This window comes from Triplophysa rosa, linkage group LG16 (assembly GCF_024868665.1).
Source record: "Triplophysa rosa linkage group LG16, Trosa_1v2, whole genome shotgun sequence".
Lineage (NCBI taxonomy): Eukaryota > Metazoa > Chordata > Actinopteri > Cypriniformes > Nemacheilidae > Triplophysa > Triplophysa rosa.
Window position 1 is genome coordinate 3,505,155 of NC_079905.1, and position 71,082 is coordinate 3,576,236.

The window sequence follows — 71,082 nt, forward strand, 5'->3', positions numbered from 1 at the left end:
GTAATATACAAATATACAGAAGACTTGAGTGTTTGTTGTGAATGTATAGGCAAAGTTACATTGAAATATTAACCATATTTAGCCCATAAGACATTAAGTGCAATCATATGAAACATCAATTAAATATCTGCCCTGCATTTAGAACAGTGTCCTGCATACTATTTCATGAAGAAAAACATAATTCACCGCTTTAAGAAATTTCTAAGGTATTTTATCTTCTAAGAAAAAAGTGACAAGTTTCTTGTGAACAACATTATTTATTAAGACCATTATCAAAAACAGGATTGATGATCATTATAGGATGGCTCTCGATAATGACTCCTACGGGTTGCCACTCTTCTTCAAAATGTTCTTAATCCTCCTGTCAAACTGCTCCCGCTCACTGATAAAAGAAAGTTTAAAGTTGTAGACAAAATTGTTATTGGAAATAATGGCAGGATGTCATGCTTGACCATTTCTCCTTTATAGCATCCTCACATACCTTTCGTCAATGACAGGCCCTTGTAGAAATTCCTCCTCAGCCTCCAGCATGGTGAGATTTTCCAAACCAGCAAGGGAACAGATGATGGACTATCAAAGAAAGAGTTAAGTCAAGATGGGTCACACCCCAAACAAGTAGTATCATTTCAGTATCAAAATTATATTTTAATTTTTTTGTACAACAAAACTGAGTGTCCTTTCTACATTAACCAAAACATTTGTTTTAAAGCAATTACAAAATAAATCTGAGGAGCACAGCTAACACAGGACCCACCTCTGGAAAAAGGACATCCATAATAAACTTGATTGTGTCACTGTGAGTTTGTGTGGTTGTTCTGTCCAGAAATGAAGTGATGTGAAAGTAGGTCATCATTTTGGTCCTTATTGTCAACGTATATATGCACAAGCATGGTCTTGGCAGAAGGATTGCAAAATATGTCAAGCCACTTTGATTTCTTTTGGCCACTGATGATGGACTGTGCAAAGAAAATTGATGATGTCATTAAAACATTGCCACATATGTCTCTGTAAGTCATTTATGTATTTATTAGACAAGCTATTGGTTAAAAGTGCAGTAAATATGTAAAATGCATTCTTGAACACATTTTTATTATTTCCAAGTATTATTACAGATGAGATCAATAACGTACATTACATAATATGATCATTTCTTTTATTCCATATGGGAATAAAGTTTTCAATTTGAGTTTGAACATGTTTGTGGTTGTTGGTGCTCGATTATTGATCTTTTGTTTTCTTAATACACATTAAGTACACAGAAAATTGTTTGCTGGCTAATTATTATGTTGACTGTGACGTTCTCACCTGAGATTAACTGTTAGTTCTGAATATGGGGCTCTCCATTGCTGTGTGTAGAAGTAACATTAGCTGCAGCTAACGTCACGTCAGTTCAGAGCAGGCTACACACACAACAGCCGCATGCTCTCTTCGCGGCGTTCTTGTGAAATACTACTACAATACACTAAGAAGTAAACAAGCACACCGCTCCCCTGAAAACACCACTTACCCGGCAGCCGCGAACAGTATGTAGATCCTGGAAATGCGCTAATCTATTGAAGGCGTCTGAACGTGAGGAGTCCTCCCAGATGAGGTCATCAGGTGAAAGGTCATCACGTGAGTCATTTATTTAGGGTTAAATTATTTTTCATTCATTTAACTAATAGTTAGATTGAGCTGGGCTTCACAAAATGGCCTTTTATTACAAAAAATATTTTTTTTTTGCCTTGACAAAAGGGCACTTTCGGCATTACGGGCCAAAGAGGCAGGTCCGCCCCCCCCCCTCTGCACGTGCCTGTGCTGAACGATGAGAAAGTGATTTGTTGAGATACAAATGGCTTTAGAAACACTTCTAACTCGAGAACCGCTTTGCACTGCCTTATGGGTAATTTTCGTCATTTCCATGGTGTTGATGGCGAATTAAAACCCAGAAAATGTGATGTAGTTATTTGTTCTGTAATATAGTGGCTAAATTTAGCCATTTAGTGAATAATTGTTGTAAATAAATGCACTGTGCAAGTTCAAGTTCAGTAAGTGAAATTAAAACAAATATGTGTTTATCAGCCATCTGCGTCCGGGGGTGATAACATACATCCAAACTGTGTTTACAGACATTTTCAATGTGTTATATTCGGTTTTATTTTTATGCACGTTTACCAGTGTGAATTGTTGCAAAGCAGATTTACAGGAAACGTATTTGAGAGAACAGTATGCACAAAATAAAGAATACTGAAATAAAACTAAATATGTTTATATAGTAATATTTTGCACATAAAACAATGTTTTGCTCTAGGGATTTTGCAGAAACTAGTAGTATAATATTATTAGCTCAATGCGCAGCAACGTTACCAGGGTTACCAACTGTCACGACAAGCCTTCATGCGGGTAAAGTAATTCCACATCAAATAGCAAACGTGAACCAAAAACATCGTAACTTGAAAACCATAAACATAAATACTTAGTTGTACAGTGTCTATGAAGAAAACGGCTTTAAGCACACGTTCGAAGCGCTGATAACATCTCGTTATGACGTCATCGCAGAGGCTATATAAAGACGAGCCGCGCTTCGGATCTTCAGTTGTTCTCTGAGCATCGCAGCGTTCTTGACGAGATCGGTTGAGCGCTGACTGAAGTCGACAATATTACTTTGTTCACGTCGATCATCACAGCAAATCTCGACGCTGAGGACACGATGAATCGCAGTCTGTCAGGTTCGTTACTAATTATTAACTTTCATAAAGCTTTGATAACATTTAAGACCGTTTGGGTCGTGTGAGTTCGGAAAATGTTTGGCTTTTTAAAAAACATTAAGTGTAAACGCATTTCACATTAGCGCAATATGCTAACTTCATACCGGTTACATTGAAAGTAAAATGGACATTTTAACACGTGTAAGTCCATTTAATTTTAAAACATCGATGGCCAAACTGCTTCTATGTGTCGTGTTTTGCTATTTTGTTAAGAAATGCACAATATTATCCCAAATAATCCCAGGTGCGCGTGGCCTTTTTGTTACAGCTCTTATTACGTGTCCATTTTTATCTAGTTATTGTTTGTAAAGCAAAAATACAAACACGCAGAGGATTTATTTGCTTTTAATCCCTTCATGTGTGAATTATGCCAGCCTCTGTCAGTTTTTCCACGTGTTGTTTATGCCCTTAAAACAAGTGCCCGGTTTCACAGACCAAGTTTAAGACGAGTCCCAGACTAAAGTTCATGTTTGACCTGTCTTACCTGAAAATAACTTGCCATGACATATCTTAAAACATGTCCGTGCCATTGTTCTGTCTCAAGATGCACACCAGTCATGTTTTTTATAAAAGTGCCTAAAATATCCCAATTCAACTAGGTGTAGCTTTAGTCCCGGTTTAAGTTGAGCCTTGTCTGTGAAACCGGGCCAAGATGTTTTTCCAAATATATATTTTCATTTGAGTCGAGCTTATTTTAACGGTTTCAACCACCTGTAAATAAATAATGACCCAATGCATTATAATCAACTGTCAACATTTAGCTTGTTTGTCAATTTGTTGAATTCAACTTTGTAAACTAACTATGGCTGTAAATGATCGTCTTGCCTTTATTTGGTTGTTTAGTGATATTGTTTTTTTCTCTCTGTTTAGAAGAGCAACCGACGCGGAGAGGCATATGTGCCTTCTTCAGAAGGAAACTGCAGGCTTTTAAAGGCCTTGCGAGCAACGGAGTGCAGCATCGTCTGGATGACCCGCTGCCCGGTGAGCCAGTCGTGGCCGAACCTCAGCCCGAGGTCGATTTAACCGGCCCGACTAAAGGTGAGTCCACTTTTAATGATACGTTGTCATTGTATTTATGGGATTCATTTTGGACAATTAGCATTGTGTATATTTCTATTTTTCTGTTGTGTGTTTTTCAGTGCCACTTGAGTCCATGTATGACTTACATGGGAAGAAGCTGCGGGAGGGCTTTCTTGTGGCTACTCGGAGATCCGACGGCCAAGAAGTAAGTTTAATTTTCCTAGCAGTGCACACACTGAATAAAGCATGTTGAAAAAACATTGATTAATATTGAAATGTGACTTGATCAAAATGCTATGAATATGAAAATATTCTTTAAGGATTTCTTGCGTTTGTTGAGGTGCTGATTCGGAGCGCTGCTATGAATGTTTATATACGTCATGTGTGCGGTGTGAGCTGGTGATGTACTTGAAGAGATTTGATAAATGTGCGCAAGTTTAAGTTTCATCAATTTACAAATGCTTGATGCTTTTTCTCTTCGCAGGTCTTGCTCAATGTTTTTCCCAGGAAGCCGAAACACAAAGTTTTTTTTGTAAGTTGAAAAGACTGCACAAGATTCAAAGAAATGTGATTTACGGGGGTCCAAAAGGAAAACCTGGACATGAAAATGAAGCTTTTCGTTTGTGAAAATTCATAGTAATGCAATGCTTGTCATAATTATGAAGGACGAGTGTTTATTAGTAACACATTCAAATACAAAATCTTTTCAATTCGAAGCACGTGTAAAGTATATTTTTATTAGTTAGACTTTTGCACCCCGCTGTATCTTAATACAAATACTTCATAGAAATGAAAGATTGTCAGCTAACCATTTTTGTTCATCATTTCTCTAGCCTGGGTACCGGAGCACCATTGACAAGAGAGTGGCCTGGAATGTGCTGCTCTCACGACGAGAGAGAAGCCAGCATGTGCAACAGCTGCATCGCTGGTTCGAGGGACCAAAAAAAATGGTCCTTGTGTATGAAAATCTCTCCACGAGCTTGGAGAAATACGTCATGAAGAGCGGTGGTAAACTGTGTGAAGCCGAGGCTCGGGGCCTAGTCAAACAGGCGGCTGAGGGAGTTAAACACTCCCTGGACCACGGCATATTTCACGAGACTGTCTTCGACACAAACTTCTTCATAGAAGAGAAGACCAAAATTCTGAAATTAAGCCTCTCTGGCGATGTGAAGCGCATCCCCAGCGTCCATGAAATCAGACAATTCAAGGGTAAGCGTGCGCACTTGTGCTGTGATGACATGTGATCCGTTCAGAAAGTTTTGAACATGATGTTCGGCGCATCCAAGCTTATTGTTGCAACAATAACACGCTGCTGGAATTTACTGTGGGTTGGGTGCCATGACACGTCCAATAGATATTCCCCAATCCAACAAGACACCGATATCTCGCTGTTGGACTAAACCGTGAAAATCTCTTAACTATGTTAACAGGACGAGCCACGGTCCTTCAAAAGCTGGCGACAGACAGATGCTACGCAGAATTTACAGCTGTTTGGCATCTCGGCGAACTGGCATATGAGATGATTTATGGTCACGAGAAAAAAAAGGGCAAAGAACCCAAGCTGGACTCCAGTTTATCCAGAGGTGAGAAACACACACAACAACATTAGTGTGCCACACGAAGAGAACATGAGATGCATAACTGATGCACTTTCTGTAAATTCTCTCTCAGAATGTCGTGACTTCATCAGCAAGTGCTTGAAGAGAAATCCACTGCACAGAATTAGTCTGTAGGAATTGATGGCACATGAGTGGATAAATGGAGTCGAGGAAGGTAAAGAAATATTGGCAGTGTAATATACAGTTGAACATTGAACATCTGAAACCATGAACGTGAAACGCCAAGAAGTCTTGTCATTCGTGACCCTGTCTGTGTAATCCAGCCTAAAGTCTTAATAACGTAATGATGAGATCGAGAGCATCGAAGTTTGATTTCAAGCATTCATTTCCATGTGATTTCAATCTGTGACATGGTTTGCAGGCCCATCAGACCCAGATGTGTCTGAGCCTGTCCCAGGTCCATTTCATGTGGGACACACGGCTGAGGTCGAGTTACCTGGGCCAACTACAGGTGAGGCCACTTTCAGTGATACATCGTCATTGTATTTTTATTTCTTTGATTATAAATAAACTGTTAGACAAACGTGACCCTGCCTGTCGAACCCCAGCTAATGTCACTGTTATTGGAATTCATTTAGTATATGAACATTTTCCTTTTGTGTGTTTTTTAGCGCCACTTGATTCCATGAATCAAGGAAATGAAAAGCAGCTGTTCGAAGGAGCGTTCATGATGACTCGAAAATCTGCTGGCAGAAAAGTGAGTGTAATTTTCACATGCTTTATAACGTATAGATCGACGTAGACTGGATAAAACAAAAAAAAGATTCATATTGAAACGTGACTTAAATGCTATGAAAGATGACAATATTTGTTTGTTTCTTGCTATATTTAGTATTTCTTGCATTTGTTGAGGTGCTGATTCTGAGCACTGCTATGAATGTTTATACATTGAGTTGATGTACTAGAAGAGGTCCTGTTGTCATTCAGCACAAATGTATACGATATACACAAGTGTAAGTTTAAGGTTCATCCATTTACAAATGCTTACGGACCTTCTCTTTGCAGGTCATCATGAAAGTTCTGACCCAGGATGCCGAAGGAGCGACGCATTCTTTGTGTAAGTCTAAAAGATTTGACAAGATTTAAATAAATGTCATCTACAGTGGGGTCCAAATAGCACCAAACCTGGACATGAAAATTAAGCTTTTAGTTTGTAAAAATACATCGTTTTGAAAATTTATCTAATGTCATAATTATAAAGGACAAGTGGTTATTAGTAACATAAATATTTCTGGAATAACACATTATATTTTGCACACACATTTTAAACAAGAAACATTTTGTAATTAATGCATTTTTAGCTCAAATTGATATATTGATACAACTGATAATTCTCTATTAAATTAGAAGGATTAGAAATAGTCTTTTTATTGGTTGTTTCAGACTTTTGGACCCCACCGTATCGTAATACAAATGCTTCATAGATCGGCTTTTGTAGTCCGCTAACCATTTGTTGAACATTTCTCTAGCCTGGGTTCAGGAGGACTGTTGATGTTCGACAGATAAATCTGTTGAGACAGAAAGAGGCATCCTGAGGTAGAGGTAACGTAAGTTAAGTAAGAAAAGGCAAGTCTTTGGTAATTCTCTGTTAAGATAAGAAACATTAGAAATAGTATTTTACAGTATTTTTATTAATCTGCATTTAAAAAAAGCATGTAGTATGTACAGAAGTAAATGTAAATTCTCTATTAAGATAAGAAACATTAGAAATAGTATTTTATAGTATTTTTATTAGCCTGCATTTAAAAAAGCATGTAGTAGTATCTACAGAAGTAAATGTAAATGTAAATTCTCTATTAAGATAAGAAACATTAGAAATAGTATTTTATAGTATTTTTATTAGCCTGCATTTAAAAAAGCATGTAGTAGTATCTACAGAAGTAAATGTAAATGTAAATTCTCTATTAAGATAAGAAACATTAGAAATAGTATTTTATAGTATTTTTATTAGCCTGCATTTAAAAAAGCATGTAGTAGTATCTACAGAAGTAAATGTAAATGTAAATTCTCTATTAAGATAAGAAACATTAGAAATAGTATTTTATAGTATTTTTATTAGCCTGCATTTAAAAAAGCATGTAGTAGTATCTACAGAAGTAAATGTAAATGTAAATTCTCTATTAAGATAAGAAACATTAGAAATGGTATTTTATTAGTCTGCATTTAAAAAAAGCATGTAGTATGTAGTAGTATGTACAGAAACAAGTGTAAATGTAAATTCTCTATTAAGATAAGAAACATAAAAATACTATAAAATACTATTTCTAATTAGTTTTCTCAGAATTTCTGTGACTGCGGTTTTCACTGCCTGCATTTAAAAATGTAGTAAGTACAAAAGCGAACCGAATTTTGTAGTAGTAGGATGTAGTATGTACAGAAGCAAACTGAATAAAGTCTCAAGATGCTGTAGTTATGCTGTGTTCACACCAAACGTGAAGCATTGTGTTCCTCGCTTTGTTACTCGCGGGATTAGTTCATTTTATTTGCGTGACTGACGAGAAAAACTGCAACGTTGAGTGTCTTAACGCGAGTTCGCGTCTATGCGCATCTTTTTATTGACTTTGTATGTAATTTACTCTCGCCAAACGCTTGATTCGTGTTTGGTGTGAACACAGCATTAACGCTCTACATCCGGACGTGCCAAAACAGTAGTTGTAAATGCACAGTCTTGTGCAAAAACTGCTCGGCACAGGTAGTTTTTTGCCCATTATCCCGATTTCGCATTGCATGTAAACGCCTTTACTGGTTTTCTCTCAGTTTTGTTCATGTCTGACAGCGTAATAGTAAAAGTACTTCCAAACGGAAGTAACAGTAAAATAACGCACAAGTCCGCTGTCAAATCATGCAGTTAATGTAGAAATGAAAAAAACTATTGTTGTATTTGCAGGTACTGCGGACATAAGTACATAAGAGATATAAAAATACAGCTTCTGAACGATTTCCCACAACAATTTTAATTACTAGACAGACTATCGATGGTGACGTCAATGCACATGAGAAACCTGACAAGGTTTTCTGCATGGCTGGTTTATTTATATGCATGTAAATGCGTGAAAACACAACGCGGGCTGCACGTACATGCATCCTCTTTACTATGGCAAGCCGATGGTGTCACAATTACGCCATAGATTGAGTGCGTTTATATCCGAATGCCTTTTTGACGGCGTTTTAAACAGTATTTGCGCCGCAAAATACGGCGTCGCGATTCCAAACGCTGTAAAAATCGCGTGAAAAGTCATCCATAACGCCGTATTTAACGGCATTCTAAGGCGCTTGAAAAGCGCCGCCTTTTGCGACGCTGTCTTGCCATATGATGGTGTAAAAAAACGCCTTTTGGTTGCACAGAGTGCGCGTTATTTACGGTGTGTTGTCTGTTGTATAATGAGCCCCTCCCGCTGATTTCCGCAGCCAGAACTGAGCCAGACCAGAACAATTTACCACTGATCATTTTACAGGATTTTATTATGTGCGCAGTGTTACCTTTGCTAACATTAAACAAATCATTGCTTGCTTTCCGAAGAAGCAACTTCTCTTTGGAAATGTTAAGTTACACAACGTGGTCAGCAATTGTTTAAAGGCCAACCAATCCCATTGTAATGTATCCTGCTTATTACATAAAGCGCGTATTGTATTAGCTAATTTCCAACACCAGAAATCACTCCTGGTATAAGCGAGGTCAGCCAGAGTAAAAAGTAAACTGCATTCCCTTTAAGCAGAGTTTGAGGACTGAGAGTGGTAGTCTGCTGGTTAGCGTGATTGACTCGCAATTGCTAACGGCATGAAACGTATGTTCGAACAGTAATAGATTTTACATTTACGCATTTAGCAGACACTTTTATCCAAAGCGACTTACAGGGGCCTTTTAGTCTTGCATGTCTTTTATCGGTAGCCCATGCGATTGTAGTTTCCAGATTACAAAAATTGACTGCATTTCCAAAGAGATGTCGCTTCTTCGGAATCCTGTAAAATGATCAGTGGTAAATTGTTCTGGTCTGGCTCAGTTCATCAGTGATTGGGTGAGAACAGTTCAAATTTACTGGCTGCGGAAATCAGCGGGAGGGGCTCATTATACAACAGACAAAACGCCTTAAATAACGCACGTTCTGTGCAACCGAAAAGGTGTTTTTTACGCCATCATATGGCAAGACAGCGGTGCAAAAGACGGCACTTTTCAAGCACCTTGGAACGCCGTTAAATACGGCGTTATGGATGACTTCGCATGTTTTTTTACGGCATTTGGAATCGCGATGCCGTATTTTGCGGCGCAAATGCTGTTTAAAACTGGATATAAACGTGCTCAATCTATGGCGTAATTGTGACACCATCGGCTTGCCATAGCGTTGTATGAAGCGGACGCGTGTCCGCGCAGCGGACTCTTTGCGGATTTATTTAATTATACAGCTTTATTTATTTTTTCAAAAGGGAGACTGAGTGACCGTAAGAATGGTGTTAAGTTTGCTGTAAAAATGCATTTGTTTTAACTCTTACTTTAAATTAAGGGTCATCGTAACTAACACCACAAACAAACCGTGATATTCCCAGAGACTGTTATCATACGTGAAAATCTCCTACTGTTTTGACACATCTAGAGTTGTAACAGTATGTGTCAATAAGCTCTTTGTGCAAATTTCGCTGCCCAATTTGCATCATTGCTGTCGTCCGGCTCAAGTTCACCTCTATTTGCGCCTTTGCATTGATATTTTGTATGTAATTTTCTCGCTCATAAAGTGCCGTTTGCTCTTGGTTATTAAATACGTTTAAATGCAGTTTTCATTGACAGGAACATTCTTATTGCTTTACTCTTTAAAAATAAAAATAACTTAACCCTTCTGTCTCTCAACTCATTTTGTCCTTTTTGACTTTGTAGCATCAGTTTGTTTTTTGTCCATTTTTATCTGTAGTAAAAATCTGCATAATAATAATGCACAACTAAGGTTTTTGCTCTAGATGGCGCAACTCTAGATGGCGCAGTCCTAAAGTCTAAACCAATCTGACATAATAACTTTACTCCACGGCGCAGCTGATTGGTTCCTTCCGTATCAGCAGCCAATGAGCTTGCTGCTCTGTTTAAATCTTGGTTGGTGATTGTTGGATCTGCTACAAGGTGATCACGTAAGCTATGCAGGTTTTTTCATGTTATATGTGCAGCAACAGCATTGCTTATATGCACACGGCAGTATGTTGTGGCTGTATTGGCAGTAGCAAGTCTCCGTACTTGCTCCCAGTTCTGTAGTACTTGAGTCCGGACTCTAGGGCTGCAACTAGGGCTGCACGATTATGACAAAAATCATTATTGTCGATTATTCCCCTTGTAATTGTAATTGCGATTATTTATTTAGATTATTAGCCCTTAACATTTTAATTGTATTTTTTGTTTTATTATTGCTTTTTATTTAACAACCGCATGCCATACTCTTTAAATAAACATCCAAAAACAAAGCTGTGTTCCTGAAATACTTTATTTCTGATACAGTATAAGCTCAAATATGGTTCCACTCGACCATAAATCAGTAGTTGTCGAGTAATTCGCCACTTTTTTCAAATCTATTTCAACGTCTTCCCGGCTTTTTGAATAAAGTGCAGGTAATGCAACTTGAGAGAAGTGGTTGCGGGAGGGAAAGACATATCTCTTATCCAATGTGTTTATTCGCTTTTTAAACCCTGCACTGCAAACAGTGTTAATTGGGGTGATGTTTTTCGCTATGAAATAACCAATCGCGTCTGTTATCTCAGTTTGCTGTCGAGAGCCGGCTGGAAACGGAGAAACGCTAAGCAATGATTCGGTAATTGATATCGGTGTCGACGGTCGCGATCGATTCAAACTTGCTTTCTCTTTCGCTTTAATGCACTCTTCATATTGCACTCTGTGATTGAACTTCATGTGATTGTACAGGTTTGTTGTGTTAGACAGTGGTGCAGCAACAGTTTTTCGACATAACATTTGCTTGCACAATATTACTTTCTGTTCGACGTCGTTGCTAGTAAATCCAAAATAATTCCATACCACAGATGATGCTTTTCGTTTTGGTACTAATTCTTGCATCTGCCCAGTACTTGACAAGTCATGCGATGTTCTTTTATCAGCACACGTTTAGTGTGAACTAACATCCTTCAACATGCATTTAGAGAATCCGCTCACAACCGCATAGAAAATAAACTGTCTGGTTGTTGTTAAGGCCACGCCTACATATTCATGATGGGCTGCTGATTTGCTACTGCTTCTAACGTGCAACAAACCTGCTGACATGCACAGAAAATAAGCATGAATGGACAGTTGTAATCGCTGCTTTTAACGATTACATAATCGTTGGACCTGTAATCGTAATCTCGATTAGTTTTTCGATTAATTGTGCAGCCCTAGCTGCAACAAACTATTATTTTGATAATCGATTAATCTAACGATTATTTGACTAATCATCAATCGTTGTCCAGATTAATCAGTAGGTTTTGATTGATTATTCAGTTTTTGCAATTCATTAAAATATTGATTTTGACCTATTTTAACTAATAAATAAAGCAAGGACATTATTTCAGCTTTTGAAAATAGCTGAGTGAACTTCGAGACAGCTGAATGGAGAAATGTGCTTCAGGTTTCTGTCTTCCATCAATAGTCAAACTGCTGCTACTGTGCCTTGCCTTATTTAAAACATTGACACATTTCACAGTTTGATTTCTAAGCTTGCAATTTTTCCCCAAATTCAGTTTGATTCAATATCAGTTTATTTGGATATATAAAGTAGGTTGTTAGACTACATACAGTGCATTCAAGCTATACATTTTTAAACAGTAAGTCTCTTTTTTTATGGAAGTGTCTGCTAAAAGCATGAATGTAAATGTTAAAAGTTTTTTTTCTTAAGTAAAAACACAACTAATGTAAAAACTATACAGGGAACCAAGTCAGTACAACACCATACCATTAAACGTTAAAATTATACAACTTATTTGTATACAACTCCATATACTGTATTTTAAAATAACTAATGATTCTAAAGACTGATCAATTACACAACTTTAGATAAATATAGGCTACTCCAGCTGGAAAGAAACAATAGAAACCCAATAGAACCCATCAAAGAAATTTGAATGGTTTCTATTGAAAAACCATTATAAACAAACTTTTTTCATTAAAACTGTTACAAAACTCATTTTTGTAGTGCGTCTTGGTCATTATTCCCACCAATAGAATTCATCACGTACCAATAAACATTAGACCATTATAGTTTCCATTAAAACCAATTCAATTACCATAATCCATGACATGTTCTATGGTATTTTGGGCAGGATTCTATTGTTTATTCAGCCGGGATGTTTAGTCATTTTGACGATTCGTCGACATTATCCATAACGATTGTCGACAAATAATTTTGTTGTAGAGTAGTCGTTAGATTTCACATGTTTTTAAGGGCCCGCAATAACGTGGTTTGACTTGTGGGGCGCTGTAGCGCGACTACCCTTCATGAAACAACGCAATAGAAGAACATGCCACTTGCCACCTCAACAATGGTGTTGATCATCAAACTATTTCAGATAAACGGATGAACTGCAATGCATGCTGGGAGTCATGAATGAGTTTGTACTGTGATGTTACCCAGTATGCCTTGCAGCATGAAGCTTTCTTTTGTTGATTGTCACTATTGATGAGTTTCATACACTGATTCTTGATGTCTGATTCATTCACCGATTTCAAAGTTTGTGTGTATTTTCTGTCAATTGCAAATCGTTTGCATGTGCTTTTATGCGAACGTACAATGTCTGCCAAATTTCAAAAGGGAAAGCAAAGTCTATTTGCAAATGGACTTTGTTTTTCCTTTTGAAATTTAGCAGACATTGTTTCCAGCATTCAGAAACAATGGGGAGAGAGACAGGAGTGAAGCGCGATCAACTACAAGTGATTGAGCAGTGAGCATAGAAACACACCTTTTCGCATGAGTAATTAAAATCAGAAAAAATAATGACTTTGATTCCTTTCAGTTCTTTTAAAGATAACTGTCAAGAGGTTGTCTGTGATCTTAATCCCATGCGAATCGTAATTTGTAAAGTAAAAATTCTCCCACAAATTACCTAACGTTACCATGTTTTGACGAACACCGAGGTCCTGTGATAACATTAGTCCCGTGCGAATCGGCATCTCTGTGATTTGGCGGGCTCATATATCCTTTTTCAAGGTTTCATCCACCGTTTGCGACTCATGGAGGCTGTTTTGAAGTGTTTTGATATTATTTCGGGTGCTGGGTCATACCATACCTGCCAACACTGTCGTTTTGGCCGTGAGTCTCCCGTTTTGTTATTTCTCATGGAAACTCCCGTAACATTTGAAACCCATTGAGTGATGTTCTGTCCGGCTCACGATTGCGGGTCTCAAATGCTGACAGGTACGGTCATATATCATTATACGCCATACAACTATATACAAATTATACGCAAAGCCTTGCCATCATATCCGGGAAATAAGTCTAAGTTTGAGTAAAATCACAGGTATCACTTATCCCGTGCGAATTTGCCACATGAAATCCAGATGTGGGGAGGTCATTTCTAAATCACACGAGATCCCCAGATAAAAATCCTGTGCGGAAGGGCTCTATAGTCATGTTATCTGTGAGTTTTGAGATATTCATTAAGTTATCTTTTGTACAGAAACCTGTCAATCAATGGCAGGGGTGGGCTTATTCAACGGGGCATGTTTGTATCAGGAAGTGACATCATTCACCGTCGCAGTGGTGGCAGTCAGTCAGTCTAACACCAAGGTGACACCGTCAGGGCGACACCGGTTGTGGCTAAAGGGATTCAGCTACAGCTAAAAGACAAAATAACTATAATGGAACACACGAGGACCAGATGCAAGTTTCATATAGAGAAAATCTTGACAATGAATCACAATTTTGGCACTTAACAAGTATAATTTAAAGAAGTTCAACAGGCTCAATAAACAGATGAACACAAACTCACTAAAACACTGGAGCACAAGTTTGTCTTTGTCTCACAATGTTATGATACATAAATAAAGAGTTTTGTCATTTATTATTAACTTGTTATATGCATACTGAACAACAATGATAATGCAGGGTGCTGTTTATTTATGCAAAGTGAACATGTTTTGTTATGGTTTACAACATGTATTAATCATGATGCAAAATACGGTCACAGTGTTGTCAATAAATGTCATGTCCTCGCTTTGACTTCGGAGTACTGCAAAAACGAATAGCATAAACAAACAAACAAACATGTGTGGAGGAATGTTGCAGAAGGTGATGATTATCCATCCTGCACTGAAGTTTCACATGCTAAGTGATGCCGCTCTGAGCCCAGAGTTCCAGCGCGAGTTATTTCCAAACAAACAAAAAAACTGCACTGTTTTCAACGCCGATTGTGAGTGCAGTTGTAATAGTTTACAAAACAGCAAGCGTTTACTTCACTCCTCATGTGTTCAGCTGTATCACTTTCCTACTGTATCTAAGTTCCGGTCTGTATCTAACTTCCCGATACCAACACGCCCCGTTGAATAAGCCCACCCCCGCCATTGATTGACAGGTTTCTGTACAAGTCAGAGGAAACTCAAATGCAAGGCTTAATACGCGACGCCAGAGGAAGTGAAATAGCATATGGGGAATTGCTGTTGTGATTTAATTATGGCAGTGTCGTAACTCGTAAGAGAGGTAAATCATTTGCAAATAGACTTTGCTTTTCCTTTTGAAATTTGGCAGACATTGTACGTTCGCGCAAATGCAAACGATTAGCATTTGTGTTTGAATTATGTCACAATTTTAACACAAACAAATAGAAAACGCTTTTGCAAATGCAGTTTGAAATTCCTTTTGAAATCAGTCCGCGAAATCATTCCATAGATTTCTTTGTTGTATGAGTGTCCAATTATTAGTGTAATGCTTCATTTAAAGAATAAAAACTGTCTGGGAATTTAGTAAGTTGTTCATAAAATCTTATAGAGGTTAAAGTTGATGTATACATTATATCAACCCGGGATCACGCCAAAGCGTGTAACACTCCGTCGTCAAAGAAGCGCAAACGTGATGCTGCCAGACGAATTAGAGACAAACGGCGGCAGAAATCCAGGATAAACATCGGTGTATCTATTACCAGATGGAAGGCACTGTTGAAAGACAAATGTTTTCAAGGCGACGCCGAAGTTGCCTGTTTTCTGCTAGACTGGTAAGATAATTCAACATTTTCAATGTTTCCACTTTTTCAATGTTTACCAAACAACTGTTTTGTTGAAACGGTGACGTTAGCATTTTATACAAATGGCCATATAACCTCCGAATAATAATGTTTTTACGTCCCTGCGGTACGTACTCCGGTTGTTCCTGACTTTACAAAGGGGGAGACAAACGTCTACTAACTTACACTTAACTGCCTATGTCGCTGTCAGATCAAACGCTTTGAACAGCGTTGCTATTTACGATTAGCTAACTTTAGTTACTTCACTACTCTCAGCGTGTACTAGATAACATGCAAGAAATATATCTAATTATAGAATTGTAACAGTAACTTTCGCAATAGAATACATGTTAAATGATTAATTACGTTAATATATTGCCTTACCTTTGTAAAGAAACATCGTTGCTTGTATCACTGCTATCCGCTGTCTCAGTAGACGACATCTTTTTTTACTGTTGCGGCCACCGTCATACTTCGAAAGGGAGGGGTGAGCAAATGACTCAGAGATTTGTTGCAAAACTATAATACAACGCTAGTGGCCGCTGATTTTCAAGAACTGCGCCTTTAATTGTACTTTTATATCAAATAAAATATATTTTATTAAAACACGCACCAAAAACAGTATAAAAACATTACGAACAGGTCGAGTTGCATTCCGAGTCTTCTATAGCTGTACGAAATCGAGGGAGCACAGCAGGTTTTAATCATAGACGACCGCGCTCCAGCAAGGGCTCTCACTAAATCCTTGGTGTTTCGAATCTGACGTCATCACGCAGCCGTGTTTTTTGGGAAGTTTAACAATAGGCTTGTTCGAGATGGCTAAATTCTGCGCAGAATCGATCACCGGTGATCAGGGCAAGATGCATGTCGGTTAGAAATGTGTCTGAGTTACGTCCGCCTTGGTCTGATGTCATGCTGACGTGTGCCAAAATACGTCTCGGTTACGACTAACCTCTGTTCCCTGATGGAGGGAACGAGACGTTGTGTTGAGAGACAGACTGGGGTTTGATCTTGAGAACCTATCATCTCCGAGAGGAATTTTAAAACGCCCATTTAAAATTTTTTTTTAAATGGGCAACACACACGCCAGTCCCCGCCCCGTGCATACGGGTATAAAAGGAAGATGGAGGAGGTCATTCATTCACCCTTTGGGCTGAGGAACTTGAGAGACATCTCCCGGTCGCTGCATGGGGTCGGCGAAGCGTTGTGGCATGAAGACAGACTGGGGACCTATCTTTACACGACACGGCGCTGAGCCGTATCACGACCTCAAGCGAAGCGACACTGACTGGACTTAGCGAGTCACAAGTGAGCACTACTGCGAGACGTAACGAGGGGCAACAATCCTAGTATAGGGGTCCACCTGAGCAGTGGCGACTCTACCAGTACTGGACTTGGTTCCAACAGACCACTCCGTCCGGTCTGTTAACCATAATGCAAAAAATGCTTAGTGATGGATGGAATGCCTGTACTCACCCTAAGGGGGGAAGTAGGGAGGCAAGACGTTGGAGGTTGGGTCTTTCTCCCCAGAGGGGAGCGCCTGCAGGTTCACCATTTGGTCCCGGAAAGAAGTGGTGGGAACTTTGGGCATGTAACCAGGCCGGGGTCTCAGGATATCGTGAGAACTACTGGGCCCGAATTCTAGGCACCCGTGCTTTTCTGCTCAGAGTTGATTTCTTGTCAACTTCAGGCACTCAGAGTGCTCCGCCAAAAACGTGAGGCGCAGCAGGCGGCAAAACGCGATGCGCCCGGCCCGCATAAGCAGCGCGCAAAACGCTCCCTGCCAACTGAAAACGATTCAAAAAAGGTGCGTCTAACAGCAAAAGGTGCGTTCTGTCTGATCAGGCCCTTACTCCATAGGATTATAATGTAAAACAGATGCTAGCAGCTTCAAAAAAAGACGTCAAGTGTGTTCATGGCCAATATGTAGTTGCTGTAAAAATAGTTTTTGTGTTTGTTTGTTAGACATGGATCCTAAATGCTTTGCTTTTTCCTAAAACACATTAAGTCGCATGTTAAAATGAAATGTGTTATGCATTTGTGTGGAGAATTAGGTTTGTTCAGGACTGAAAGGAGTCGGTTGTGAAATCCTTTCAGTGCATAGTCTTGTAATATTGTCAAGTGCTATGAGTTACATGAATTTTCTGTGTGAGTTTTTGGAGACCCCATTACTCAAATCAACGGAGTACTGTCAGGTTATTCTTATTTCAGTCAGGGTTTCTTATTTTAACAAACACATAATCTTTTACACTTCACATAGACTATAATTTCTATATACTCTGTAATTCATATGCTTAGTTTGATTTACACAACAACATGTTTTTGCAACAACGACATGTACGCCGAGTAAATTATCATTCATGTGTTCCAAACTTTACTGAAACAATATGCAACAATATGACTTAACTTAGTCTAGCTTTGTCAACAAATAGTTTTTACAGCGTATTAAATAATCAGAATATTCAGGCCCAGGGGCTTATGGGTATTCCTCATTACATTTTCAACTGATCAGTTTAAAGGGACAGTTCATCATTTACTCACCCTCAGATTGTTCCAAACCTGTATACATTTTTTTGTTCTGCTGAACACAAAGGAAGATATTTGTAAGAATTTCAGCAACCAAACAGATCTCATAAATACGATGGAAGTTAATGGGGTATGAGATCTGTTTGGTTACTGACATTCTTACAAATATCTTCCTGAGGGTGCAAATGATGACAGATTTTTCATTTTTGGGTGAGTTATCTCTTTAAGTTTAATGCACTTAAATGTATGTATGTGCATGGGTTACAATCGCTGACAGTAAACCCCTGATGACAGCCTATGGTTATATGACTATAATTATTTAATGTGAAACTGAGATTTTCTCAAAGGCTTTTCTCAAGTTGTTACAGCAAATGTACTATACCAGTGGTAATTAAACATGAATGATCAAAGTCACATGCCTTGGCCAATCACATGCCTGATAGCTGTGACCAGTTTTCACCCATTGTACATCCAAAAACAATAGACCAGCTAGTCTCTTTGTCAAGTAGAAAAGGGCTTGAAATGTTCTGAGTAAACACTTCAAATTTTTTGATCTGGCAAATGATGGCATATAATATGTGTAAATCTTAAAGGGATTAAACGCAGGAAAGCCTTACTTTAAACTAAATTCTACTCCACCTGTCTGTCCAGGAACACACTCTCTGTTGTACTTCTGCACGTGTATAGAAACATGAATATGGAAAAGTTCACAGTTGTTGGGATGGTTGATGATCAGCAGTTCATGTACTTTGACAGCAACACAATGAAAGCTGAACCAAAGACAGAGTAGATGAGAATGAAGGAGCAGAATACTGGAACAGAAGGACTGGGCATGTCCTTGATCACTATCAGAAATACAAACAATGTATGCATATTAGTTCCAAACAACCAGTCCATGTCAGGTATATTGTCACAAACCAACCACCATACATACAACCACATCTTTTCAATGAAAACAACATCAAGTCGAACACAGGTATGTGTACGATAAAATAAAGCTTTTATAATATGGCAGTTTGTTGTGAGCAGGTTTTTTACGTGGGACGATTCAGCGTAACTTAAGCACTGCATGCAATTGTGACTATATTGCTAAATAAGAATGTACATAAAACAACAGTAATATGGCATTACATGACTAATCTACTGATTTTGTGCTTTTGCACAACTATAAAATCTTGTTAAAATTTTTTCTTGTATGTTTTTAGAAAGCTTTTTCAAAAGCTATAAATATAAAGGCGTTGAGAAAGTTTATTATTGTGTGTTTATATTGTGCTGGTTTATTGCAGCTTCTGACAACTTTATTGTGAAATGTTTGGTGTCTGCACTGTTGCAGTCATTGTTGGATGTGTGTTGGCTCTTATTGCCTTTGCTGTTAAAAAGAACATTTCTGTGTTTAATTCATTATTAACCCACATTTTATTTCTTCATTGTTACAGTCTATGAGAAGGGCAGCGTATTCTTTTCTTTACGTAGAAATGAGTTTGATCTCATATGTGACTTTGTTTGCTTTTAAAATGTTACAGTGTCTCTCAGTAACACCTTTTATTTTATTTCACAGCCACAGATGATTCATTACAAATGACAGCAAAATGGAAAATGGTTTTGTTCTGTTTATTTTCAATGTAACCACATGTGTTGACCGTATTTTGTGAGCGGAGTATTTTTTATCCATACATGTATTTGCTCATTCATTATATTCATATACTTATTATCTGCCATTTTACACCGTTATTTTTCTGTTTTCTATACTGTTGTTTCATTTTATACTGGGTCTATTTTGTCTAGTAACTTACATTTGAGTGAATGTTTCTAGTCAGATGAGGTCAGACTGCAGTCTAAAAACTTTTTTGTGTGTTCAGTTAAGGACATCACATAAACTAACACATCCTTTTTAAGAGTGCACTGAAAAGCATCTAAGACAATAAACAATAATTCAATAAACTCTGCTCATTTATTCCATCACTTATGATCTTCAGCTGTTTTTCCCCTTTGTCTGCATAAATGATGCCTGAGGATAAATGTTAACGCACAACAGAGTAACAGACAAAATTACTTTCCTGAAGGTGAGAGATCAAAGTATATGAGATTTAATGAAGAGGATCTAAGCCATTTATTTGTAGGATATAACATTTTTGGTGCAGTCATAACGCATTATTATGCGTGTTGTTTTATTTTGGCCTATCTTTTCATTTTTTGTGTCACTCATTGTGAATCAGATGTGAATTGTACAATTTGTAAGTATTTTTAATCAATAATGATGGTCTTGGGTTGGTCTCCTACTAAAATGCCGATGCTGTGGTGCATTTAAAAACTGAAGTCAATGCTAATGCATAAAAAATCTATTTTTATGTTCCAAAGAATTAAGAAAGAAATAGAATGGTCTTGGAGTAAATTACCACAGAACTGTTTTTGGGTGAACCTTAGAAATACTATATATGTTTAACAATGTGGGAGAAAAACTAAAATGTGTATTTCAGATCAGATTAGGCACTACCATTGTTCTTAGGATATTGTGGGGGGAGTTGTATTCATTTATTTAACGATGTAATAATTATCACAGACTTTTATTTGCACGTGCAAACATTCACATTAACAAGGCAAGGTAAATTACATATTCCTCATGTTAATACTTCTTTATGTGGTTACAGTTTAGACTGAACTTTGTGATTGCCAGTGAAATAACCCAGGAAACAATAACCCAAAACATCAGATAAAACCGGCAGTATCACCCTAAGAGAAGCATTCTCAATCTCATCATTGTTATACGTTATACAATTGTTTTTCTCATAAATTCTGTTCACTTTCATGTAACTAATGCTGTACTGTACATAAAGCACAAAGTTTGTTTAAAAACCAATGAGGAAAAGTGATGAAAAACAAATAAAGAACATATCTACATTCAAGAGCAGTTTTTGGCATTTCATGTAGTTACTGGTGACGTTGCGCTTGTGTCTGATCATCTATTGGCTGGAATTTGTGGGGCTAACGGGGCGTTTACGGACGCTGCATTTCAGCCTACGATTGCGGGACAAGACTAAACTTTTAAGCGAGCAGACAGTTATATTTTAGATAACGACTCTTCTCAAACATACAAACAGAAATAGAACAAAATGCGATCTTTAGCACTTCTGCTGTTTGGGATTCATCTCGCCTTTGCTGGTAGGTAGTCTACAGAAGCTGTTTAGGTTGATAATGAAACTTTAAACGTTTAAAAGTTGCTACAGAATCACTTTGTTGCGTTGGTTTTAATAACAGGCACGTTTTTTGTTTAAAATATAATGTGTTATATGTTGTGCTGCACCAGGCCTATATATAAAAAAGAAAAACACGCACTCACGTGTTAAAAATAGCAGTCATAAAAGCTGCTTATTTAACAACGCTAGGCATCTAGTATACAGGCATACCATATCCAAAATAGACCAAATCAATTATACATCCCAAATGTCGAAAAACTGCAATTTGTTGAAAAGTATTGCTTTGGGGCATTCACACATCTATGTGATTATAAAGATCATAAAGTCCAAGACGCCCACCACCATACAAAGCAATGCATGTTTTTGTTTAAAACGCTACAAAACAGTACAGCTCATGAATATTATAATTCTGGTCCAAGAAATGCGCTGTGTAGGAAAACAAATGTAATGTAAACTTCTTATTTAAAATGTTATCAAGTGGTTGAGTGTAACTTAAAATTGCCGATTTTGATGAGTTGAGATAAATACATTGACAAAATAAAAAACATTCAATTGAAATGACGCAAAGTTGATTTGATTGTACCTAAAAACTTAAGGCAGCAAAAAATGTTAGTCTACCATCTGTCAATCACTCGATAACAGTAATGTAAGTATTATGTAAAGCTAATGTGCTACTAAATTCTACCTGTTTTTATTGCGTCTGTCCACAGGAACACACTCTCTGCAATACTTCTGCACTACTGTATTTAGAGACATGAATATTGAAAAATACATAGTGGTTGGAATAATCGATGATCTGCAGTTTATGCACTTTGACAGCGACACAATGAAAGCTGAGCCAAAGACAGACTGGATGAGAAAGAATGAAGGAGCAGATTATTGGAACGTTAGGACTCAGACAGTCATTGGTCACTATCAGGAATACAGAAACTTCATGCAAATCGTAATGCATCTATACAACCAGTCTATGTCAGGTATATTGACACAAATCAACCAACATACACTTACTGCAAGTAGTCTACCCTTATAACTTCATCAGTACTACATAAGCGTGTTGCATCTTAGTGCATGCATAGATGTATTACATAGCAGTTTTTTTGGTTGTAGTGTTCTGCTATATATTAGCATCATTTATGATAGCAAGTAACCACGGTCTTATTGTAACGTGGCATTTTAGCAGAATTTCTGGCTTTAATTGTAAATATTTGTACGTTTTTAAAATTTCAACATTCCTGCTCATACTGATGACATTTAAACCAAATTAGATCACAATGATCAGTGTGATTATTACATTTCATGTTGTTTCCTTTTCTCAGGTGTTAACGCCTTCCAGATGATGTATGGCTGTGAGCTTGATGATGATGGGACCACTCGAGGATACTTGCAGTATGGTTATAATAGAGAAGACTTCATCAGCTTTGATAAGAACACACTCACCTGGACCGCTGCGAATCCTCAAGCCGATATCCTCAAGAACCAATGGGATACTGATGGAGCTAAAACAAAATACTGGAAAGCATATTTGGAAAGCACATGCTTTGAGCGGATGAAGAAGATTGTTAACTATGGCAAGGACACTCTGGAGAGAAATGGTACAAATATCAGATGCTTTGATGATTATTTGATTAAATCACTTCACCTTATAGACGGTATCAAAGCGACAACAAACAAACGTTATTGCGCATGTGTGTGTTCGTGGACTTCCCTTCCGGAACACATTCACAAACAATAGAGATTGTTTTGAATTTAGACTGCGACACCAAGCTCAACCGCTAGATGTCCCATACGATATCTTTAAATGTGACCAAACTACAGGACCCATTCAACAAATTGTTTATTTAATAAAATGAACATATACAATAAAATAATAATATACATTTATATTAACATAAATTAAATAAAATAGAAATAGTTATATCATTCGAGCCTAGCCAAACACAGACCGGAAGTGAAGTGCAGTCCCGGCGCACGTCAGATGAAACTCTATAGCAAACAATGGAAAAATATACAGCCAGAAGTTTAATTTTTTGATGTAGGTCTTTTTTTTTGTTGCCGTTTTTGCCTTTATTTGTACAAATTAGTGAGAGAGAGGACAGGAAGCAAGTGGGAGGGAGAGAAGGGGTAGGGGTTCGGGAAAGGACCACACAACGGGAATCGAAGGATGCGCAACCGCTCCACGTGTCAGAGCACTGCCCACGAGGCTGTCGGCTCCGACCCTTTTCATGTAGTTCTGTTAGATTGCTTAAAAATGTTCTGTTGAGTATTATGAAACAATAAAATGGACATGTGAGAAAATAAGCAGATAATACATCTTACCATATCAAATACTGACACTGACATAAAAAATGTCACTGAGTGTGCTTTTAGTAGATTAGATGATTTTCTTTCCTCCCTTTATAGTTCCACCTGTGATGTCTCTACTGCAGAAGAACTCCTCGTCTCCAGTAATCTGTCATGCTACTGGTTTCTACCCCAAAAACATCACAATGACCTGGAAGAAAAACCATGAGGATCTTAATGAAGATGTGGAGGTCAGTGAAACTTTGCCAAATGCAGACGGAACGTTCCAGAAGAGCATCAGTCTCTCAGTGAAGTCTGAGGAGTGGAAGAAGAATCCAGATGTCTACAGATGTGTCATTCAACATGTGGGAGCAGAGAAAGACATTGTTGTCCTTCTCAATGAAAACAACATCAAGTCTAACTCAGGTATGTGTATGATAAACTAAAGGTTTTGAAATGACAGATATTTTACGTGATATAATTCATTGTTGCTTGAACACTGCTTGAAATTTGACTGTCTGAAAAACTGCTTAAAAGTTTCAAGGAGGTTTGGAGAAGGTCAGTTATTATTGGTCATTTATGTTTTTTTTCTGTGTTTGTATCTGGTATATTGTGCTGGTTTATTGCAGCTTCTGACAACACCATTGTGAAATGTTTGGTGATCACTACTGTTGTTATCGCTGTGTTGGCCGCTACTGTCTTTGCTGTTAAAAAGAAGCTCATTGTGTGCAGAAAGTGCAGAGAAGTAAATAGCTCAAATTTAACAGGTGAATTTAGTTTTAAAAACATGACTAATGTATTGTTCTGAATTACTGTTTAATTCTAATCATTATTAAAATACATTTTATTTCTTTATTGTTGCAGGCAATGTGAAGGACAGTAAGTATTGTTTGTGTTTATAAATGAGTTTCATCTTGTGTAGTTTTGTTTGCTTTTAAGTACAGTATCTCACACTTGTTTTTGTATTTCACAGGCACTGCATCAGAAATATCAGATGAACCACAGCAGAATGCAAAATGAAAATTTTGACAGTGATTTTAGGGTATGAATTTCCAATACCAATACATTTTCTGTTATTTGAACAGATATGTTTTAGTTGCACATGATAGAACACAATGTTAGCATCTGCTCATTTAAATGTTTAAATTATAGCCAATTAAGACTTTTAAAATCTACCTTTATTGTTAATACGCACATTTGCTATCTACTGGTGTTTATAACTAGAGATATCGATCAATTTTAAAATAATATCATATGTGAACCTGCCAGGCTAAAGTCACAGAATCTCATTCTGAGATAACAAGCATCAAAGTTTGATTTTAACCATTAATTTCACTATGTTTTCAGCCTTTGAAATCTTATTAAAGATATCTTACAGAATGCTCTTTACACAAATCACCATCACTGTTATGTGATTAACCTATTACTGACAGCTTGTATGGCAAGCCGAATTAGCTTTTAATCATTCTCAGGATATGAATTTTTGATATCAACAATTCAATTTTTACTAGTAACAATCGCTGTTTTTGATATCAGTAATTACATTTTCACTAGTAAAAATGTGAATTCTTGATATCAACAATGACGTCATCACTCGCAGAAATGTACATTCTTGATATCAAAAATTGAATTTCAACTAGTAAAAAACGTCATTCTTGATATCTGTAATTGCATTTTTACTAGTTAAATCACAATAGGCTGCCATTCAAATTCAATATCAGATATCAGTAATTCGTTTCTTACGTGTTAAAAATCTTATTTCAGATATCAGAAATGCAATTCTTACTAGTAAAAAACATCATTTTTGATATCAACAATTGTGTGGTTACTAGTGGCAATGTCTATTCTTGATATCAACAATTGAATTACTACATGTAAAAATGCTAATTTCTGATATCAGTAATTACATTTTCACTAGTGACAATGTTAATTCTTGATATCAACAATGCGATTGTTACTAGTAAGAAAGCCATTTTAGATATCTACAATTACTCTCAGATTTATTGATATCTGAAATATATTTCCTGATATCAGAAATACCAAATGCAACATGTTAAAATTCATTTACAGATATCAAGAATGAGCATTTCAACTAGTAAAAGTTGAATTCTTGATATCAAAATTGGCATTTTTACTAGCAACAAGTTACATTTTGATATCAAAAATTATGTTTTTTACTAGTAAGAATTGCATTTCTGATATCTGAAATGAGGTTTTTAATGTGTAAGAAATGAATTATTGATATCTGTAATTGAATTTGAATGGCAGCCTATTGTGATATTTAACTAGTAAAAATGCAATTACAGATATCAAGAATTGCGTTTGTTACTAGTTGAAATAAAATTTTTGATATCAAGAATGCACATTTCTGCCAGTGATGATGTCATTGTAATTCACATTTTTACTAATGAAAATGTAATTACTGATATCAAAAACAGCAATTGTTACTAGTAGAAATTCTATTCTTGATATCAAGAATTATAATTTTTACTAGTAAAAATTGAATTGTTGATATCAAAAATTCATATCCTGAGAATGATTAAAAGCTAATTCGGCTTGCCATAAGCTTGTGGGGTAGCAGTTTATATACAGTTAAAGTGTAAAAGTTTTGCATTATATTAGAAATATAAAGACTTACAATGACAGAAATGTATTTAAATAATTATAGTGTTGTTTAAAAAATGTCTCTACATGATTTGTTTAGCATATTTATACTGTTTTGTATTTCATCTTGGTGTAATTCATACGTATATGAAAATATTTGTTCTTTTCCATTGAGCTTATTTTGTTTTATTATTTACTATATTTTATTATATATCTATTGTTTAATCTTGAGAGCCAGTGAACTGATCTTAACCCAGTGCTGCTGAGGCCTGGTTTCACCTGAGATGGATTGCTGTGGAATTCTTTATTAAAGCGGCCCTAACACACGCGGTTTCTGCCAATCTCATATTAATCTTAAGTACCTATAGAGTAGTATTGCATACTTCGTACCTTCGAAGAGTATTTAGTTTGATCACATTTATAAAAGATAGATACAGCTGAACGATTATTTCCGAAATCATACGGCGCGTGCAGGGGGGGAGGGGTAGGCTGAACTAAAGCACATTGCCAACAAAACACAGACATCAGTTTCACTCAACGCATGCGGTTCATGTCCGGCATCGTTTAGCGCTTGGACGGCTCCATATATCAGTTTCAAACGATCTTCAAATCCAGCGTTATATCCACCGTTTATATAACATTCATCACCCAAATGCAGTGAACAAACAAACACCTGAATTTAACGAACGTATGCTCTCTCTCTCTCCTGCACACAAGTGAAAGTGACGTATGCGCATGCTCCTTCTCCTGCTCTCCTTGCTGCCGCGTGGGTGTGCCGCGTGCTTTTCAGGAAGAATTGTCCAATAAGGGACTAAGAAAAGTTGTTACGAACAGTTTTATATGTTCGAAAAAAAAACTTTCCGAAACCTGTACGATCGCTGGGGGAGTGTATCGAGCACAGAAATACTACGTAATACACCCAACTCGGTTTTTGACAAGTTGACCATGTTAAGCATAAGAAAGCACTGTAAAGAAGTCTGAATGCATGACACATCGTTGCAGCACCCCTTTTATTAAATACTTGGTTTGCAAGTTATAAAGGTTATGAAGGCTTTCCTTTTTCAAACTTACCAACATTTTGTTTTCACCCATATAGGCCTATTGAATCGGTGAAGCTAACTTCTTACTTTGTTTCTTTACATTAAAGTTCCATGATGCTGATGTGGTTGAACAAATAAAAAAGTAGGCTAATCTGGGTTTAGATTGTAAAATAAAGTAAACTACTTCTTTGAAATACTGAGGTAGGCTACTGCTGAGAAATACCGTAGATATAAAAAAGTCTTTGCACAGGTGTATTTCATAACAAACAGAAGAAATATACGAGTATTATAATGTCAATAATAAATGTATGCTGCCATTTCCCTTATGAAAATTAACCATGTTTTTTTTGTGGTACAAGTGTAGTAACCATGGTTTTTTGGTGCATTGATTACTTAGGGCAAAACCATGGTTTTACTACAGTAACCATCGTTTACTGTGGTTTTTACAAAAAACATGGTTTTCAAAACCATGGTTATTTTGTGATAACCATTGTTTTAATAACGTAACCATGTTTTTTTGTTTTGTTTTAACTGTAGTGAAACCATGGTCAATTTTCGTAAGGGTTGTTTTTGCTTTTGAAAGACCCAGGAAACAATAGGATAAATAACAAAACATCAGACATAATGTTAAAAGGGCGTATCAGTTGTAGTACTTTTCAACAAAAGATGAAAGAAAATATTCAGCTATTCATTCAACTCTCTAAATTAATCTATTGCATTTTGTTCAAGTATCTGTTGTGTTGTCATAAATACAAAATAAAGGTGACCAATAAGGAAAAGCAATTTTTGGGTCCAATTTCAGATTTACCTGTAGTTAGATGTTGCGTTTGAGTTTGGGTGCTGGAATTTGTAGGGTTAACTGGGCGTGTACACAGGTGTGCTTCTACACATTAGACAGTCGGGCCAACAAAACAACCGAAAGTCTTTTAACCGAGCAGAATGTATTGTTTACCGATAGAACTGTTGTCCAATATGCAACAGACATGCGATGTGTAGCGCTTCTGCTTATCGGGATTCATCTAGCCACAGCTGGTAAGTAATATATATTTTTTATAATGGCGGTGTTTCCGGTAGCGCCACTTTTACTTGTTTACTATTTATGATCAGCCAGTTTAAGGTCATCAGCAAAATACCATCACTGTGTTATCGAAAATTATAAATGGGAGAAAACGCATCATTGCAATTGCGTCGTTTAAGTGCGTTTTGTGTGGCGCATATAGCTACATGTGTTGGGTAACAGCCTACCATCAAAACTACACATGCTACTATTAGGGGCTGATATTGTTTGTGTGGTTGAAAGATGCACAGTGTAAAAAAACATAGCAACCAGCAAACATAGTATTAGACCTACAATTTTGGGGTTTATTGTGTCTAGTCTAGTCACTTAATTCCAACGGTTATTTGTTTATTTATTCACTTCATACCAACAAGTATAACAATTAGTGTAACTCAGTAGCCTATTCCGTTAAATGTCCTCTTTATTTCCAAATAATTCTGTATAGCTAGTGTTGCATACAGCATACAGTATGCCTAGTTTGACCCATTGATACATACATCTAAAAACCTTGTGTACAGGAGTGGATGATAATAGACTTGGTTCTATGTGTTTTGGACACTTTAAGGTATACTCAGTTTCTTAATCCTTAACATTTGTAACTACAAGCTTTTGCTTTTACATGATGCTGTCAGTGGACTGCAATATGACTGCCAGCAAAATGTAAAACAAGACTATTGAGGTTATGTTTAAACATTGTTAAATCAGTTAGTATTTTGGTGTTTGTCAGACTGAAGAGTTTACATTACCATCTGTCCATATTTTTTATCATTTTAAACTTTATTCTACTTGTTTTCACTATGTCTGTCCACAGGAACGCACTCTCTGTTGTACTTCTGCACTGCTGTGTATAGAAATATGAGAATTGAAAAGTACACAGTGGTTGGAACGGTGGATAATCATCAACAGTTCATGTACTTTGACAGCAACACAATGAAAGCTGTGCCAAAGACGGAGTGGATGAGACACTTTGACGGAGCAGATTACTGGGAGAGGCAAACTGAGATTGTCATTGCTAGAAGGTATTGACATAAAACAACCCACAAACCTGTATACAGCACACTTAATGCCATTAAATCTATTAAAGATTCAGTTTCAGTTTGTTTTTACTCAATGTTGTAATGTAAGGAGGTATCTTTCAATGTGTAAGAAACCCTTGTAATCTTTATAATACAATTTTTATAATGATATTTAACACCAAGTGAATGCGGTTTCATTATATTATAAAACAAGTAACACTTTGACATTTGGCAGTATCTGTGGCTTTCATGGTAAATGAGGTTTAGGCTTTGTAAGGCTCAACATTCCTGCTCATACTGATGTCATTTAACCCATTTCATTTACTATAACATAACTTCACATCAAGAAATAAGACTTGTATTTTTATGTCATCATGTTCAACTGGCGGTTTTGTATTTGTACAACAGATTTAAAAAAAATCAACTACAATGATCAGGAATGTTAAGTGTGATTGTTACATTAAATGTTGTTTCCTATTGTCAGATGTTCACACCTTTCAGATGATGTTTGGATGTGAGCAGGATGATGATGGGACCACTCGAGGATACTTGCAGTACGGTTATAATGGAGAAGACTTCATCAGCTTTGATAGGAACACACCAAGTTGGACCGCTGCTAATCCTCAAGCTATCATCCTCAAGAACCAATGGGATACTAATGGTGCTAAAACAAATTACTGGAAAGCATATCTGGAGAGCACATGCTTTGAGCGGATGAAGAAGATTGTGAGCCACGGCAAGGACACTCTGGAGAGAAAAGGTAGAAAATTCAGATGGTTTGATATTCACTTATCAAATATGTGATATGTGTGTAAATTCAAGGCATAATAAAGTCATAAACCCTTATTAAATACTGACTCAGTGTTGTCACTATATTCGTCACTTAGAAATATAGTGTGGTTTTAGTAGATTAATGTAAGCCTATGAAGATGAATTTCTTTTCTCTCTGTAGTTGCAGCTGAAGTGTCTCTACTGCAGAAGAACTCCTCGTCTCCAGTTATCTGTCATGCTACTGGTTTCTACCCCAAAAACATCACAATGACCTGGAAGAAAAACCATGAGGATCTTAATGAAGATGTGGAGGTCAGTGAAACTTTGCCAAATGCAGACGGAACGTTCCAGAAGAGCATCAGTCTCTCAGTGAAGTCTGAGGAGTGGAAGAAGAATCCAGATGTCTACAGATGTGTCATTCAACATGTGGGAGCAGAGAAAGACATTGTTGTCCCTCTCAATGAAAACAACATCAAGTCTAACTCAGGTATGTGTATGATAAACAACAGGTTTTATAATATGAAAGTTTGTGTTGGCACTTGGCAGATATTAAGTAGGATAATTCAGTTCAGCTTAAACACTTTAAATAAATCCTTACTATTGCTAAATTTGAATGCATGAAAAAATGTGCACTCTTTTCAGCTTGCCAAAGCTGAGAAACATTGTGTGACTAAACAGCTAAAGAGTATTTATACCAGCCATAACTAATAAATGAAGATCATAAACCATAATTCTAAAATAATAAATATTGGGATATGATCAAAATCGTGCAGGTTGTGTTAATGTTTTTTCCAAAAGCCATAAATAGGAGTAAGTCTGCACAAATTGTGACAGTCAGTTAGAAGGCTATCATCGGTCATTTTCTTTCAAATTAATCCAGAGCTCAACATTACTGTTTGTATTGTGTGTGTTTATTGTGATATATTGTGCTGGTTTATTGCAGCTTCTGACAACATCATTGTGAAAGGTTTGTTGATCACCACTGTCGTAATTGCGGTGTTGGCTGCCATGTTTTTGCTGTTAAAAAGAGGCTCATTGTGTGCAAGATGTCCAGGCAGGTTAAGAGTTCAAATTTAACAGGTGAATTCAGTTTTGTTAACATGACTAGTAATGTATTTTTCTAAAAATTACTGTATTTATTTCTGCTCATTATTAATCCACATGACATTTCTTTATTGTTACAGACTTTGTGAAGGGCAGTAGTAAGTATTGTTTTCTTTTACACACAAATGAGTTTGAGCTCTTCATGTATTTTTGTTGCTATATAAAAAGGTTTACACTATCTTACAGTAATACCTCTTATTTGATTTCGCAGCAACAGATACTGCGTGAGAATTAACCGATGAACAACTGCAAAATCAAATAAAAGTTTTATCAAAATAAAAGAAGATATTTTGTGAAATGTCTCAGTGCTTTTGTGTTCATACAATGAAAGTCAATATGGTACTACCACTGTTCTTTAAAATATCATATTTTGTGTTCTGCAGAAGAAAGTCATACAGTTTTGGGGTGACGTGAGCGTGAGTAAATGATGAAAGCATTTTCATTATTTGGTGCACTGTCCCTTTAAGCGGATATGCACTTTTCAGTGTTCCACCGGAAATATCACTGTACAAGCCCAGGTCAAGGAGCATGCGTAGTTCTCATGCCCGATGTAATGTCGGCAAGCTCCAAAAACTTAAAAGTTGAGAAGATTCGACCGAAAAGGTTTCGCTACTGTAATAATTTGTTTTACTTTCCCTCGCATTTTAATTAAGGATGATGTCACGTTAAACGTTCAGTGGTGAAAAAAGCTCAGTGCATCAGGAATATTGTTTAATTTCACCAAAGGATCCAAACACATTACACTGTTGCTTGGTGTCTCAGGCTGCAGGCCAGGCTCTATAATTCTATAATAACAGCAATAATAATATATATTTTATAAATCATGAATTGTTGTAAGACATATATGGGATTGTATAATATAATATACACTGAGCTTTCACATATTCATTTAAACATTTTCACAATAATGCAGGAAATATAAACCTCTTTTTTTTTAGACCCATTAGAGTGCTCAACAAGTCATATATATATATATATAATTTCTAAATATTGCTCTTGTTGTATCATTTTCAATTATTAACGTTTACAGTTCGCGGGTATTACATCGGGCATGAGAACTACGCATGCTCCTTGACCTCGCCAACAAAGCCACGCCCGCCGCATGGTGACGTCAGACTCGAAACAAGGATTTAGTGAGAGCTGTCGGTACACGATCCGGGATGCCTGCACGATCCGTCCGCGCATGCGCATAATGACGTAGTAGACAATTCTGTTTAGCGACGACACTGCACGATCCGGGATGCCTGCACGATCCGTTCACGCATGCGCATAATGACGTAGTAGACAATTCTGTTTAGCGACGACACTGCACGATCTGTTCCACGCTTGAGCACCTTTGTACCGCGACTTTCACTACTGTCCACCTCTGGTCTCATGTCACTTCTGTGTGCACACTATGCGTTGAAATACTCTGTAACGTTTCCCCAGACTTGTTTGTAGTTCTTTCTTCATGTAAGTGCGGATAGTCTAGGCAGAAATGCATATTATGTTCCTTATTGTGTTCTGTAAACAGCATTGAAGGGATTATTCCTCTTTTAGATTATATAGATAGATATATTAGCCTATATATAGACCCATACTAATACAAAACGAGTCGATTTAAAGTTAACTAATATTAGCAGCTTTTAATAAAAACCGTCTTTGACAATACTACTGACCTCAGATCGAAACACAGCAAGTTAATTAGGCCTAATGCCATATGCAGCAACGAATCGCAAAGGGGAGTATGGAGGAAACTGAAGGTTTGCAGTGACAGACTCTCAAGACTCAGACTTTATTCCACATGTAACCAAAGTCGTGTATGTTCATGTAACAACTCCTTTATTATTTTGGATTGGCAACCACGTAAACACATCGTAATGCATAGCGTAAGCTACATTTTAAAACATCAAAATAGACCCGCCATGAACTGTTAAATGAAAAACACAATGTAGCCTACAAAAATATGCCGCCAGTTGTGCCGTCTGGCCGTCAAGTGTTTCATCGCATGCTTGATACCAATAGTGTAGGGAAACCGTGACGTTGTTTACCACGTCATTATGCGCATGCGCAGAACGGATCGTGCAGGCATCCCGGATCGTGTACCGACAAGAGCTAATAGAGGGCTGATCTTGCGGATACTTCAAAGATACTCCTTTCAACATACTTCGATTTTGGACATATTCATCGTTATCGTATTAAACATATGAATTAATTAGGAATACTATTTATGACAGATAGGATGCGAATTGTGGCGCAGGGCTTGTCTTTTCATCCATTTTTATGAACTTAATCGAATGATCAAAACTTAAACACACAGAAGGAAAGTATAGCTAACTGGACGTTTATTTTAGACATGTTTATTAAAGCTGACGACGAAAACATGCTAAAACCTTCAATAGAGTTGACAGTAACATTTCAAAAGATCGAAATCGTATGAAGCAAACATGCGATGTATAGCGCTTCTGCTGCTGGATATTCAACTCGCCTTTGCTGGTAGGTACTTCAGTTTGGTTTAGGTAACGTAATTATGTTGTGTAAATATCAGTTTAAAACGTGTTTTATTTAATTGTTGGCTACTATGACGTTAAAAGTTTTGGATGTTTTTAACGTCTCATACGCCGGCGTCCATCAAAGACTGACTTGCAGATTAAAAACAAATACGAATGTGTTCAGTTCAGTAACGTTACCTAAATACAATGTTAAACATTTTACTTTGCACATGTCTGCTTGGTGGTTATGATGTGTTATCAGTCATGATTTTGTATTAAGAGAAAACTGGTGTGGCGATGCATTAAAGAAATGCATATAAATTGTAAACAGGAAGAATAAACCTGTTACGTTTTACGTCTGACAAACAGTGAAAAAGCAAAATGCATGACAAACAGACAAATTCAGATACTATTCTCAATTACAGTACTCGCTCATTTAAAGTGGTAAAACAATGTTTGACAATCATTGTAGAGCAACAGTTTGTCAAATGTAGCCTACTCGGTCTTTATCTCTACATTTTTACTTTCTAATACCTTCTTTTGCTGCATCCACACTATAGGTGTCCGTTTAAGTCCAATTAAGTAAATACATGTAAATAACAGATTATTAAAAACCACTGTTAATATTTTTCAGCCAGATAATATTTTGTTAATTACATTACAGAGGAAAGAAGAGTTTTACACAACCATCTTTCACTTACTGGGCATAACAACAATAATGTTATTTTTTTATTATTTATCTCTTCAAATTAATTTCCTTAACATGCTTAACACGTTTGTTTAATTTTCTCAGTTCTTAGTATTTAAAGTGTTTAGAAATAGAAACAAATTATTTGCATTTCTTTGAGTTTTGGTAAGTAATGATCTCATAGCCTATTTTTGTTCTGTGTACCCAAACTGTGTCTCCATTCACTTCCACTATAGTGAAATTAAGCCAAAACAGAAATTTCTGCTAAAATATTGTGCATTGACGTCACTTTCCCACGTGAACACGCTCCCTTGAGTGGTAAAACTAAGGCAAAATGGCTGCATTACCTATAACAAAGTCAATTTTACACGCGAAATAGCGCATAACTGCTGTTAGATTTAATTTCCGCATAAATGACTACAAGCCCACAAAAAATGAATTGTGAAGTTTTTAAGCTCGCTGAATACATTGCTGGCTATATGTGGAGGAGGGGATTCCTTCTAAGCTAAACATTCTTTGTCTGACATGCTTATACCTTCTCCAACCTATTTATGATTTTATTTTGAGGGTGATCCAATACGCAGAAAGAAACTTAGTGTTCGAAAGGAACCTGAAGTTTAACAACTGCATACATTAATTTATTGAAAAGCATTGCCATTACCAGATTTAGTTCCAAGACGACCACCACCATAAACATCAATGCAGTTTTATGACTTTGTTTAAACTCTATATAAACAAACAGTACAGTACATGAATATTGTAGGCTACATTTTGATCAAGAACCCCACCTATGATGCATATTTACCCATTTATATTGTATTTATTATACCAACAATATTCAGTTGTCAGCCTTTATTTCTGCATCATTTTTGTACTGCATAGCAAGTGTTGTATACAGTATGTGCAGTTTTCAACCGGTCTCCTCATCATGCAAGAGTGGATGACACTAGACTTTGATTTAGACTTTGACTAGACACTAGATTTGTTGTATGTTTTAGGACTTTAAGGTGCACTAGTTTGTAATCTTCAACATGCATTTTTGCTTTTACATAGTCCTGCATAAACAATACTGTCTGAGGAGTGTCATCAGATTGCCAGCAAACTCTTAACAATACTGTTATATAATACATATATTATTACAAACAAATTTTCCCCCACGTATTTTCACTGTCTTTCTACAGGAACACACTCTCTGCAGTACTTCTGCACTGCTGTGTACGGAGACATTAACATCCCAGCGCTAACAGTTGTTGGGATGGTCGATGGTCAGCAGTTCATGTACTTTGACAGCAACACAAATAAAGCTGAGCCAAAGACAGAGTGGATGAGACACTATGATGGCACAGATTACTGGGACAGACAGACTCAGATTATCATTAATCGCTATGAGGAATACAAATTCATCATGAAAACTATAATGTATCTATACAACCAGTCTATGTCTGAAGGTACAGTATATTGACAGAAATTAAACAATCTTGTGGTGATGATTTAAATGATAAATCTTGTGGAGATGATTTGAATGATCCTGCTAATGTGCCTTCTGCAGGGACATGATCATTCCCTGTAGGCGAGTTAAGATTTACCCTAATAACAAACCATGAGTGACCAGATCTATTAAGTCCAGAAAATAAAAACGAAACTTGTTTTTAAACAGGGAGTACATCTGTTTACAGTGACTATGGAACTGAAAATGAAAAGTTTAAAAGTAAAACATTATTATAAATCTGAACTGGAGAACAAAATGACTGCAAATAATGTTGGCTCAGGCTGGGCTAGTTTAAAAACTATAACATGCCTTCAGAATTTACAGAAAAGCTGTCATGTCACCCTGAATGTCTTCAATTTACATTTATGCATTTGGCAGATTCTTTTATCCAAAGCGACCTGCGTTGTATTATACATTTGTTTCTGACTATGTGCAATCCCCTGGAATCAAACCCATGACCTTGCTAGTGCCATGCTCTAACCACTGAGCCACAGGAAAGCACTTTTTTGGGTACTGATTTTTATCCCATACAGTTTGCTTATAGTTTGCACATAGAGGAGGATTTTTTGTTGAATTTACTTAATAAACACTTGGAAGAGATTGGATCTCATGCTAGACTATTATTTGCTGATTTTTACTTGGCTTTCAATACAATTTAGGCTTTTAGAACGATTCAAATTGAGTAACAAACTTATGAGCAGTATTCTTAACCCATAGGACACAAACACTAAGGGTAAATGGAACCCTGTCAGACCAAGTTTACTCCTCCACGGGGTCTCTGCAGCAAGGACATGTGCTTTCACCCCTATTATTTATTTTCACCATGAAAATGTGTCAAGATGAGAAAACTATTTTAAAGTATCCAGATGACAATTTCATTAGTCAGCTCCGGCCAGGGCAGATTCCAAAACAATCATACACTGATCAGTCAGGAATGTTGATTGTTACATTTAAAGGGGTCATATGACAGGAATATGTGTTTTTCTGTGTCTTTGGTGTGTTATTAAGTTGCCCATGCATGTATTAGACACGTAAAATTGCAAAAATTACAGTGTCGGAACCATAGGTGCCGATTTCTTTTTTCGCCAGTGGGTGCTCACGTCGCCGAAACCAAACCCCACCCCCACAGGCCCCAACCACCGTCACCAAATATGTATTCTTTCATAAGCAAATTATAACTTAAAATATTTTCAAACTCACAACGAACAATTCATTCTGTATATTAGGCTACTTACTTTACAGCAGAGCATACACAAGAAAGTGTAAAACATTTTAACAGCTTCTGTAAATTTTGTATTGTATAAATAATGCACACTAAACATTTTCACTTAAATGTTCACTTCACACAAAATTCCTTGTTTTTGATAGCATTGTATGCTATCCAGGGAAATGTTTTTTTTCCAGTTTTCTTGATATGTTCGAGACTGCTTCTGCCTCCCGCCTTTAACGTTACTTCTGCTGTCATTACTTGATGATGTCGACGACAACGGCTGTTCACTTGAAGAAATAGCAACACTGCTACTTACTGAAGAGATGCTAGGGTCAATTGAAGTTTTCCTTTTAATCACGAACCTGTCCATTTGTACACGAAATTTAAAGACAAATTGACATTCTTGCAACGATTAACAATGTCCACTGCTGTTTGCAAGGACAACCACTCTATCTGAATTACGACTCGTAAGATCAACCAATCAGAGAGGCACCCTATTTTTAAAAGCATTTTGATTGGTTAAAATTGATTGAGAAACATATGCCGTTTTTCCGTGGGTGCTCGGCAATTTCCGTGGGTGCTTTAGCCCCGGAGCACCCACAGGATCGGCGCCTATGGTCGGAACAAAAGATGCATTCTATCTAAAAGCGAATGCTCACCCAGACCTGCCTGAAACGCCTAGTGTAACCACACCCCCACAAATCTACGTCAGGTCATGGAATGGTTTGACTAAGACCGCCCAAATGTGCAAGATACACATGTTCCAAATATGGTAAGAGGTGTTAATTTCCGTCACACGGTTGCAGTATTCGACCAATCACTACGCACTGGTTAACTGGCCAATCATAGCACACCTCGCTTTTCAGAGTGATGAGCTTTGTCAAAAATTTGCGCGTTTCAGAAAGGCGGAGCAAAGAGGAGATACAAACATGCACGGTGTGTGGAAAATACAACGTTTTTGAACCTTAAATCGTGTACACACATTGCATTACATCTAAAACAAACAATAATATTCATATGACCTCTTTAATGTTGTTTCCTATTGTCAGATGTTCACACCTTTCAGATGATGTACGGCTGTGAGCAGGATGATGATGGTACCACTCGAGGATACTTGCAGTATGGTTATAATGGAGAAGATTTCATCAGTTTTGACAGAAAGACACACAGCTGGACTGCTGGAGAAATGCATCCTCAAGCTGTCGATATGATGAAAAATTGGGCTACAGGTGAAGCTACTACAAAATTCTGGAAAGCATACCTGGAGAGCATGTGCTTTGAGCGAATGAAGAAGATTGTGAGGTACAGCAAGGCCACTCTGGAGAGAAAAGGTACAAATATCAGATTCTTTGATGGTTGAAAAACCTTTACCTTGTTAGCAGGTAAGGCAAGAGTATACATCCAGAAGTTTAACTATTAATTTAATTCTCTGAAATTTTGTAAAAATCTGTACTGATGAGTTTTCTAGTGCGAAACAATGAAGTGGATATGTGAGTAAATGAGAATAGGTCTTAAAACCAAATACTGATATAATGTTATTTTCGCTATATTTATGTCACTTCAACATGTCACTGAGAAATAATGTGTGATTTTAGTAGATTAATGTAAACCTATGATGATGAATTTATTTCCTCCCTGTAGTTCCACCTGAAGTGTCTCTACTGCAGAAGAACTCCTCGTCTCCAGTAATCTGTCATGCTACTGGTTTCTACCCCAATAACATCACAATGACCTGGAAGAAAAACAATGAGGATCTTAATGAAGATGTGGAGGTTAGTACAACTTTACCAAATGAAGATGGAACGTTCCAGAAGAGCATCAGCCTCTCAGTGAAGTCTGAGGAGGGGAAGAAGAATCCAGATGTCTACAGATGTGTCATTCAACATGTGGGAGCAGAGAAAGAGATTGTTGTCCCTCTCAATGAAAACAACATCAAGTCTAACTCAGGTATGTGTACGATAAACTAAAGGTTTTTTAATATGGCAGATATTATAGGTGGTGTATTTCATTGTCTGCCTGAATAAATCAACAAGTTTTGTCTGTTAATGTCAGTTATTATTGGTCATTTCCATCATGTTCACACAGAGCTTCACATTACTGTATTATTGAGTGTTTAAATTGTGATATTGTTCTGGTTTATTGCAGCTTCTGACAACATCATTGTGAAATGTTTGGTGTCCATCACCGTTGCAGTTGTTGTTGGATGTGTGGTGGCTCTTATTGTCTTTGCTGTTAAAAAGAGGCTCATTGTGTGCAGGAAGTGCAGAGAGCTTCAGAGCTCAAATTTACCAGGTGAATTATGGTTTATAAATATGACTGCATTGTTCTGAATTACTGTGTTTAATTCTGATCATTATTAAATCAATTTATATTTCTTTATTATTACAGGCTATGTGAGCGGCAATAGTAAGTATTCTTTTCTTTTACACAGAAATAAGTTTGAGCTCTTGTGTAATTTTGTTGCCTTTTAAAAGGTTTACAGTGTCTCACAGTACTACCTCCTGTTTTATTTGATAGCCACAGATGCTGCATAGAAATGAATAGATGAACCACCGCTTTACAGTGAACTTTGATCTGATCCGAGTTCTGAGAGGACCAGTCGGTGAAATCTAGCGGCGAGGTTGCGAATTGCAACCAACGGCTCACTCCCCCCCCCACCCCTCCCTTTCGAAGCACTACGACGCCTGACACAACATGGCGAATTACATGCAAGGGACCTGCTATGTATATAGATAAAAATAGCTCATTCTAAACATAAAAACAAAACACTCCGTTACGTAAGCTCTTTATACTCCTCTGAATGCATAGTTATGTATGTTATATTGAATTTCTGTCAACAGATTAAACAAATTACACACTGGTCCTTTAAAGGTGGGGTGGTTGATTTGGAAAGGTGCTAATTTTGAAATTATAATCCCATCCTCAATGCGATTAGCCGTCCAAAGCCACGCCTCCTCCAAACACGTGAATGTATTTCGTAAATCCACGTAATGAATTGCAAACTAAATCCATTCAATTCTTCTCGAAGCATGTACATACCTGTCCAAAAGTCTTTCAGACCCTTTGCCTGCCGGAGCTGTCTCCATCGTGTAAAAGCTGAACCGATGTTAATTCGAGTTTTTCCTCTTTCATGATGCAGATGTTTTTTCGTCACTGCTTTTTCAAAAACTGACTTTCGTTTTGTAGATTTACTTGTTATCGGTTCAGCGGTAAAGTTTGATTGTTCCTGATTGTCCCCATTCTCCCTACATTGACACAGCGGACGTGAGCGCGCTGATGACGTATGATGTCTGCGTGAACAGGGTGCGCAGTGGTATGCAAAATACGTTGGCTGAAAATGTACACATGACCAGTCACAGCGTTCGGCCAAAACGTTTTGATAGGGCGAATGATTTTTGGTCCTACGCCTTTCACAGATGATATATAATTGAAAAAAAAATATTATTTGACGACCATACTTCTTGATTGCTGTCAGGATGTAAAGAGATTTCCAACCAACATGACAAAAAATGTTTCTGGACAGGATCACCCACCCTGCCTTTAAAGCAAACTCTGTGCGTGCGTGCGCATATTTTTGACTTTTTTGTGAATGTTTTGAAAGCACATATGTGCATAAAGTTTATAACTAGAGATGTGAATTTTTAAATAGTTTTTTATCAATAATTATATAGTGTGTTGTATTTTAACTTTTTTGCAATAAAAGTCTTAAAATGATCATTGAGAAGACAACTAAGATTATTTAGTAAGATCGGCACATTTGATTCTTTAATCACTTCATCTCTGTATCTGCCTCGTGTCTGAGAAAAAGATCTTGATGTGCTCAAAGCATGTTTGAAAATCTTGATATTTCTTAAGCAAAACGAAACACAGAGCTTAAAGAAAACTCCACCCCCCAAAAAATAAAATGTAGCCCATGATTTCCTTACCTTCATGACATCCTGAGTATATGATTGACTTCCTTCTGCAGAACACACTCTGAGTTATAATGAATAGTATGTTGGCTGTCTATAGTTTACGGTCTAAAAGTATTAATAAATGTAAATATTGAATGCTATTTTTTATCTTACCTGTGCTACAGAATGTACCTCATTTGTAGCGGCCTGATAACTAACATGATGCCACATTGTAATAATTTGAGTATTTTGTTTTTTAGTAACTTCTGTTCCTAGAAGGTTTTGCAGAAAACAAGTTAAGCAACCAAACTGGTTACGTTAATTCAGGTTCCAAAAACTTTAATTTCCAGATGTTGGACTTGTTTTTCTTTGTATTAAAAAGGTCTTTCTTTCCCGAACCTACCAGCAAGGGGTGACTGTACCACGAAAACTAATCTTTTATCTTTTAATGATAAAAATGACAGAGAACATATAATGAATGCATCAAAAAGTAAATAATGTCATTGAAGCAGTCATGGGATCAGCTTCTCTGTTGATGGTTTATTTACATTTATATATTTATACTGAAAATAAACTTTGTAAAACCTGTCTGAAAACATGTAGTTGCAAAGTCTAGTGTCTCTCTCACCTGACCTGAGTATTTTGTTTTCTGTTTAGTAAAATAATATATGGATACATTTTAAGAAAGTAGGCTATGTAACTATTCAAGTTCAGAAAAATTGTCAGAAAAAATCAGTAATATGCTGCTCAATAAAATATATTTGTGTAAAGTAGCTGCATGTTTAGTTGAAATCACATACAATTATAACTTAAGATAACATAATGTAATAGAATATCATGGTGGAAATAATTTGGCCTCAGGGACCACACAAAGGAAAGTTGGAGAGATATTGCTGTCAAAACTTAACAATTATTTACATCCAATAAATACCTGCATGATGATGTCATGCTGTAGTGCAACAAATAAACTTTGTTTTAACGTTAAGAAGAACATACTATACTTCTATGCATATCTGACACAAAACAAATGTGGTGTAATAATAACAAGAATAATTGGAGATGCATAAGCCTATCAATCATAACATTTTACACATGAAGCATATCACATACCACAACATTTTGTCATTATATGGTGAACTACAATGACAGTAGGCAAATATGTTCTGGAAGAACCCGTACACATGCACCTTCCATATCAGCCGACAGGCTTCACAAAACCTCAGCAAACACCTTCACACAGGCAGTCAACAGCTTTTACAACATCTTTGTTTGTTTGCTTTGACTTATTTGTGCATGCACTGTGTATGTACTGTACATGCTTGTTTTACAGGTGTGCAGCTGTACCTGAGATCCCATCCGATAAACTTCTAATCGATTGGGGTGAAGACTTTATCGCCTCTCCTCGTCTCTTGTCATGCAAGTAATACACTTAGCAGCACACCTTTACAGAGTTTCAACGCTAACGCCACGAAACCATCGTCGTTGCGATAGCGTGTCTCAAAGACGCCGACAAAATGAAACTACAGATTCCTCCTCATGTTAAAGGAATGGGCGTGTCTGACGGTGTTGTGAAAGGTGTGTTGGAAGCAAAGCTCTCTCATCATTCTCGCGATATCTACGGGATCTGTGCGGGCCAAAATGTGGTCCGACACGAGCAGTGTCCCAGGCCTAGTCCAGCATATCTCTCGACTATGGGAAGCCGAAACACGAGGTCTTGCGGGTACTTCAAAGATACCCATTTCAACATACCACGGTTTGGGACAAACTAGTCGTAATTTGAAATACTATTTATGTCAGATAGAATGGGAATTGGGCTTGTCTTTTCATCCCCGTTATGCACAAAAAGTCGAATTAATCAAATGTACACACTGTTGGAAGGTAGAGTATGGTCAACTGTACGTAGCCTTTAGTCAGGTTCATTACAGCTGACGATGAAAACAAGCGAAAACTTCAACAGGTTTGATCATTTCAGAAGAATATTGTGTAAACAAGCTAACTGCTATTTGTGCTGCTCCTGGATATTCTCGCCATTGCTGGTAGGTATACTTTACTTTAGGTTTATGGATAACTAGCCTGTTATGAATATCGGTTTAAAACGTGGTTTGGCTACGTTGAAGTTAAACGTTTTAATGGTGTGACATTTTGGATTAAGAGTGATTTATTTTATTTTTAGATAATGGTCAGGCTTTGGTTTCACTTTAGGCGGATTTGGTTCGCTGTGTTAAACTGGGTCTAAAACCAATGTATTTTACTTAGTATAGCTAAGCACTACAGAACTGCACAATATTGTATTTTGTAAAAAAAAAAAAACAAGCCGTGAAAAAGCAAAATATGTGACAAAAACATTTTTCAAGTCACAAAGTCAGTTGTCAGTAGGGATGTAACAATATCAAAATCTCACCGTATACGATAATACGCCGATATAACGTCTACGGTACGGTATTTGTTGCAATATTTTAAATGACAAATGCTGACTTGGAAACGTGCCATAAGCATCCTATTTTCTTGATCCTCTAATCATAACTGTTGCTTAGAGGTATGAGTTATAGTATGAGATGGGTCAAATGACCTAAAAATTGACCAGATTGACCTTACCAAACGTAACATCCATTCTTTTTTCTAACATTCTCTATATTAGGCAAATATGGTGTAATAATAACAAGAATAATTGGAGATGCATAAGCCTATCAATCATAACATTTTACACATGAACCATATCACATACCACAACATTTTGTCATTATATGGTGATAACCTTCAACAGGTTTGATCATTTCAGAAGAATATCGTGTAAACAAGCTAACTGCTATTTGTGCTGCTCCTGGATATTCTCGCCATTGCTGGTAGGTATACTTTACTTTAGGGATAACTAGCCTGTTATATCGGTTTAAAATGTGGTTTGGCTACATTGAAGTTAAACGTTTTAATGGTGTGACATTTTGGATTAAGAGTGATTTATTTTTAGATAATGGTCAGGCTTTGGTTTCACTTTTGGCGGATTTGGTTAGCTGTGTTAAACTGGGTCTAAAACCAATGTATTTTACTTAGTATAGCTAAGCACTACAGAACTGCACAATATGACCTAAAAATTGACCAGATTGACCTTGCCAAAGTTAACATCTATTCTTTTTCTAACATTCTCTATACTAGGCCTGGAAGACCTATCGTTTCATACCGTCATGTGTCCTAGATAATATTGAAACAATTTTGCTATTGCGATAACACGATATCAGTAATATCGTTACATTCCTAGTTGTCAGTATAAGTCCAAGTACATACATGTACTGTAAATAAGAGATTATTGAGGGCACAGTTTATATTGTTCAGCCAGATAATCTTGTTGTATATTATATTAAAAATAGAGTTTTACACAAACATCGTTAGATCACTATAGCAACAGTATGTGTAACCATTTTTAATGTTAGAATTATTTTATTATTAGGAAAATTTACATTACCTATTTTTACGATGTCTGTCCACAGGAATGCACTTTCAATATTTCTATACTGTTTTATGTTCTCAAACATAAAGAACAAAATAGAACAAAATGCGAGCTGCAGGACTTGTGCTGGTTGGGATTCATCTCGCCTTTGCTGGTAGGTAACTACCGCATACAGGTTTCGGTTGATAGCAAAACTTAAAAGTAACCATAGGTCTAGTGTCACTGTGTTGCTTGCAAGGTGTTTCTTATAAAAGCTGCTTATTCAACAACGCCATAAAGAGCATAGTATCCTACAAACATATTTTTAGACCCATCTATAATTCATATTTACCCATCTATTTTGGATTTACTCACTTTATACCAACATATAGCAAATAGAGTAGTCCAATATTCAGTATGTCATCAGCCTTTATTTCTACATAATTATTCTGTGCTGTACTGTATAGCTAGTGTTGTATACAGTGTTTCCAGTTTTCACACATTGTATATCCAAAAAAACTGGACCTAGACCCAAGTGGATGATACTAGACCTGGTTGTATGTCTTTAGGACTTTGAGTAGTTTGTTTATCTTATTTGTAACTAAGGTTTTGCTTTTACATTATGCTGCATAAACTCTACTATCAGTGGATTGCCATACAATTGAAAAAATCTGCAAAATCTTTAATAATGTTATATAATACTTATTTCCAAGTCATTTTACCTATATTTTCACTGTCTGTCTACAGGAACACACTCTCTGCAGTACTTCAGCACTGCTGTGTACGGAGACATTAACATCCCAGCGCTAACAGTTGTTGGGATGGTCGATGGTCAGCAGTTCATGTACTTTGACAGCAACACAAATAAAGCTGAGCCAAAGACAGAGTGGATGAGACACTATGAAGGAGCAGATTACTGGGACAGAGATACTCAGATTATCATTAATCGCTATGAGGAATACAAAACCATCATGGAAACTATAATGAATCATTACAACCAGTCCATGTCAAGAGGTACAGTATATTGACAGAAATCAACCAACAAACTTGTGATGATTTGGAGGCTCTCTCTGATGTAACATGCTCAAATGCTATAGTATGCTCATAGTATATTCTGATCTCTATACAGCGACTAAGGAGCTCCAAATGGAAATTTAAATGCAAAACCGAATAACAAATCTGAATAACAAAATGACTGCAGATAGCCTTGGCTCACCCTATAACAGGCCTTCAGAATTTACGGAACAGCAGTCACGTGTCACCCTGAAAGTGTTTCCAATGTTGATGAACTTAATGATAATCAACACTTAAAATTTGTTTGTAAAATTTGCTTATAGGCCTCATAGAGGAGTAGATGATTTTTTGTTGAATTTACTTGCTCAACACTTGGAAGGGAATGGGTCTTATGCTAGACTTTTATTTGTTGATTTTTTCCCTCTGATTTACACAATTGAACCTTATGTTCAAACGTAGGCTTTTAGAATGGGACACAAACACTAAGGGTAAATGGAACCCTGTCAGACCAAGTTTGCTCCTCCACGAGGTCCCCGCAAGGATATGTGCTTTCACCCATATTATTTATTCTCTACATGAAAATGTGTCAAGATGGGAAAATAGAACAACTTTAAAGTATGCTGGTGACACTGTTAGTCAGCTCCAGCCGTGGCAGATTCTAAAACATTTAATGTTGATTACTTTTCTTAGATGTTCACACCTTTCAGATGATGTATGGCTGTGAGCTTGATGATGATGGGACCACTCGAGGATACTTGCAGTACGGTTATAATGGAGAAGACTTAATCAGCTTTGATAGGAAGACACACAATTGGACTGCTGGAGAAACTTATCCTGAAGCTGTCAATATCATGGATACTGGTAGAGATAAAACAACATACTGGACAGCATACCTGGAGAGCATGTGCTTTGAGCGAATGAAGAAGATTGTGAGCTATGGCGAAGACACTCTGGAGAGAAAAGGTACAAATATCAGATTCTTTGATGGTTGAAAAACCTTTACCTTGTTAGCAGGTAAGGCAAGAGTATACATCCAGAAGTTTAATCTTTTAATTTAATTCTCTGAAATTTTGTAAAAATCTGTACTGATGAGTTTTCTAGTGCGAAACAATGAAGTGGATATGTGAGTAAATGAGAATAGGTCTTAAAACCAAATACTGATATAATGTTATTTTCGCTATATTTATGTCACTTCAACATGTCACTGAGAAATAATGTGTGGTTTTAGTATAGCGTAAACCCATGATAATGAATTTCTTTTCTCTTTATAGTTGTGCCTCAGGTGTCTCTACTGCAGAAGAACTCCTCGTCTCCAGTAATCTGTCATGCTACTGGTTTCTACCCAAAAAGCATCACAATGACCTGGAAGAAAAACAATGAGGATCTTAATGAAGATGTGGAGGTCAGTGCAACTTTACCAAACTAAGATGGAACGTTCCAGAAGAGCATCAGTCTCTCAGTGAAGTCTGAGGAGTGGAAGAAGAATCCAGATGTCTACAGATGTGTCATTCAACATGTGGGAGCAGAGAAAGAGATTGTTGTCCTTCTCAATGAAAACAAAATCTTATCTATCTCAGGTATGTGTATGATACACAAAAGGTTTTTAATATGGCAGATATTATAGGTGGTGTATTTCATTGTCTGCCTGAAAAAAGTTTTGTCTGTTAATGTCAGTTATCATTGGTCATTTCCATCATGTTCACACAGAGCTTCACATTACTGTATTATTGAGTGTTTATATTGTGATATATTGTGCTGGTTTATTGCAGCTTCTGACAACATCATTGTGAAATGTTTGGTGTCCATCACTGTGGCAGTTGTTGTTGTTGGATGTGTGGTGGCTCTCATTGTCTTTGCTGTTAAAAAGAGGCTCATTGTGTGCAGGAAGTGCAGAGGGCTTCAGAGCTCAAATTTACCAGGTGACTTATGGTTTATAAATATGACTGCATTGTTCTGAATTACTGTGTATAATTCTGATCATTATTAAATCAATTTATATTTCTTTATTGTTACAGGCTATGTGAGGGGCAATAGTAAGTATTCTTTTCTTTTACACAGAAAAGTTTGAGCTCTTGTGTAATTTTGTTGCCTTTTAAAAGGTTTACAGTGTCTCACAGTACTACCTCCTGTTTTATTTAATAGCCACAGATGCTGCATTAGAAATGATAGATGAACCACAACTGTCCAGTGAACTTAAATCTGATCCTAGTTCTGAGAGGACCAGTCAGTGAAATCTAGCGGCGAGGTTGCAAATTGCAACCAACGGCTCACTCCCCCCCTCACTCCCTCCCTTTCGAAGCCCTACAACACCTGACACAACATGGCGAATTACATGCAAGGGACCTGCTATGTATATAGATAAAAATAGCTCATTCTAAACATAAAAACAAAACACTCCGTTACGTAAGCTCTTTATACACCTCTGAAGACATAGTTATCTGTCAACAGATCAAAAAATTACACACTGGTTCTTTAAAGCAAACTCTCTCCGTGTGTGTGTGAGCGCGTGTGTGTGTGAGCGCGTGTGTGTGTGAGCGTGTGTGTGTGTGTGTGTGTGTGTGTGTGTGTGTGTGTGTGCGCGCGCGCGCGTGTGTGTGGTTGGGGTTGGGGGGACTCTTTTCACTGTGGGGACCAAAATTGAGGTCCCCATGGGCAAAAAAGCTTATAAATCGTACAGAACAATATTTTTAAAAAAATCTAAAAATGCAAAACGTTTTTCTATGTTCTTTAGGTTTAGGGGTAGGGGATAAAATATACAGTTTGTACAGTATAAAAAACATTACACCCATGGACTGCCCCAACGGAGATAATAAACCAGACGTGCGTGTGTTTTAGACTTTTTTTGTGAATGTTTTGAAAGCACATACACGTGCGCACATAAATTTTTGCGCAAACTATTGTTTATAACTAGAGATGTGAATGTATTTAAGTAGTGTGTTGTATTTTAACTTTTTTTGCAATTAAAGTCTTAAAATGATCATTGAGAACACAACTAAGATTATTTAGTAAGCTCGGCACATTTTATTCTATAATCACTTCATCTCCTGCCTCCTCTTCATCTCTGTATCTGCCTCGTGTCTGAGAAAAAGATCTTGATGTGCTCAATGCATGTTTGAAAATCTTGATATTTCTTAATAGCACAAAGCTTAAAGAAAAACTGAAATTTAGCCCATAATTTATCATTTATCTTCATGACATCCTAAGTATATGACTGACTTTCTTCTGCAGAACACACTCTGAGTTATAATGACTAGGATGCTGTCTTTGTAATGCAATAATATGTAATATCTCAACGTCGAAATACCAAAAGGGTTTGAGTTTCAAAAATGCATCACAAACCTGGGAAAAGTGATGCTTTTATTTGACTGAAGAAAGGAGGTGATACAGCTAAAATGGCATGATAGTGAGTAAATTATGGGATACGTTTAATTTTTGGATGAAATATTTATTTATAAGTAGGTGCCTAAGACAATGAAGTGCCAAAAAAGAGGTAGGAAAACATTTCATTTGGATCTCATCTTTAGCGCTATAGTTTACTGTGTAAAAGTATTAATAAAATGTAAATATTTAATGCTATTTGTTACTTATATTACTTCCTTTTCTTATAATTAAAAAGGTCTGTCTTCAGGGCCAGCAGGGTGTATGATAAAAATGTCAGAATTCGAATATGTAAAATGAATGCATCAAAAAGTAAATAATGTCATTGAAGCAGTCATGGGATCAGCTTCTCTGTTGATGGTTTGTTTACATTTATATATTTATACTGAACATAAACTTTGTAAAACCTGTCTGAAAACATGTAGTTGCGAAGTGTAGTGTCTCTCTCACCTGACCTGAGTATTTTGTTTTCTGTTTAGTTAAATAATATATGGATACATTCTAAGAAAGTATATCTAAAATGCATACAAACATTTATTTTTTAAAAAGCAAGTAAAAGCTCACTTTTACAAAGCCTGATGCCTTATTTGTATTTTAAATTGCACTGATAACCAACATGATAACATACAGGTGCTGGTCATATAATTAGAATATCATCGAAAAGTTGATTTATCTCACTAATTCCATTCAAAAAGTGAAACTTGTATATTATATTCATTAATTACACACAGACTGATATATTTCTAATGTTTATTTCTTTTAATTTTGATGATTATAACTGACAACTAATGAAAACCCCAAATTCAGTATCTCAGAAAATTAGAATATTGTGAAAAGGTTCAACATTGAAGACACCTGGTGCCACACTCTAATCAGCTAATAAACTCAAAACACCTGCAAAGTCCTTTAAATGGTCTCTCAGTGTAGTTCTGTAGGCTACACAATCATGGGGAAGACTGCTGACTTGACAGTTGTCCAAAAGACGACCACTGACACCTTGCACAAGGAGGGCAAGACACAAAAGGTCATTGCAAAAGAGGCTGGCTGTTCACAGAGCTCTGTGTCCAAGCACATTAATAGAGAGGCGAAAGGAAGGAAAAGATGTGGTAGAAAAAAAGTGTACAAGCAATAGGGATAAACGCACCCTGGAGAGAGGATTGTGAAACAAAACCCATTCAAAAATGTGGGGGAGATTCACAAAGAGTGGACTGCAGCTGGAGTCAGTGCTTCAAGAACCACTACGCACAGACGTATGCAAGACATGGGTTTCAGCTGTCGCATTCCTTGTGTCAAGCCACTCTTCAACAACAGACAGCGTCAGAAGCGTCTCGCCTGGGCTAAAGACAAAAAGGACTGGACTGCTGCTGAGTGGTCCAACGTTATGTTCTCTGATGAAAGTAAATTTTGCATTTCCTTTGGAAATCAGGGTCCCAGAGTCTGGAGGAAGAGAGCACAGGCACAGAATCCACGTTGCTTGAGGTCCAGTGTAAAGTTTCCACAGTCAGTGATGGTTTGGGGTGCCATGTCATCTGCTGGTGTTGGTCCACTGTGTTTTCTGAGGTCCAAGGTCAACACAGCTGTATACCAGGAAGTTTTAGAGCACTTCATGCCTCCTGCCGCTGACCAACTTTATGGAGATGCAGATTTCATTTTCCAACAGGACTTGGCACCTGCACACAGTGCCAAAGCTACCAGTACCTGGTTTAAGGACCATGTTCTTAATTGGCCAGTAAACTCGCCTGACCTTAACCATAGAAAATCTATGAGGTATTGTTTTTTAGATTTAGATTCAATTTATTGTCATTGCACATGTACAAGTACAAGGCAACGAAATGTGACCTCTGCATTTAACCCATCCAGAGAGTAGTGAACACACGCACAGCAAGTGGTGAACACACGTACACCCGGAGCAGTGGGCAGCTATCACTGCAGCTGCCCGGGGAGCAAGTAGGGGTAAGGTGCCTTGCTCAACGGCACCTCAGTTGTTACCCGCCGGCCCTGGGAATCGAACCGGCAACCTTCTGGTCATGAGTCCGACTCTCTAACCATTAGGCCACAACTGCCCTTGTGAAGCTCTATACTTCACCCTATTGTGAAGATGCGATATGCCAGACCCAACAATGCAGAAGAGCTGAAGGCCACTATCAGAGCAACCTGGGCTCTCATAACACCTGAGCAGTGCCACAGACTGATCCACTCCATGCCACGCCGCATTGCTGCAGTAATTCAGGCAAAAGGAGCCCCAACTAAGTATTGAGTGCTGTACATGCTCATACTTTTCATGTTCATACTTTTCAGTTGGCCAAGATTTCTAAAAATCCTTTCTTTGTATTGTTCTTATGGAATGTTCTAATTTTCTGAGATACTGAATTTGGGATTTTCATTAGTTGTCAGTTATAATCATCAAATTAAAAGAAATAAACATTTGAAATATATCAGTCTGTGTGTAATGAATGAATATAATATACAAGTTTCACTTTTTGAATGGAATTAGTGAAATAAATCAACTTTTTGATGATTTTCTAATTATATGACCAGCACCTGTATATCCTATCAGCCCTCTTCTAAAATGTGAAGAGGTCAGACTTATAGACGAGACGTGTATTTTACAAGCTAAACGTATAATTGCTCTTAATTGGAAAAATATTAATGAGCCAAGAATTGAAAAGTGGGTTACAGAAATGGCGTCAAACATGTCAATGGAAAATATCACGTATATTGTCAAAAAGAAACAAAATGTTTTTGAAATTGTCTGGAAACCTTTTATTAACCTATTAAGGTACAATACAAATGTTGGTTGCATGCTACAACAAGAACGAGTTCTGGGGAGTAGGGTAGTAACATGATGTATAGCCTACATAGACTTGGGAAATACTCGTTACCTGATCTGGATTTCTCTCTTTATTCTATGTAATTATATTTTAATTTTTTAATTTAAGTTTTTTGTTTTGTTTTATGTTGTTTTGTGTTTTGTTTCGTTTTTTGGGAATGGGCTGATGGGAGGGGAAATTGTGGACCCTGTTGAGATATGCAAACTGAAAAAGTAATAAATATACTGTTAAAAAAAAATGATGTTAATTTTTACTGATACTTTTGCATAGTATGATCGCCTTGATCATTCAGAGGCTGGGGCTTTTGTTCAAGATGTGAAAAACTGGCTAATCCTGTTTGTGAAATGACAAAAACCCAGCCCTCGTCTTATCCATATAAAACCTGTTAATCAAATGAACAAAACCTACACACACCATCGGAGAGTGTGCTAACTGGACATTCGCTGTCATTTTTTAAGATGTCAGTGAAAAGTGAAAACATTCAACTGATTTGACAGTACAATTTTAGGATAAAATTGCAGGGATCAAACATGAGATCTGTGCTTTTGCTCCTTGGGATTCGTCTCGCCTTTGCTGGTAAGCAAAACATAAGTTGTGATGAATCTCTGTCTTGTGATGTAATCAGATGAAACTGTTTTATGTAAGGGTTGGACTACTTAAAGAATTCCAATTCTGCCAATGTTCTGTAAATTTTGGTAGCTTTTTATTGGTAGCTTTTCTTGAAAATAAAATGTTGCTAAAAACATTACATTAGATTCTAATGCTTTGTTTTTTTCTTCGACATCACATAAATCACCCCCCAAAACAACTCACTTATATCAACATTACAAAAACAATAATTCCTCGACTTGCTCAAAGAGAAGAAGCAAATGACTAAGATTGTCACTATTTTCACTATACAGAAAGTGAATGTATCGCTTGCTTGCAGGGTGTGTGTGTTCACATTACACTGGACGGGAGGTCAAATTGCACGTATGGTTTGCCAAGCCTGAGCAAATACATCACTTTTCTCACTTTTTACATTACCTACAAGACTGCATTGCGTGGATAAATTTTGTGTAAAATTTTATAATTAACTTCTTTGACGATATTGGGAATGCAGTATGGTAGCGTAAAGGTCTTCCTCAATTTAATGTTGTTGTTGAGAGTGAATGTTGAGAGACACTATCACGTCACGCTGTGTAATAATACAGACATACTTTCCTGAACCCCATACTTTCCTGTAACCAAATTGTTGCAGGTTTGATTCCCAATTCCCGAAAGGAAACGAGAGATTAGTTATTCATTCACAACTAGAAATTACTTGGCTCTCAAGTTCAACCCACTGATTCAATGATATTGTAGCTGTTTTAGCTCATTTCCACATTGCTTTCTGAAGCTGGTGTTGTGTGAAATTTTATTCACTTAGTGATGATAATAATAATAACATTAACAACATAAATACTAATAAAGTTGCATTGTTATTGTATATGTTAATGTTTATCTATATAAACTATCCCTTTTGTGTTAGAAACAAACAGTTCATCAGGGAGAATCACTCATGCCTTGACTGAAGAAGATCTGACAGATTTTGACTATGGTAAGTTTTAGAAAACAAGCTTTTTTGTTGCAGGTTAAATTAATTTATTTTAATACTTCAATGGTCTTGTGTGTATTTGTGTGCAGAAAGTTGCCCGTTTGTAAGTTGCCAATACAATATATATGGTATAGTTCTCTTAATTTATAGACTTTAAAGATTTACAAACTTATTTTATTAGCATGGCCTATATTTCAATTTATGGAATCTGCAATTTTTATGTATATTGATAATTGATAAAAAAATCGATAATTGTTGTTATATACGGCAGTAAGATAAGAATTGGGGGTGGAGCATGGAGTACAAATAAACCAGGGGGCCCAGAAACCCTACTGTAAAAAATGATTCGTGGCCCTAGTAAATATGGCTCAATTAAATAGGCTGATTTTCCTCAAAAAAATAAGTTTTGCACATTACTTAATTTCTTGCTATAAATGTTACAAAATGTATTGAGATTGCAGTTTGCTTAAAATAATGAGTAAACACAGCAAGTAATTTTTAGTAAAGTCGCATGAATCTGGTTATTAGTCAATTTGACTAAACATTTTAAGATTCGGTTAGATCATGTGACACAGCAGCTGCCATTTTCTGAAAATCATCTCCTCAGACGATAAAGGTGAGTAAACTTAACTTGTTGTATACTAAAATGTTTCATAAAATAAATCCCACCAATAGTGTGAAGATACATGTTTCTTAGTGTTTTCTTTTGAAATAAGTTTAATTGTGGTGGTGCACGTTTCTTGGTGTTTTAAATAAGCTCCTAGATATCAAATGTACAGAAACGTGCGTGCACAGCGCACTTCAACTTTTGTGAGAAGAAAGTTTATTTAAGTTGCTTAAATGAGATTTATGGTAAACAATCACGATTGCCTACTTTTATGAAGGCATGAAAACACGTTGATAGTTATATTCGCCGTTCAGCTCCTTGAGCTTTTTAGGTTCAATTTGACACAACGCGCCACATTAACAGACAACGTTTTTAAGTGAGTTAAAAAGAGCGCGAAGCCGTCATTGCTTTATTTCAAACCTTTCATCTGTTTATCTATACCGCGTGCGAGCGTTGCGATGCATCGCGACAAACGCCTTGTTAAAATGGTTTCTGTTATCTTTTGTCATGTATGTGGCATCTTGAGGTGCGGACAGGGTGTGACCGCTTACCGTGAGCTAGAAGTGCGAGGCGGAGTCTGGAGCGGGCTCAAATCTCTATGCATCTTGTTGGTTAGAAACCTCCTTAAAACCGCACACTGTCACTTTGCAGACACGATAGAGGAGAATTGTGTCGGCTAAGGCTAGTGATTAATTTATCTTTTATTGTAGTACTTATATAATTGTTTGTGTGTGTCATAAACGCATATTTTGCATACTGAGCAGTGGAAGTGAACAAAACACAGTAGTGTTAAGTACAATCAACTTTGTTAGTGTGACATTACACTATGGCAATGTTGTGAAGTTCTGGTAAAGTTCCATTATGTGACTTTAATACCTTTGTTTTATATTTTAGGAAAGCCAATTCCTGAATGAATGTTAAAAAATCTTGGGAGACCTAATTTTCATAGTGAGGAACTTATACAGAACTAGGTTAGAACTTATGCAGAATCCACATGATGCAGCAGACCTGTGCAACATAACAGTTCATATCGATTCTTTACATTCTTTTAATTATCAGTATGTATGTGTATATATTTTATTCTATTCTAAATTGATATTATACATTAATATCACATTGTTTTGTTTCAGGACAATAATGGTGAAGTTAATTAACCTTGCATAGCACACAGTAATCACCAGAGGGGGATACTCCAGATCTCCATATTCAGCTCAACACCACACTTAACATGCAAGCAAGACCACACACAAACATGATATAAATAACATAACTCTACACGGTTATCAAATGCACATACACACTCATGCATACAACACCACAAATATTAAAAACCATTAAAAACCACTAGCCTTAGCCATGTTGATGGTTACTGTTGTTATAATGTTTCAGAATGTCTGTTATTTAGTATCGTTTATTTGTTTTCGTTGTACAATGAAATTTACATTTCTGAACTGCTGTATGTTTCATGTTTAAATTATTCAGTGAAAAAATAAAGCTTTTAACATTTCACAGCTGTCCATTGTTTCTGTATTTTAGGTGTTAAGAACATAAAATTATTAATCTAAATGAGCTTACATTTGATCATGAGGGTAAACTAGACTTTTTTGGTAGAAATAACAAAAATGTGTTAGTAAAAACAACTTAAAATTGAGTCACACCAACCGAAAAAATTAAGCAAAATCCCTTGCTGGGAATAGGGTCAGGGTTACTCAAAAATTTAAGCAATGCCTACTAAAGAATTTAAGGTAATGCTGCTTAAAATTTCATGTAGAACTGTCTTAAAAAATTGGTCGCAAAAATGATGCACTATATTTTTAAGTAACTTCAGCGTAATTTTTTTTTCAGTGTATGAAGACTCTGAAGTTACACCTTAACTCAAGTTATTCCTTTTCTAGGGCATAGCCTACTTCCTAAACTATACCTACCATAAGAGGTTCTTATGTCCCACGTTACCAGGTGCTTTCCATGGTGGTGGTGCTGAATAAATATTGATCATTCGACAATCAATTATTCACAGGTACTGCTTTACTGCGTTATGTGAGGTGGCGGCGTTCTTTATAAAATAAGCACTTTAGAAATAGTTGAAGTTGCATTTATTAGGACTCATAGGATAAAAATAAACCAAATTGCAAACTAAATCCAACCTTCGATATTATTTAATTTTGAAATGAGTGTGAGAACCCGCAATCTCATGCCCAAATGTATCAACCCCGCTACACTAACTGGCAGTATGGTCATATCAAAGGATCTCAAACTTTGGGTCGGAGGGTCACGCAAAGCCACTTGCTGTTGCGATGCATTAAAAAAGTTTATTCCAGTAACTTACAATCACTTGTATAGTTCACACGTTTATTGTGCTTGGACACTGAATGCTCAGGCGGCGTATTTACAGCGCGAAGCATGTAGCTTATGGCCGCGTTTATTAAAGCATTAAAATATAATCAACATTATTAATCACACTTACAATATCAAGGGAATGAGATTAACAAGTATGCCATTATTGTGCAGCCCTACAATGAGGTATTTTGATATTGAAATTAAACATATTCATTCATGACAAGAAAAAGAAAAAGTAAAGTGAGTAAATGTGTGTTGTTTTCCCTATTTTCTATTTAAAAGGTGTGCCATGAGATAGCCTACCTTTGATTATACCTGTGTTTGGGAACCCCTTATTTATATTATCATATATGTTGCTATAGTGTTATTATTTACTCAACAAAAGCGCAGAACCCGGAGCATAATCAACAGCTATAGCAGCAAAAAAGAGCTGATTTCGGGGCTTTGTATTTGACAAAGTTAGACCAACACGATCCAAAAGCTATTTGCTGCCGTGGCAGGTTAACTTTTCTATCATTATAATTGCAGCATAAAGTGTAGCCAGGTTTTCAAGGTTTAAATGCACTAAATGCTCCGCGGTTGGCGCCATCTTTGATTTAGCCAAAAAATTGCAGTTTGACTAAACTTTATTTCCCAATCTTTCTCTTTAAATATACTCAAAATGTGTTGGGTTGCCAGCTGATGCACCTTATTTAGATAATATCATTAAAAAGCTAACAACCATAAGTGTAAAGACAATTATATTCTTTGCATGAAAACATGTCAACATAATATTCTTTTTAAGTTTAGAATTTTATTTGTAAAGACTGCGATGTAAAGAAGCTTTTTTCCACTGTGGCCACAGCGGGATGTACTCTTCACAGTGTTAAGGTATAGCTAAGAGTGCTCCAGACTAACCTTCCGAACGTATAACTTACACACTGTAAAAAAATCCCGTAAAAAAACAGATAAAGTACTGGCAGAAAATTACCAGTACATTTTCCTTTATTTTACGGACATTTCCATTAATGCTAAAATGCAAATGAATGCAGTGCAAAATGTAAAATACAGGTAAAACAACTGTAAAAATGAACACGGAAAATTCCTTCATATTAGTATATTGTGCCCTATTTTTACGGCTTTTTTTTAGAGTGCAGAAGGTATACTTAACTAAGAACGTTTCGGGAAACACATATTTACGGTAAGGTACAACTTAAGGTATAACTTAAGAACGACGTAGCGTTAAGAAGGTTTCGGGAAACGCGGCGATCATTCACACTGTACAACTAATTTATTCATTGTCGATTGATTTTTGTCTAATAAGTTTTTCCCGCCCCCCGCTCTCTCTCTCTCTCTCTCTCTCACTCTCTCTCTCTCTCTCTCTCTCTCTCTCTCTCTCTCTCTCTCTCTCTCTCTCTCTCTCTCTCTCTCTCTCCCTCTCCCTCTCCCTCTCCCTCTCCCTCTCCCTCTCTCTCTCTCTCTCTCTCTCTCTCTCTCTCTCTCTCTCTCTCTCTCTCCCTCTCCCTCTCCCTCTCCCTCTCCCTCTCTCTCTCTCTCTCTCTCTCTCTCTCTCTCTCTCTCTCTCTCTCTCTCTCTCTCTCTCTCTCTCTCTCTCTCTCTCTTAATTTTGTGCATATTATGTTTTAATGTACTTGAATGCTGTATGTTTCAGGATAAGTTAAGAAGGTTAACCACAGGTACAGTGGGTCGAGGACCAGGCAGACACGCACAGAGAACATCAGACTCAGGCTATAATTGGAATTGAAACATTGCTTGATTTAATGTAAATTTGAATGTCAGTTAATGACATTTATTAATGTAGTAAAGTTGGTAAACTATGCAAGTTATTTTACGAACTTATCTTTAAATGGGTTGATGTCGAATGGAGTTTACATTTATAAGTTGTCATTATATGTTTGACGTAAATTTGACTTGGCCAATAATTGTTTACCTTTGAATGTTTTACATTGATTTTGGTTACTGCTTCACTTCTTGAAAAGGTCTCCTACAAGTCATACTTTTACAAATATTTTTTTGGGCACTTAAATCACTGTCCTTAAGAACATTTCTATAACTTTTTATAAATATGGGCCCTCGCCTGTGTTTATGTTTGGGGAAATACCAGTAGATTTTGCTCCATGCAAGTGAGATTAGCTAGTGGGAACTGTGTCATTTCGCCATTGCGGTGACTAAAAAATCCAATTCATTACTTGCAATAAGTTTCGAGATATCTTGTGTAGGCCTATTTTGGTAATTGAATTAATCTTACGTTTCATTCATATAATGAAAAATCAAGTTTTAGGGCTACCCTTTACCAGAAAGAATGAATGTGCATTTTCCCCATATTCCATTTAAAAGTATTTTGGTGGCGAAATAAACCTGTTTAGGTGGTTTCTGGAATGAAATTGTTTGAAATATACTGTATGTAATACAATAAACATTTTTTAGCTAATGCTGCTCTCTACATTTTTAACTGATTGACATATGGACTATATTTCAGTAAGCCGTGCAATTTAAACATAACTTCTGATGTGCATTTATGTTCATGGAATTTATAATAAAAAAAGAGACGACTGTGCGCTTGATCTGCGCTGCATGACACATCACGTGTGGGGTTAGGGGCTACTACATCCCTGAAATTAGTTTGCAGGGAGGGATGTCTGGGTTATAACCAGTCCCGCGTTCGGCTTTTGCGGACCTGGGATAACGCATTCTTAGATTCCTTGTGTGCCCGTTATATTCAATTAACTTGTAAATGAAATGTTTAATCAACCACTGTAAAACAAGCCCATTCTCATGAATGAAATGTGTATAAATAACACGCGCTGTTGCAATATCGTGTAACTCCAAAACAACGGGTGTCAAATTTCCCGTTTTTCAAATTAAAATAACGAGAAATACATAATGCATCCCCTAAATGGCCTAGTATTAATCATCATTAATACTGATATAATGATTAATCTTAAAAATCAGAAACCGTTTAGCAATAAAATCCGAACAATATGTAGCCCATACAATTTTCATGAATAATTATTATTTTCTGTTCTTTTTTCCAGAGCGCATCATAAATAAATAACATTTTCTGCGCTACAGGTTTTGCTTCTTGTTCTGGTGTTAAAGTCTAAAGAGTTTTCTATTGATTTGTTCAACACAACGTGCTTTTATGCTACTAGTTTTTATTTATATAATAGGCTACAGATCAAAACCAAACAGACATGGAGATAGAAATGACAGAAAATGACATCAATGGATTTGTGGTGTAGCCTACGGTGGTTAGACGTCCCATAGTAAAACAAAAACAGTTTTTGTAATTTGTCATGTTAATAACGTTTCAAGTCCGTTATCTTATTTACACTGAATCCAGACCCAGATAGCACAATCCATCTGGTTTACGTCTATTTGACGTCTGCATTTACATCTGCAAGACATCTTAAATACATAGTTTGCTCATCTGCAATAGTCTCGGAGACGTCTGAACGTCTGTAATACGTCTGCTAAAGATCTGGAGATCTGCTGCTTAAAAACATCTGCTAAACATCTTAGAAAGAGCTGTTGTACATCCATTCTGAATCAGAATCAGAAGAGCTTTATTGCCAAGTGTGCTTGCACACACAAGGAATTTTCTTTGGTGTTGGAAGCTTCTAGTACAGACATTCAACACAATGACAATACAATATAATATGATTTACAGTCTAAAAGATTCTAAATTGTGCATATATAAAATAAAGACTATTTTACAGAAAATGGGGGATAATAACATATAAGAGACATTGTACAGGGTAGTATATAGTAGAATAAACATATTAACAGATTGTATGTACACTTGTGCGAATGGATATTTTAGTAAGGTAGTGTTATATACATGTATAAATAAGATGTAGATATAATAAGGCACTATAGTGCACACTATAGGAGTAGTGGAAGTGGAATATTGCTCTTAAGGAGCAGTTATCTGTTTAGGAGGGAGATTGCCTTGGGGAAGAAGCTGCTTCTGTGTCTGGAAGTCCTGGTGTTTGGTGCTCTAAAGCGCCGGCCAGAGGGCAGCAGATCAAAGAGTTTGTGTGCTGGGTGTGTGGCGTCAATGAGGATTTTTCTTGCCCAGTTTTTCACTCTGGAATCGTACAGGTCCTGAAGTGTGGGCAGAGGAGCACCAATAATTTTCTCAGCACTACGAACTGTCCGTTGTAGTCTTCGTAGGTCTGATTTGGTGGCCGAGCCATACCAAACAGTAATTGAAGTGCACAGAACAGATTCGATGACCACTGAGTAGAACTGGGTCAGTAGCTCCTGTGGTAGGTTGAACTTCCTCAATTGACGGAGGAAGTATAACCTCTGCTGGGCCTTCTTTACAACGGCATCTATGTGGGACTCCCACTTCAGGTCCTGAGAGATGGTGGAGCCCAGGAACCTGAATGACTCCACAGTATCCACAGTGCTGTCCAGGATGGTGAGGGGAGGAAGTGATGGAGGGTTCCTTCTGAAATCCACTATCATCTCCACTGTCTTGAATGCATTCAGCTCTAGGTTGTTTTGACTACACCAGGCAGCCAGCTGAGCAACCTCCTTTCTGTAGGCAGATTCATCACCGTCTTGAATAAGGCCAATGACTGTGGTGTCATCTGCATTCTAAATCATAAACAGACATCTTACAGACATCTTCTAGATGTCTATATGACGTCTGACAGCAGACATCTCCGAGACGTATTGCAGATGAGCAAACGATGTATTGTAGATGTCTTGCAGATGTAAATGCAGACGTCAAATAGACGTAAACCAGATGTATGTGTGCTATCAGGGGAAATGCACGCCTGGCTACGTTGCTGCCCAGGAAAAGCAAAAGCGAGGCGATAAAACCATAATAATTCAAATTCTGTGTCCTCATAAACTACATTTACATAAACAAATATTGGAATAGTTTCATGAGCTTAAATCTTCGAAAAGAATATTAAAAAATCTGCCATTCCCTATATAGTAATTATGTTCAAGATTGCAGAAGCCCGTGCGCATCAGTGTGCCTTTTCTTAAGTTACACTTATTTTCCTCCTGTGTTTTTTCCTGTAAAGCGGCATTGAAACACTTGGAACATTGCAAAAAAAGCACTACATAGAATTTGATTGAACAAGTTAAAAGCTCCAATAGCAGCAGTTTTTCCTTTACATATTTTAATGTGGGTCCACAATACTGTAACCCATTGAAATTGGTTGAGAAATGTAAACGTTATTCACGAGTTCGCCAATGCAAATAATAATGATGGCAGGATAATGCTGATAGCAGGGGTAGGTAAGATATGCGTATGGCGTGCTGTCCAGGGAGCGGGCTCCGAGCTCGCCGGTTCCTTTCGAACCCGGAACACTCTCCCCCTGATGTGGGCGAATGCGCCGAGCTCGGAAACGGGGAGATGAGACGGGGAGGTGGAGGGGTGTTGAATTACTTGTAGAGATGGCACAGGTGAGATTTCTGGTCTTATTTATAAGGAGTCTCGCTTGAGCTGATAGGATTGCTGATAGCGAACCAGCCGAGATGATGTGCTCTGGCTTCTCCCGAACGTTGTTAATGAAACATCATTTATGCTTCATACAAAAAATAAAAAACGCAGCTTCCTCGTTTACTGGTTTTCTGACATTTTTCGTGTTTTTAACATGATTTTAATCTTCATGTACTGTCCGTAGTGATTCGGATATGCATAATACTGGACAAATATGTGTTATGTGTAATGTTAAAATGCAAATGAGAACTCTCTCGGGATCCCCTATTGTTCGGGACTCTCGGCTGCAGCCCATGTTGCCCATTGGGTTGACGGCATAATACATATAATTTTACAAATGCACACATTCTTGAAAAACGCGTCGGTAGTTGTTAAGAAAATTTCGCAAAGCCATGCTTTCGATGGTCTGTCTGTACTGCTTATATTTTGAAATTCCCTCTTCTCCCCTGTCATAAAATCACGTATACGCTGACGTATTCGGAACTAGGACCGTATGCAATGCCACGCATGAGGGAACATCACGTTTATATGTATAATTCATGAATGACACGTGGTTACGCTAATGATGACGTCACGACTATATGTTTAATCAATTTTATGCAAACCTTTCCGTTTTCTGACTTTCCATTGGCTAAAACCGATACGTCTGTAGACGACATTACGTCTTTAGGCGCAATAACGCGTCCACGCGTTATATCGTCTGTACACGTTACGTCTAAAGACATTTTTGATCAAACGGCCTTCCATATCTGCCTGCTATGTTTTAAATAAGCACCAGATGACGCTGTTCTCAACATCCTCGAAGCTTTGAATAGGCTTGTTCGACTTGATGCGGCGCCGAAGATCCGACAGGCGGATGACATCAAAGTACCGTGAGAGCGATTCGAAAAACGATAAAAAGTTTGCTTTCGAATCGCTCTCGCGGTACTTTGATGTCATCCGCTTGTCGGATCTTGCGGCTCCGCATCAAGTCGAGTGAGGGGAAAGCCTCAGTGCTTCATGAGGCTTCATTTCCCCATCCCTATCCTTAAGTAAGATCTGGGGTTAGAACCTTCTGACAATCAAATCGACACGCGCACGTGATTGGACAGAAAGTGAGGCTTCTTTTGTCATCGATCACGTGACTCTGGGAAACCAATACACGCCCCGATAGAGGAATTCACTAGAAATTAGGCTTGTTCGACTTGTTGCGGCGCCTAAGATCCGACAAGGCGGATGACATCAAAGTACCGCGAGAGCGATTCGAAACCAAACATTTTATGGTTTTTCGAATGGCTCTCGCGGTACTTTGATGTCATCTGCCTGTCGGATCTTGCGGCGCCGCATCAAGTCGAACAAGCCTAATGTGTCGCATGCGCGATACGTACATCGAAGCTTCAGTGTCATACGTAACATCACTACCACCTACTGCTTTTTGTTGTAAGTCAGACATGACAAACTTATAACAGAAGGAACTTCTCGCAATAGAATGTCAATAAAGAGGGTTGGATTGTTCCGGGGGCGTGAGCCGTTGAAAAACAGACTTGCGACATACTTTGATCTCGCTGCCGCGTGGTCACGTGGAGTTCTCAATAGACATTTTCAAAGTGACAACATAAACAAACGTTACAGCGCATGCGCGCGATCGTGGAAGAAAAGTTACTTGGCTAAACTTGCCTCTCCAATATTTTGAATTTAGACCGATACTAAGCTCAACCGATGTCAATGTACCATACGGTTTTTTAAATGTGACCAAACTACAGGACCCATTCAACAAATTGTTTTTTTAATAAAATGAACAACAGAATTCAACAAGTCGTTTATTTAATAAAATTATTAAACAGTAAAATAATACTACAAATTAATATTAACATAAATTAAATAGAAATAGTTACTGTATATTATTATACACTAGCCAAACACAAACCAGAAGTTAACTGGGGGTCAGGCGCATGTGCATCCGATGAAACGGTCTATAGTTCCAAACTGTCTGTTTCAATGGGTTTAAGCAGGACAGACAGTGGAAGCAGCTGTATTTGCAGCAATTTTCATTAAATACCAACACATTACCTCCACTGATTACTATATGTTGATTCCATTAATAGTGACATATTGTTTAATGAGTGTTAGAAAGACAGTATTAATCAGTTTTGTGTGTTTAATTTGACTAGGAAGAATGCATAATGTAGAATACAATAACAGTGTGTGCAGCATTTTTTTTTCATGCTTCTATGTTCATCAGTACATCCCAGTTTTAAATTATGTTAGTACATTCACTTAAAAATGCACAAGTAATTTACTAATAAATAATTAATGATTGCAACCAAATGCACCACAAATTAACAAGCAACAAATTGCAGTCAGTAGACATTTTATTTTATAATGTATATGTTACCGGCCTCAGACCTAGGGGATATCTGTGCCGGCAGCAAGCGATGCACAGGCGTCAGGCACTGTGGATCGGTGAATAAACTGAGAAAGACACAAAGAGACTGAAGTTACGTCTGTTCGTAATGGCAGTCAGTTTATTACTCAACTAATTTCTCCTAACTCCTTTAAACTCAGATAATTCAACATTTGAACAATTTCACAATTAACAAGTACATTTATGCAAAACAATTATACACACCACAGATCGATTTGGACATGAGACAAAGTATATGCAAAGTATACCTAGTATTTGACATACTGCCATACAGCACTTTGTATGTTTGTATACATTTATACAGTTTTAAGACAAAACAACAGCAGATAACTTTACAAATACCATGAAAAATATATGTATATAGATACATATATAGGCCTACAGAATAGCATAGATCCTTAACCATATTCCAAATATACTGTAACAATGACACCTTTTAAACCAGCGCACAATCACCAGGATAATACATTACCAAAACTATATTTCATCACAACTGCAACATAATTCAGTCAATGCATCCTCCTTATTTACTGCTATTTAACTCATTCACACAAACACACTGAAATATGAATGTGCCAAACAACGAAAATGCCAAACCCACAGTAAATACAACACGTGCTTGGGAGGTGAGACTATAAAAGGCCCTTAAACCCATAACAAAACAAGCCTGACATGGTTTCAATATGTAACATGGATAAAACATTTCTTTCAACTAATGAAATACATATCAAACTTATTTGTTCCGTCATTCCGTTTACTCCTCAATGAATTAAAACACATTCTAGATTATGTGTACAGGCCTATTCTCAACTCCCTTACACTCCCTAACACTACACTTTTACACATTCTCATCTGCATTAGAACAATAAATGAACATTTCAAATGAAATATATTCATACCTGAGAAAGACACAAAGAGACTGAAGTTACGTCTGTTCGTAATGGCAGTCAGTTTATTACTGAACGCACCAACAAGCGGAAGTTAGTCCCTTGCGTCTTCCAAAAGCGCCTGATGCGCCATCTATTGGCGAGGCGGTGTAATGACCCATAATAACTGTTGAAATTAGACCAGTTCTTATTTCTTTTAAAAAAAATGAGGGGGTGTCAAATTTAACTTAAAAAATGGCGTTTTCTCAACCCATTACATATACAGGGAGATGATAGATAACATTTTTGTCTTCATTCAACCACACACAGTCAAAATCATTCAACCACACACGCCCTGCATTCCAATCCGCATACTATCCATCCTAATAGTATTTGAAAGTAGAATTAGTATGTCCCAAATAGTAGTATGTTAAAAACAGAGGCGGAGCCAGACGTTGTAGACATTGGGGGTTTAGCCCATATCTATGGACATGGTCCCCCAAGGAGATGTTTTCCCCATTTATGGCAGCTATATTACTATTTTACTAAGTGTTCTTTGCTTTATCCTTTTGAAACCATAACATAACAATGTTGACAATGACATTTTCTCTTCTCTTACCTAAAAAATAGGCAAAATATGTCTGCTGTAAGCCTGTAACTATGAAGTTACATAAAAATGGTACAGAAATAACAGTATACATATACAGTTGGGCACAGAAATAACGAGAACAGCCTGTAACAAGTGGGCAAAAATGATTACAGTTGTTATTTCTTTATATCCTAACAGTGGGCCAGCCCACATTGAGCAATGGCCCGCAGGCAGACTATTCAGAGCATTAACATTAGCCATTAGCCGATAATCTCTGCATCAGTTAACAGTATTCACATCAAATAACTGACACTTTCACAGTAATAACGAAGCCACTGTAATAATGACCGATTTGAAAAGCGTGTTTACTGCCAAAAGATTCAGCATTTAATTTGCACACATTTAATTTTCCCTAGTTTTAATCTGAACGTCTTCCTCGGTTAGGTTTACGATACTGGACTGGAGGACTACCGAGTTTAAAGCTAAATTCTGCCACCTAGTGTACTGTATGAATTCATTTTAGAAACCTGAATAGATTCGGGGCTTTGGAAAAAACATTCGTGGCTTGAGCCCCCAAAACCACCCCCCGGTTGAAAATAGTATTCCAAAGATTCCTGAATGGTCTACTACTTCCGGTAGAAATTCGAAGTGCAGAATGATGCACACTCTGACGACTGATATTACCCACATCTCACCACGAGTAGACAGAGTTTAGTGAGGCTCCATTGCATTAATAAATTATATAACTGTTGCGTCACTAAATTAACAAATGTAAGTATACTGTAAACATTACATAAGAAATAATGAATGAATAAATACCTTAATGGAAAGAAGAGCTGTATTTTGATGTGTGTGACAATTATTGGCCACGATGTTTTCTAGGCAACAACGGCCACTTCCGCTTCCTGTTAGTATGTCCCAGTTTGTGCAATCTATTTTGCCATGCACTCAAAAGTAACTACTATGCCAAGACAAAAACAGTACCTGTAGGCGATTTGGAACGCAGGGACAAACACATAAAAGACAAGTTATTAATGACACGAGTTACTTCCGCATTCCATTCTTCTAACAGACGTCTATGGGAGTGTCGCAACTCTGTTTTTCAATTGTTCTGGGCTAACGGGGCGTTACCAGCCGCTGAACTTCATGGAAGCTATTGACGGGCAGGACAAAACTTTTAACCAAGCAGGCAGTTATGTTACTAATTCTAACAGTTTTCAAACATAAAAATAAATTAAACATGCAATCTTTAGCGCTTCTGCTCTTTGCGATTCATCTCGCACTGACTGGTAAGTAGCCTACTGTATAAGTTTAGGTAGATAGTGTACGGTAGGGTAGGGATAGGGTAGTGTTTAAATGGAGAAAAGCCCAGTGTTTATGTGTTACGTTGTTGTATTTAAGATAAAGATAGTCACCATAAGAATCAATTCACATTTCAACTACTTATTATAAATACCACAAAACAGTAACCCTACATGAATATTGTACATATGGTAAAAATATTTCCAGACCCACATTAATATTTACCAATATATATATATATATAGTATTTGCTAATTTTATACCGAAATTAAAACTGTAATCTGTAAAAAATGTATCCCAATCGGTGTATCCCAATATTTATTAATGTGCTTAGAAGATAAACATAGAAAATGTACTTTAAATTCACTTAGAAGGAACATAATGGACAGAGGGCCCAGAGTGTTTAGCCAGGTTAGCAGTGCTTGAAGTGGGCCGGTGTTCTAAAATATTTGGTGTCTGAGATTTTCGGTGACCCTAGGTGAAGTTTACATGAATATTAATGAGTTTCCTGTTTTCCATTAAAGCGCCAAGAAAAATATTAAAGCAGTCTTCAGGGGGGTATTCCAGAAAGCTGGTTATGTGACATACCCGGGTAAGTTTAAGGGTTAGTTAGCTGAAAACCTCAACTTTCGGTTCCAAAAACAGAGGTAACTTTCAGGGTATGTAAGTAATAGGAGTGTAACGGTTCTCGGTAAAAAATTGAACCGCACGGTTCTCCACCAACGCGCTTGGACCGCGGCTCATCTTAAATCTGACGACGCATTTATAATAAGGGTCATTAAAAAATATAATGCGTAAAACAGACTGACAAAGTTCAGCTAATGTATGTTTGTCGATGGATACACATTTAATACCTACAACAAATCAAATAACGTAGACAAATTTCAATAGGATTGACGTATGCTGTAATATGACCAGTTATTTATGTTTTCATCATTCGGGTGTTGTGATTTCTTTAGTGCAGGTGAGACCTGAACAGCACATGTTGCTGTTTAAACTACACTCATTCAAGCCTTGCCAATTTAAACATTTAAGTGCAAGATGATGCAGAAGAAAACTCACTTGCGCGCTGTGAGAAGATCCGAAATGCGCATAAGGAAAGTCTCAGACATGGCGCAAATATTGAGTTGTCTTTGAAGTCTTGCGCTTAAACGGACAAATTCACACCCCATAATAAATATTGCAAAACAGTGACAGTACTGGCTTAAAGCAAGGAATATTCTATCCAACCGGTTTTCATTATGTCTGTTCACAGGAAGACACTCTAATGAATATTTCGGCACTGTTGTGTGTAAAAACAAAAACATCTCAGAGGTTACAGCAGTTGGAATGGTCGATGATGAGGTGATCATGTACTTTAACAGCAACACATTAAAAGTTGTGCCAAGGACAGATTGGATCAAAAAGATTGAAGTAGGAGAATACTGGAACAGAAGGACAGAGCATGCACTTGCCATCTTAAAGGCATACGAGAACACCTTGCACAATATAATGGATCTATTCAACAATTCAGGTATACTGACGCAAACCAACAAAAACCTGCATACAACCATGTTTATTGCAATTAAACTATTAGACTTACAAACATTTGTAAAGTACATCTTATAGTAGTTTCTCGTTTTCTGAAAGTTACAGTGTTTTGCTTTATATTGGCATCACTTAGTCATGTACTGTAAATGAGCAGATTATATATTGATATACATAATAGGTAAACAGACTTTTGCAGTACACAAAAACAATTAGGAGGGATTTTTCTCAGTGCAAGAAACTCTCATAATCATTTTAATTTGTTTTGTTGACATTGATTTCTACAAAGTAACTACTCTCATTTTATTATAAAAACTATAACACAGTCTATGGGTTCCATGGTAAATATTTCTCAGGTTTAAGCTTTGTAAGGATCAACATTCTGATGGATTTAAAGCTATAACATGTACTGTAGCAGTCTTTAACATATATAAAAATATCTAAATTTTCTGTTTTTAGATGTCAGCTTGTTTAAATGTAAGGTTTTGTATTTTAACCACAGATTACAAAACAATCGTGGATTACAATGATCAGTCGTGTATGTTTATTACAGTTGATGTTGTTTCTGCTCAGATATTCACACCTTTCAGATGATGTATGGGTGTGAGCTGGAGGATGATGGTACCACTCGAGGATACTGGAAGTTTGGTTATGATGGAGATGATTTCATCAGTTTTGATAAAAACACACTCAGCTATACTGCTGCTAATCATCAAGCTGACATCATCAAGGACAAATGGGACACTGATAGGGCCAAAGCAAAATACTGGCAACAATATCTGGAGAATGCATGCATTGAGTGGCTGAGAAAGATTGTGAGATATGGCAAGGACAGTCTGGAGAAAAAATGTAAATATAATGATTTCTTTATGATATTCACTTCATTATGAGCACTGATTAAACCCTTTACCTTGTTAGTAAGTAATGAAAGACTATAAATCCTGTTTAATATTTTGATTTAAGATTTCTTTGGTTTTTATGTAAATAAATGAAAAGCAGAATGATTCCACACACAAAAAAAACATTTAAAAGGGTACTGAAGTGTACAGTACTTTAATGTGAAACAATTGAATACATTTGTGAAGTAAATGCAATAAATATTAATGTCCATTGTCAAAACACTGACACAATGTTGTTGTCAATAATTGTATTGCTTTCTTTAGCACTCACATTAGATTAATCTTACTCTCTGAAGATGTCTTTCTTTCTCATTCTCTTCAGCTGCACCTGAAGTGTCTCTACTGCAGAAGTACTCCTTGTCTCCAGTAATCTGTCATGCTACTTGTTTCTACCCCAAAAACATCACAATGACCTGGAAGAAAAACCATGAGGATCTTAATGAAGATGTGGAGGTTAGTTTAACTTTTCCAAATGTAGACGGAACGTTCCAGAAGAGCATCAGTCTCTCAGTGAAGTCTGAGGAGTGGAAGAAGAATCCAGATGTCTACAGATGTGTCATTCAACATGTGGGAACAGAGATTGTTGTCACGCTTAATGAAAATAACATAAAATCCAACTCAGGTATGTGTACAATAAACTACCTTTCACAAGTTCGCCTCGCAGATAATAAGTACGGATAATAAGGGAAGGATAGTATACGTATTTGGCGTGCTGTCCCGGGAGAGGGCTCCGAGCTTGGTAGTTCCTCCTAACTTGGAGCGCCCGCCCCTTGTCCGGGGAGAGGGCCCCAGGCCCAGACTCGGGTTGTGTTCCCCCGTTATACTGCGGTAAAAACAGGCTGATGATGAGGAGTTGGGGTGGAGGAGCCATGCTGCGAAAATGTAGAGAGAATGAGGGTAAGGTGTCTTGTCTGTTTGTAGGGGTTTCTCCCGAGCTAAAAGGATGATTGGTGAGATTGGTTATAGGAAACCAGCCGGGTTAGTTATCTGATTTGTGAGATTGGTCATGAAAAGCCAGCCGGGTTAGTTATCTGCACGTGCTCCTCCCAAACTTTGTTAATAAAACATCATTTAAAAATATGGACATTTTTGTGAGCAGATATTTTAAGTGGGATAATTCAGTGTAGCTTAAACACTGCATGAAATTTGACTGTCTGAATGACTTCTGACTATTGCTTAATGTACATGAACACTGTACTCAATGATAATCTATTGATTTTGTGATTTTCCACAACTATAAAACATTGTATGACTAAAGAATAGTTAGTACTTACAAAAGCTTATTGCTGAAGAATATAATACATTTAGTCTTGTATGTTTTTAGAAAGCTTTTTTCAAAAATATAGGCTTTGAGAATGTTTATCATTGTGTGTTTATATTGTGCTGGTTTATTGCAGCTTCTGACAACTTTATTGTGAAATGTTTGGTGTCCATCACCGTTGCAGTCATTGTTGGATGCTTGTTGGCATTCACTGTCTTTGCTGTTAAAAAGAGGCTCATTGCGTGTAAAAAGTCAAGAGAGGTGAAGAGCCAAAATTCAACAGGTGAACTTTGTTTTATTAAAAACTGGTAATGTGTTCAATTTGTGTTTAATTCTAATCATTATTACCCACATTATATTTCCTTATTGTTACAGTCTATGTGAAGGGCAGTGGTAAGTATTTATATAGTTTTCTTTTACACATAAATTAGTTTGATCTCTTGTGTAATTTTGCATGTTTTTAAAATGTCTACAGTATCTCTCACCTGTTATTTTATTTCACAGCCACAGGTACTACATCAGAAATATCAGATGAACCACTACACAATGCAAAATGCAAAATTGTTTTACAGTGATCTTAGGGTATGACTTTCTTAACCCTAGAATACATTTGATTTAAACATAGATGTTTTAGTTGCACATCATAGAGGAAAATGTTAGCATCTGTTCATTTCAAATTGTTAAATTGTAGCTAATTTAGACTT

At 37.0% G+C, this 71,082-nt stretch overlaps 6 protein-coding genes and 1 pseudogene across 9 annotated transcripts in view; 6 read left to right on the forward strand and 1 right to left on the reverse strand.

The window, feature by feature from the left end:
- Positions 1-221: 221 nt before the first annotated feature.
- Positions 222-1,598, reverse strand: LOC130567293 (PWWP domain-containing DNA repair factor 3A-like). Its single transcript, XM_057355288.1, has 5 exons — positions 1,508-1,598; positions 1,306-1,346; positions 755-956; positions 482-570; positions 222-382 (listed from the first exon to the last, which is right to left on the reverse strand). The coding sequence occupies exons 3-5, from the start codon at positions 851-853 to the stop codon at positions 322-324; spliced, it is 249 nt and encodes an 82-aa protein (XP_057211271.1). The 5' UTR covers positions 854-956; positions 1,306-1,346; positions 1,508-1,598; the 3' UTR covers positions 222-321.
- Positions 1,599-2,592: 994 nt separating this feature from the next.
- Positions 2,593-7,140, forward strand: LOC130567359 (serine/threonine-protein kinase pim-3-like). The gene is made up of 11 exons (XM_057355388.1): positions 2,593-2,708; positions 3,618-3,785; positions 3,887-3,972; positions 4,252-4,299; positions 4,601-4,976; positions 5,198-5,350; positions 5,439-5,540; positions 5,748-5,837; positions 5,998-6,083; positions 6,392-6,443; positions 6,856-7,140. Exons 1-7 carry the CDS (start codon positions 2,690-2,692, stop codon positions 5,498-5,500), a joined length of 912 nt encoding a protein of 303 aa, XP_057211371.1. The 5' UTR covers positions 2,593-2,689; the 3' UTR covers positions 5,501-5,540; positions 5,748-5,837; positions 5,998-6,083; positions 6,392-6,443; positions 6,856-7,140.
- Positions 7,141-21,069: 13,929 nt separating this feature from the next.
- Positions 21,070-29,186, forward strand: LOC130566752 (H-2 class I histocompatibility antigen, Q10 alpha chain-like). 3 transcript variants are annotated; one of them, XM_057354466.1, is made up of 8 exons: positions 21,070-21,244; positions 21,990-22,253; positions 22,596-22,871; positions 23,680-23,985; positions 24,189-24,326; positions 24,424-24,438; positions 24,533-24,601; positions 29,072-29,089. In XM_057354466.1, exons 1-7 carry the CDS (start codon positions 21,196-21,198, stop codon positions 24,577-24,579), a joined length of 1,095 nt encoding a protein of 364 aa, XP_057210449.1. In that variant the 5' UTR covers positions 21,070-21,195; the 3' UTR covers positions 24,580-24,601; positions 29,072-29,089. The 3 variants fall into 3 exon arrangements, 1 of the variants encoding a protein (XP_057210449.1); XR_008964515.1 differs by having other exon boundaries at positions 21,071-21,244; positions 24,533-28,235; positions 29,072-29,186; XR_008964516.1 differs by lacking the exon at positions 24,189-24,326 and having other exon boundaries at positions 21,072-21,244; positions 24,533-28,235; positions 29,072-29,186.
- Positions 29,167-31,459, forward strand: LOC130566755 (major histocompatibility complex class I-related gene protein-like). The gene is made up of 6 exons (XM_057354470.1): positions 29,167-29,279; positions 29,761-30,036; positions 30,229-30,534; positions 30,991-31,127; positions 31,232-31,249; positions 31,363-31,459. The coding sequence occupies exons 2-4, from the start codon at positions 29,778-29,780 to the stop codon at positions 31,122-31,124; spliced, it is 699 nt and encodes a 232-aa protein (XP_057210453.1). The 5' UTR covers positions 29,167-29,279; positions 29,761-29,777; the 3' UTR covers positions 31,125-31,127; positions 31,232-31,249; positions 31,363-31,459.
- A 1,295-nt stretch (positions 31,460-32,754) lies between these two features.
- On the forward strand, positions 32,755-41,536 carry LOC130566754 (H-2 class I histocompatibility antigen, Q9 alpha chain-like). 2 transcript variants are annotated; one of them, XM_057354467.1, is made up of 7 exons: positions 32,755-33,626; positions 35,492-35,758; positions 38,059-38,340; positions 38,651-38,956; positions 39,155-39,301; positions 39,398-39,415; positions 39,527-41,536. In XM_057354467.1, exons 1-7 carry the CDS (start codon positions 33,578-33,580, stop codon positions 39,541-39,543), a joined length of 1,086 nt encoding a protein of 361 aa, XP_057210450.1. In that variant the 5' UTR covers positions 32,755-33,577; the 3' UTR covers positions 39,544-41,536. The 2 variants fall into 2 exon arrangements, with proteins under 2 accessions (XP_057210450.1, XP_057210451.1); XM_057354468.1 differs by lacking the exon at positions 35,492-35,758 and having other exon boundaries at positions 32,773-33,626.
- Positions 41,537-42,531: 995 nt separating this feature from the next.
- On the forward strand, positions 42,532-59,397 carry LOC130566751 (major histocompatibility complex class I-related gene protein-like; annotated as a pseudogene).
- A 6,858-nt stretch (positions 59,398-66,255) lies between these two features.
- The window catches only part of LOC130567319 (major histocompatibility complex class I-related gene protein-like), a 5,750-nt gene continuing 923 nt past the window's right edge, over positions 66,256-71,082 (forward strand). The window contains exons 1-7 of the mRNA XM_057355328.1: positions 66,256-66,678; positions 67,947-68,204; positions 68,792-69,067; positions 69,440-69,739; positions 70,515-70,661; positions 70,754-70,771; positions 70,883-70,960. Coding sequence (XP_057211311.1) covers positions 66,585-66,678; positions 67,947-68,204; positions 68,792-69,067; positions 69,440-69,739; positions 70,515-70,661; positions 70,754-70,771; positions 70,883-70,953 — 1,164 coding nt within the window. The 5' untranslated portion in view covers positions 66,256-66,584 and the 3' untranslated portion in view covers positions 70,954-70,960. The remainder of the gene's footprint in view (positions 66,679-67,946; positions 68,205-68,791; positions 69,068-69,439; positions 69,740-70,514; positions 70,662-70,753; positions 70,772-70,882; positions 70,961-71,082) is intronic.

Bases quoted from the DNA above. Each gene is read 5' to 3' on its own strand.
- LOC130567293 (XM_057355288.1), bottom strand. From the start codon at position 853: ATGATGACCTACTTTCACATCACTTCATTTCTGGACAGAACAACCACA. The intron at 571-754 runs GTGGGTCCTGTG...TTTCTTTGATAG, and splicing joins TGGATGTCCTTTTTCCAGAG to TCCATCATCTGTTCCCTTGC. The intron at 383-481 runs GTATGTGAGGAT...TTCTTTTATCAG, and splicing joins GGGCCTGTCATTGACGAAAG to TGAGCGGGAGCAGTTTGACA.
- LOC130567359 (XM_057355388.1), top strand. The intron at 3,786-3,886 runs GTGAGTCCACTT...TGTGTTTTTCAG, and splicing joins TTTAACCGGCCCGACTAAAG to TGCCACTTGAGTCCATGTAT. The intron at 3,973-4,251 runs GTAAGTTTAATT...TTCTCTTCGCAG, and splicing joins GGAGATCCGACGGCCAAGAA to GTCTTGCTCAATGTTTTTCC.
- LOC130566752 (XM_057354466.1), top strand. From the start codon at position 21,196: ATGCGATCTTTAGCACTTCTGCTGTTTGGGATTCATCTCGCCTTTGCT. The intron at 21,245-21,989 runs GTAGGTAGTCTA...GTCTGTCCACAG, and splicing joins GATTCATCTCGCCTTTGCTG to GAACACACTCTCTGCAATAC. The intron at 22,254-22,595 runs GTATATTGACAC...TCCTTTTCTCAG, and splicing joins ATACAACCAGTCTATGTCAG to GTGTTAACGCCTTCCAGATG.
- LOC130566755 (XM_057354470.1), top strand. From the start codon at position 29,778: ATGATGTTTGGATGTGAGCAGGATGATGATGGGACCACTCGAGGATAC. The intron at 30,037-30,228 runs GTAGAAAATTCA...TTCTCTCTGTAG, and splicing joins GGACACTCTGGAGAGAAAAG to TTGCAGCTGAAGTGTCTCTA. The intron at 30,535-30,990 runs GTATGTGTATGA...GGTTTATTGCAG, and splicing joins CAACATCAAGTCTAACTCAG to CTTCTGACAACATCATTGTG.
- LOC130566754 (XM_057354467.1), top strand. From the start codon at position 33,578: ATGCGATGTATAGCGCTTCTGCTGCTGGATATTCAACTCGCCTTTGCT. The intron at 33,627-35,491 runs GTAGGTACTTCA...GTCTTTCTACAG, and splicing joins TATTCAACTCGCCTTTGCTG to GAACACACTCTCTGCAGTAC. The intron at 38,341-38,650 runs GTACAAATATCA...TCCTCCCTGTAG, and splicing joins GGCCACTCTGGAGAGAAAAG to TTCCACCTGAAGTGTCTCTA.